This window comes from Oreochromis niloticus, linkage group LG22 (genome assembly GCF_001858045.2).
Source record: "Oreochromis niloticus isolate F11D_XX linkage group LG22, O_niloticus_UMD_NMBU, whole genome shotgun sequence".
Lineage (NCBI taxonomy): Eukaryota > Metazoa > Chordata > Actinopteri > Cichliformes > Cichlidae > Oreochromis > Oreochromis niloticus.
This window is the reverse complement of record NC_031985.2, coordinates 6,678,667-6,750,014: the sequence shown is the minus strand read 5'-3', so window position 1 is coordinate 6,750,014 and position 71,348 is coordinate 6,678,667. Positions and strand designations below refer to the sequence as shown.

The window sequence follows — 71,348 nt, the reverse complement described above, 5'->3', positions numbered from 1 at the left end:
TAGAACTGGATCAGCAGCTCCTGTGGAAGACTGTACTTCCCCAGTTGTCTCAGGAAGTACATCCTCTGCTGGGTCTTTTTGAGGATGGAGTTGATGTTGGTCTCCCACTTGAGGTCCTGGGAGATGGTGGTACCCAGGAACTTGAAGATCTTCACAGTCGACACAGGGCTGTCTGATATGATGAGGGGGGGCAGAGTTGAGGGATGTCTCCTGAAGTCCACTGTCATCTCTACAGTTTTAAGAGTGTTCAGCTCCAGATTGTGCTGACTGCACCAGAGTACCCGCCGCTCAGCTTCCTGCCGGTATGCAGACTCATCACCATCCTGAATAAGGACTCTTTCTTACTCTCATGTAGGTGGGGGTTAATTGTTTTCCTGCACTGCACCCCAGTTCCTTGTTCACATTCCAGGAATATTATCTATTCGTATGCTACATCCTGTAAACAACAGTATCGTAATATGACAACCGACAACAAACTATATCCTCTATAAGTTTACCGCATCTTGAGCAATCTATTATTTTCCACAACCTCTAAGAGCAATCAGAAACCCCGCAAACAGTTTGCTGGAGACAAGGAGACTAAGAACATGGAATACTGGAACTACATCACATCCTGTGGTCTGATGATACCAAAATAAACTTATTTGGTTCAGATGATGTCAGGCGTGTGTGGCAGCAACCAGGTGAGGAGTACAAAGACAGATGTGTCTTGCCTACCGTCAAGCACAGTGGTGGGAGTGTCATGGTTTTGGACTGCATGAGTGCTGCCAGCATGTGTGGAACTACAGTTAATTGAGGGAACTATGAATATCAACATGTACTGTGACATACTGAAGCAGAGCACGACCCCCAACTTTCAGACCACAGGGCAGTATTCCAACATGATAACGACCCCAAACACACCTCCAAGACAACCACTGCCTTGCTAAAGAAACTGTGGGTAAAGGTGCTGGACTGGCCAAACATGTCTCCAGACCAAGACCCTATTGAGCACCTACTGGGCATTCTAAAACGGAAGGTGGAGAACCGTAAGGTCTCTAGCATCCACCAGCTTTGTGATGAAGAGGATTCCCCTGGTAACCTGTAAAGCTCTAGAGAACTGCATGCTCAAGAGATTTAAGGCAGTGCTGGAAAATAATGGTGGCCCCACAAAATATTGACTTTTGTTACCATCAGTTTAGAGATTCATGGTTGCATGTTAAGTTATTTTAAGGGGAACACAAAATGTACGCCCCTATACAAGCTGTACACTAATTACTTTACATTCTATCAGAGTGTCATATCATTAGTGGTGCCCCTTGAAAAAATATAACAAAATATTTACAAAAATGTGAGGGGTGTTCTCACTTTTGTGAGATACTGTAGTTAGGTATGTATCAGGTGACCCTGAATCCTCCCTTAGTTATGCTGCAATAGGTTTAGGCTGCTGGGGGATTCCCATGATGCACGGAGTATTTCTTCTTCAGTCACCTTTCTCACTCACTATGTGTTAATAGACCTCTCTGCATTGAATCATACTTGTTATTAATCTCTGGCTCCCTTCCACAGCATGTCTGTTATCCTGTCTTCCAGCAGGTGGCTTCCCCTCCTTGAGCCTGGTTCTGCCGGAGGTTTCTTTCTTTTAAAAGGGAGCTTTTCCTTCCCACTGTTTTGACCTTGCAAGCCAGGGGTGTCAAACTTTTACGTCACGGGCCACACACAGCACTTTGACCTTAAGTGGGCTGGGCCAGGGAAACTCCTCTTTTTGTCAGTGTTACATTTTTACCTGTTTTTCTAGGTGATAAAGAAATAAATCTGTCATCATGACCTTTCTAAGAAATAAACATGTACAATTAAAGAAAAAAAAACTCTGGTACCTCATTGCTCAGACTGTCAAGATTTCTTTTTTTGATTTCTTTTTTTAAACATTAGTCTTAAAAAGACTCCTGAAATTTCTAAAGTAGAAACTTTGAGTGGTATTATTGACCAAAATTGAGGTTTTCATCTGTAGGAAAAGATGTAAAATGTATGAAAATACAGTTAAGTGTATACAGCGTTTTGAGTACTCTGGGAGAGTAGAAAAGTGCTACATAAGAATCAGTCCATTTACCAAGTGTCCCAAATTTATCCTTGACCATTAATGTCTGACAGTGGATTTCTTTAAATCACCCTGCCGTTCTTTCTTTAGCCAAGACTCCTGAGTTAGAAAACACAAACACTGCAGTTCTTTCGCTCGCGAGGGGCAGTCATGGAACACAAGACTTGCACCCCATGACTGTCTGCGACCTTTATTTATACAAGATTGTTCTGTGTGTGTGTGTGTGTGTGTGTGTGTGTGTGTGTGTGTGTGTGTGTGTGTGTTACAAAGATAACAACGTCACTCAGAGCGGCGGGTTTTTCCCTTTCTACATCTGTATGTTCTTTTAAAAGAGCTGAGGTTTCACTTCTCTACATCTAAATGTTCTTTAAAAACAGGAAGCGGTTAGTATCTGCATAAGTTCATCACACAAGTTGCTAGGTGAAAAGTCACATAGACATGTGCTTAATGATAAATGAAAAAGATACATTTCATGTAGCTGATCACATTATATACAATATTCTCTTGACAATGTCCAAGTTGTCATGACTGTTGACCAACAACCACTGATGGGCTTTGATCATGATCAAGAAAATGACCCCACAGCCCATTGTTCATTCAGTTGGCTTGTTCCAGTTATTGTGCAAATGTACGTTTCATGAGGTTTGGGGAAACCTGCAGTCAGCTGAGACTGAAGAAGTCACTTGGATGAGTGACGAAACATTTCTCCCACTGAAAACGCCACGTCCAGATGAACAGAATCAACCTTTTTGGATTTACTTACCTGGATGATTGAGCATGCATCAAGACATTAAAGAGAAGACTGAAACAGTTGTAAACCAGTTATCACCATCTTGTGGTGGATTATTGAATCAACACATGGGTAAAAGATGTGAAATTGATTATTCACAGTTTTTTTTTCAGCAAACTTTGTTGGAACAAAAATGGCTCACAAAGAAAAGAAAAAGTGATGGTTGTTACAGTATATAGTACAGACAGATGAAATTACAATGAACAGGCAAAAGAAAAAGGAAAAAAAAATAATATATAACATGTAAAATAAGATGTAATGGTTGAGGGTGAATTTTCTGGTGTCAATATGAAATCTTTCAGGAATTATAAACAAATAAACAACAAACAAATTATCACTGTTCTTAAGACTTGACTTTAAATATAGTGATGGTGAAACAGATTTAGCGGAAGGTAGTTCACACACCTGTTTAGCTAAATCTTTTAATTTGATCGATTATCATTACTCTAGTCTTCCCACCTTTTATGTTTCACTCTGAAATACTGGTTTTGATCATATAATGGAAGCAAAAAATTATTTCGGCATTTTAATATTATATTAATGGTTATGTATAAGGATATGTATCTTTCTGGGGAAAGGTAAAATTTATTTACATCCACTCCTTTTCGCCAACTCTCTGTTTTAACCCAGAGCTTTAATCCAAAGAGGGATCAGTTGGCTGAGCCATCTGGCCATCCATATCATCTCCCAGAGCCCTTTTATAAACTCGCATGAGTTTCTGTCTAAACCCCTCCTTGACTTTTAGCCCCATACAGAAATATAACAACAGGTTCACACAGCTGTTAAAGTAAGCAATGCTCTTTGTTATAGAGTACCACTTTTTCACCACTTTGTTTTCATTATACACAATGTCTACTAATAGAAGGCACTGATAAGGCGCCCAGCACAGGAAGAAGGCAATGACCAAACATACTAATATACGAAGGGGCCGAGATTTCCCTGACAGGCGAGTGCGTCGGAGGCCCAGGCCAACCAGGATGTAACAGATGAGAATGACCATAAAGGGAAATATGAAGCTGAATATGAATTGCGTGGAGTAGAGAGCAACTTTGGTGTTTTTGTTTTCCTTTGGCTTCTCCACCCACACCATTTTACACTTAGTTTGGTTGTTGTTGTCCATGTAGATTTTGCGGAAGGTGAAGTAGGGAATGCTGAAGAGGAGCGCTATAATCCAGACACAGACTGCCACCACCCTCGCTGCGAACAGGGTGCGTCGATGCTTCGTGAGGATGGGCTGACGGACGCAAAGCACTCGATCCAGACTGATCACAGCCAGCAGGAAGACAGAGCAGAACATGTTGGTGTGTTTGAAGAAACCATGAAACTGGCAGAGAAAGAGACCAAAAGGCCACCGTCCTAACTTCATCTGGATGATGGAGAAGATTCGTGTGAAACAGAAAATCAGATCTGCTATCGCCAGATTCACCAGCCACACATTGTTGACTGCTGGCTGAAGAGGAAGAAGAAACAAAGTGAAATAATATATTATTTACATGAAGCAAGTAACCAGACTTTGATATTATTATCCCCCCAAACAGTCATTATCAGTTTATAAGATAAGATAAGATAAGATAACCTTTATTAGTTCCACACATGGGAAATTTGTTTTGTCACAGCAGGAAGTGGACAGTGCAAAAGTTATGAATCAAAAATTAGAATAAAATAAAATAAGAATAAATACAGTACACAACTGTACAGAATAGAATAAAATAAAATACTATATACAGTAGAATAAAATAGAATAAAATATACAATAAGATAAAAATAGAATACAAATGCTAAATACAACTGAGTAAAAATACAACGATGCCAGAAAAGATTATTGCACATTAGTCTTATCAATGAACAGAGCAGCATGCATGATGCACACATCTAGTGATCATGTGAATAAGTGGATGTAAAATCTGGTGTCAACTAATATTCTTAATTAGCAATCATGTCACTTTGTGAAATGGTGTGTTTTAGCCCGAACCCAGTTCCCAGAGCACATAAACTTAGGTTGCTCTTGCTGATATTAAAGGAACTTCATAGCACAATAAAAACTTAGTCTAACTCATGTGTTAGTTTTAGACGTCCATGCAGGGTAATGACATGCAAAACATGCATAAAATCACTTAAATAGAACCTACCTGACAAAGTTAAGTAGCCTAAAAGATGTCAGATAGCGTCACATGCCATTATCAAAAGCAGGGGTGTCCAACTCCAGGCCTCAGGGGCAGGTGTGCAGCAGGTTTTAGATGTGTCCTTGATCCAACATAGGTGATTTAAATGGCTAAATGACCTCCTCAACATGTCTTGAAGTTCTCCAGAGGCCTGGTAAGGAACTAATCATTTGATTCATGTGTGTGGACCCAGGGTAATATCTAAAAGATGCAGGACACTGGCACTTGAGGCCGCTAGTTGGACACCCCTGATCTAAAGGAACTCAAGAACAGATGAGAAACAAAGTCACTGACATCTGTCAGCCTGGAATTTGCCTGCTAAACCAAATAAATGCTTGTGCCAAGATCCTGGCAATTTCAAGCACACGTTTTGTCATCATGGGGTTTTTTGTTTAGAATTTTGACATGAAAAATTACTTTAGTCTACTGTGTAATTAGGCTGAAACATGGGGAATTAGGGAACAAGTGAAAGGCTGTAAAAACTTACCAGATGTATTGTATACTGTACATAAAGAAATGAAGTTTGACTCAAGACTTTTGCACAATACTATTCATAAGTCTTAGTTACTAACAACCGCTTATGTTAATGATATTGTTTTTTCAAGAACATATAGCCTTATTCTGGGTTTTAACTAGGGGTGGGTTTTAATAATCGATTCATCAATTAAAACCGATTCTGGCTTGGATAACGTGATATCGATTCATTAAAATCCTGAATTGATTTTTTAATATAAGTGTATTTTGCCTGAAATTCCACAATCTCAGGTGAAACGTCACAAAATTTTGACAACCACCAAACAGCTATGGCAGTAAATGAGAGCAGGTACACGGAGTCTGCACAAGGACGTCAACACACAGCGCGACCCGCGGATCAGAATCAGTTAGATGTCGCCTTTCTCACGGTCGGGGCTGAAAGCCGACAGCTCGCTGATTCTGATGTGTCGGCGGGTCCGCGCTTTGTGTTCACGCCCTTTTTGCGCTGATTCTAACGCTGTTAGTTTGATCTCTCTCCAAACAATATTGACCGAACCAGCAGAAAAAGAATGTCCAAACTACGCTTCATATAAACATCGTTATGAATTCACTCTGACTTTTGCTGTTTTGCTTCCACCACGATAAAATCACACTTCATGCACAGCTCTCTCTCCCTCTCTCTCTGTGTACTTCAAGAACAGTTTCCCGTCTATCCCCGAAATCTGTTTTCTGCATTATTCACTTGCTTGTTACGCACAAGTCTACCGTTATTTAAAGCGCTGTGGCCGATGTTTTTTTTTTTCTTTTACATACTTCCGAAAAGAAAACCTAATTTCTGCCGTTCAATACTGAACAAATTTAAACTTTTTAAAATTATGCAAAATGCAAAACGCTTAGGCGTGTCTCTAATAAAACCGCTGTAACGTCAGAGGTAACGTTCATATGTTTATTAATGGTTTTCTTTCGTTTTTGATGTACTGCAGAATATTTTTATGAAATCCCAGACCAGGAAAACCACCTTCATGTTTTTCTGTGTTTTATCTTCAGCTACTTTGACACAAAGGCATCTGCTGTGACGCTCACACCTTTGATAAAGTCTCGAATGTGTCAGCTTCCTTTTTATAGATACAAAAATATGTAAATGTACTGATCTGAATTATAATATTTCTGACTGAGGCAAAATTTCCCTGATTCAAATCGAATCGAGTCGAATTGAATCAATCGTGGATCAAATCGATTCAGGACCTTGTGAAACGGAATCGAATCGATTCTAGAAATCAGTGAAGATACCCAGCCCTAGTTTTAACTTAGATGTAGTGTGCTGTACTTAGCCATGTTATTCACAGTGAAGACTTACAGGATTCTTATTACTTGCTTTTTTTTTAACAGAGTTTTAAAACTTTTTGTACAGCATTTTTTAAGAATAAAAATACAATGTTTTCAACTCTATTAAGTGTTTGATAAACTTGTCACTGAGTGTGTTTCCATGAGTATAATGTTTGACATATTCTTGTTTCTGCATTTACATATAAGTAGTGCTGTCAGCATTAATCTCATTAATACAACGTTAACATCATAACCGCTTTAACGCGGCAAATCCCTGTTAGCGAGTTAACGTGGATCGGCCCGTGCGAGGGCTGCATGGCGCCAACGCGTTAGTGCGGTTAGGTCGTTAATGCGTTAGCGCACGGGCCGATCCACGTTACCTCGCTAACAGGGATTTGCCGCGTTAAAGCGGTTGTGATGTTAACGTTGTAGTAAGGAGATTAACGCTCACAACACTACATATAACACAACATGAAATAAATCTTGTATCTGTATCCTGTTTATATCTTTCTGTATGCTACGTGTATAATTTCCTGCATTGATTATAAATGACAATAAAATTTAATAATTCATTTTATTTTGTTTTATTCATTAACTATTTCTGCCTTTCCTGTGTAATTAAGGAGTTAAAAGCTATGGTATGTAATAAATTATATTTTTCACTGAGACACAGAAGATATTACTGACAAACAAAATGAGATATTTAAAACACTCTAAATTCACCTCAAGTTTGATTCCAGCCATCCAGATCACCACAGCGTTTCCTGTGATGCCGAGCACAACGGTCACTGTGTAGAGGACAAACTTGGTAATGATGATGTCATCATTGTCCTCGTTGGTGGACAGAGATGCATTGGAAGACATCATGTTGCTGGAAAATAAGAACTGAAAAGAAAATTCAAAATATTTATAAACATGTAACTCCTGATCTGACACTGAGTACAAAATCATAGGATTTCCTCATATGTCATTCTATAGCACATGTGTCAAAGTCAGGGCCCGAATGAATTATTATTATTATTATGATATTTGATTAGTATTAGAATCGGCCCGCAGGTCACAGCCGCCTGCTGGGGTTTTGCACGCACCAATACTCCATTTCCGGGCCGGGCGATCATGGCTCAAGACTTGGGTGTTCGTGTTGTAATCGGAAGGTTGCCAGTTCGAGCCCCGGCTCGGACAGTCTCGGTCGTTGTGTCCTTGGGCAAGACACTTCACCCGTTGCCTACTGGTGTTGGCCAGAGAGGCTGATGGCGCGATATGGCAGCCTCGCCTCTGTCAGTGTGCCCCAGGGCAGCTGTGACTACAACTGTAGCTTGCCTTCACCGGTGTATGAATGTGAGAGTGAATGAATAGTGGTATTGTAAAGTGCTTTCAGGGGTCCCGAAAAGCGCTATATAAATGCAATCCATTATCATTATTATTATTATTTCCCACAATGCAACGGAAGCCCGCGAACTCACTGCAGCGCTGGAAGCGGGACTCGGCTTCATTATTAATCAGCATTCAGAGCAGATGTCAACTTTCAGCAACTCCCCTCCCCAATAATGGCTAAATGGAAGGTGTACGGTGAGCACAGGGAATTTCAAGCCAGGTGGGAGGCAGAGTACATGTTCACGGAGGTAAAAGGCAAACCTGTTTGTCTTCTGTGTGGAGAAAGTGTGGCTGTAATGAAAGAATATAATCTAAGAAGGCACTATGAAACAAAGGCTACAGAAGGTGGAAGAATTAAAACGAGGTCTTAAGTCCCGGCAGGCTCTGTTCACAAAAGCAAAATCACAAAGCAAGGCTGCTGTCAAGGCGAGTTTTCTTGTGGCAGAAGAAGTTGCAAAATCAGCCCGACCATTTAGAGTGGGAGAGTTTATCAAAAACTATATGCTTAAAGTTTGTGACGCAGTGTGCCCAGACAAAAGGAAGATATTTTCAAACGTGAGCCTGAGCAGAAACACCGTTGCTGAACGTGTAGACCAGCTGTCCACCAATCTAAAAGAACAGCTTGTGGAAAAGGGAAAAGATTTCATTGCATATTCCCTTGCTGTGGATGAGAGCACTGACACAACTGACATTGCCCAGTTGTCAATTTTCATTCGTGGAGTGGACTCCAGCCTGACCGTAACAGAAGAGTTTTTGGCGTTACGTCCGATGCATGGCACGACTACAGGACAAGATCTGTATGAAGAGGTATCCAGATGTGTAAATGAGATGGGACTGCCTTGGGAAAATCTCGTGGGATTGACAACAGACAGAGCACCCGCGATGTGGGGACACAGGAATGGATTGGTGGCAAGGACATGTGAGAGGATGCGGGACGAAAATGTCACAGAGAAGCTGACAGCTTATCACTGCATAATGCACTGCACTTGACTCAATACTGAGGATTTCCTCAGCTCAGAGCCTGACCCCGAACATTGATGAACTCATACAAAAGATGAGACACCACCAAGTATCAGGCTCAGGCTCAGACAAGTGAGCATCGCAGAACATTTACGTATTTTTAGTTTTTAATTCAGTTAAATTTTTTACATTTGTTTCTACAAGATGTGATTTTTCTTTGAAGGAAGTATTGTTTTGTCTGTGTGCCATAGATTTTTGTATTTTATCTTATTGTATTTTATTTATTTATATTTATTTTTCAGTTAATAGACTCAGGGAATATTGCAGATAAGAGCCATGAGAAAGAATACAACTGATTTGATTTTTTTTTTCAATTTTCTCTTTTTACTATTGGAAAGCAGTAATTGGTAGGATCATAGAGCAGCACAATATTGCACTTTCAGTTTATAATGCATGCAATTTCATTTATGCATTTATCTTGATATTAAGGAGCATATTTTGTTTATGAATGACATTTATTTTTTGCTGTTTGCCTGTTGAAAATGTTTTCTTTCGAAATAACTGAGAGCCATCAGAAAATATTGCTTTATTTATTTAATGTACAGAACATGTGATTTTTCTTTGAAGGAAGTTTGTTTTTGTCTGTGAGCCTGTTGAAAAATGTTTTCACTTGAAATTACTGACAGAGCCACAGAAAATATTGGATTATTCATTTAATCGTTAAATAATATACAGTACACTGTGTTAGGTCTTGGTTCAATAGGTTATGTGCAATCATTTTAATATGTTTTAATAAACATTGAATCAGTCCGGCCCTCAGCTTGTAGAAAATTTGTTTTTTTGGCCCTCTGATGTATTTGACTTTGACATCCCTGTTCTATAGTATCATACGTCCTGACTAACAAACAAACAAACAGATATTTTACTGAAGCCTAACAGAAGAGGTAAATCTGGGGGTGCAAGTCATCTTAATAGATTATTATCTTAGAAATAATTTCAGGCAAGGCCGAATCAGTTTATATAAGCAAAAGTTTTCATGAACTTATTTTGTCAAAATCTGTAAGCTAATGCTCCTAATCTCAAGGGATACATTAGCCTGGCGATACTGTTATAATAAGATACTTTTTATTCCTGAACTGTGCATGATAACGCAGACCTGTATCTACAGGTCTGAGCCGTGTGGGATACCAGAGCACAACACAAAAAAAAAAGAAAAAGAAAAAAAGGAAAGTGAAAATGCCCACACTCCCTGCTCCCAAAGGAAAAACAAACGCTGCCACAGGTTTACAGTTTACAACAACCAGGTTTTTATTAAACTCAAAAGGTAGCAAGCGTCAGGGTGGGCATAGCAAAAACAACAAACAAAACACTCTAGAAATGAAACAGAACTGCCTTACCTATAATGAGAATCCCCAAATGTACTAAAGGAAAACGACTTCCCACCCCTACAGCTACCAGATCAACAAAATAAAGGTCTATTTAAGCTATTTACAATATATACAACGCAGCCAAGCTCTTCTCAGCCTAGAAACACACCGGAAGGCCCAGGGCTAAATGCACAGCTCATTGGAAGCAGGAGCTAGGACAGGTCCCAATTCATGGCCAATCTCACTCTTCCACCAGCCTCCACCTGGAACTTACATGTCTATTTTTATTTTTACATTTAACTACTTTTGTGCATGGTTGATTTATATTTCAAGGCATCTGAGGAATAGTTAAGTTTAAACAGTGGCAAAGGTCAATGCAATATAACTATGCACCCCCCCCCCACACACACACACACACACACACACACACACTTCAGTGACATTAGGCAAATACCAAAGTCAAAAAATCCAGAAATGGTACCGGGTGGCATTTATGGTGAGATTTATTCCTCAGACCTAAACCTTTGAAGATATTTGACTTCTGCTTTGGCAACAACTTAAAAAGGGTTAACAACTTAATTCTGCACAAAGGAGGTTTCTTCAGTTTAGAGAAGGAAAGCTGTTGCAGTGAAAGGGGAAATAAACATGGCATGACAATGACCATAGAATGTTCTTCAACCACATATAGAAACAAAGGAAGAAAAAAAACAAAAACAAAACAACAAAAACAAAAACTAATGGATGTTTGTCTACCAACCAGTCAAATTAGAGTTTGCATCCATGTCTGTCCACAGACAAAAACAAGTATAATTTAAACTGAAGACTTGGAAGGAATTCAGTATCTGTGTCACAAAAGGTCACAAGTGCTCTTTCTGTTCTTAAGAAATTTGGGGTTTTTGCAGAACATTTTGACATCACAGTGAAGTTGACATCTGTCTTGAAGTTTATAAAATGCTACCATTCCAATTTCATAAATTGGCTGTGTGCAGGCGGTACACTGCATTTCGACCCAAAATGCAGCTATATTCGCTGAATGGGCAAAAAGACGGTACAAAACTAAACTGGAAAATTAATAGCTGATAATGCAGGAAACACAGCCAAGAGGGAGGACACGACACAGAACTGAGGGAGACCCAGACATAAATACACTCAAGGAAATGAGGGACGTGGGAGCACATGGGGAACCCAGCTGACACTGATAATGGTAACAAGACAGAGCAGGAGCAAACACAATAGCTGTGTCCCAATTCAGGGTATGCACGCTTGAAGTACGCATTTCAAGTGCGATTACGTCACCGCCACGCGACGACAGCTGTCCCAATTCAAATGCATACTCCAAATGCGCCCTCAATTTCTCAAAATATCAAGCGTGGTCCGGTGCACGCATCGTGGTGCCATATATCCCACAATCCATAGCGCGGCGGTGGGTGTGGATAATTTCGCCGCAAAATACGGCAGAAGGGAGCGGCCAAAGAGTGAACTGTCAAAAGTAAGTACTGAATATTATGTCACTTATTTATGTACGAATGTTCAAGAACTGTGAGCTGAAAAGCTACAGCCGGCTGTATGCGTGTTACGTCTAGGCATGCGAGTGAGGGGGCCAGTAACAAATGGGTCCAGAACAGAATGAAAGAAGAACAGACAGGTGTTCTTAGTAAATAAAAGTCTTTGTTATAGATAATCTTAAAATAAAGAACCGGCAACGCCGTTTTACCAATAACACTTAGAAAAAGGTTGCAACAACAAGGAACATAACAACCAAACAAAAACTCCACACCACGAGGAGGCACTTCCAGGGGCCCACAAGCTCACCCTGTCACTAGCAGCAGCTAGCTTTACTGCTGCCGAGGCCCACAAGCCCACACTACTCACGTAAAGCAGCTATACTGCTTCCACAACTCCACACTTCAGGCAGGATAACCACACACCAAGAACACAAAGCAGAGACACCAGAGAACACCCCACGTGGGAACACCAGAGAAAAACCACCCTGCTCACAGCTCATCCCCAGCTTAAATAGCCTCAGAGGTGATTGCTGACTGGATTCAGGTGGCCAACTAGGCTAATCAAGAGCAGCTGTGTCCTGGGGAGAGAGGAGAGTGAGAGAGAGAGAGGGGTGGAGCAAGAGAGGAAGAGGCGGAGAGAAAAACCACACCCACACAAGCGCAGTTTCAGGAGGCCGAGCTAGGGCCGTAACAATGCCTAAAGCAGCCGTGTGTGAAAAGCGATCACTAAAGAGATGCTGAAAAGCATGTTCATGGAAACATCGTCGGGTCTGCCGTGGTATGTTTACAATGAGACTTCTGCTCCTGAACCTCTAAACACAGCGTCTGCAAATCAGGGCTGTACCAAGTCACTTTCATCTTTACGCAGGACAGTAAGCTGTCATCTGTGAGGCGTGAGCGGGGTTTGTTTTTAACATAGTTCACGGTGGAGAACAGCTGCTGACATAATGTGGATCCAAAGATCCATCTGGGGTTGAGTCTTGCTAAATGCACGGCGTTTCTCAGGGTATATCGGCTTCCGTGAGTGTGACGCTAGGGGTGGGTTTTAATAATCGATTCATCGATTAAAATCGATTCTGGCTTGGATAACGTGAAATCGATTCATTAAAATCCTGAATCGATTTTTAATATAAATTTATTTTGCCCGAAACGCCAGAATCTCAGGTGAAACCTCACAAAATTTCAACAACCACCAAACAGCTAAGACAGTAAATGAGAGCAGGTACACGGATTCTGCACAAGGACGTAAACACACAGCGCGGACCCGCAGATCAGAATCAGTGAGATGTCGCCTTTCTCACCCGACGGGCGCTGCAGCTTTAAGCGGCTGCGCGCGCTCCCGCGGACGGCAATCACTTTCTGGCACAACAACTGCACGGACACAGTCGGGGCTGAAAGCCGACAGCTCCCTGATTCTGATATTTCGGCGGGTAGCACTTTGTGTTCAAGCCCTTTTTGCGCTGATTCTAAAGCTGTTAGTTTGATCTCTCTCCAAACAATATTGACTGAACCAGCAGCAAAAGAAGATCCAAACTATGCTTCATGTAAACATCGTCATGAATTCACTCTGACTTTTACTGTTTTGCTTCACCCACAATAAAATCACACTTCATGCACAGCTCTCTCTCTCTGTACTGTTTTCTGCATTATTCGCTTGCTTGTTGCGCACAACTCTACCGTTGTTTACAGCGCTGTCGGCCGCTGTTTTTTTTTTTTTTTTTCGTTTTACATACTTCCGAAAAGAAAACCTAATTTCTGCCGTTCAATACTGAACAAATTTAAACTTTTTAAAATTATGCAAAATGCAAAACGCTTAGCCGTGTCTCTAATAAAACCGCTGTAACGTCAGAGGTAACGTTCATATGTTTATTAATGGTTTTCTTTCGTTTTTGATGTACTGCAGAATATTTTTATAAAACCCCAGACCAGGAAAATCACCTTCATGTTTTTCTGTGTTTTATCTTCAGCTACTTTGACACAAAGGCATCTGCTGTGACGCTCACACCTTTGATAAAGTCTCGAATGTGTCAGCTTCCTTTTTATAGATACAAAAATATGTCAGTGTACTGATCTGAATTATAATATTTCTGACTGTCAAAATTTCCCAGATTCAAATCGAATTGAATCGAATCGAATCGAATTGAATCGAATCGTGGATCAAATCGATTCGGGACCTTGTGAATCGGAAATGAATCGATTCTAGAAATCAGTGACGATACCCAGCCCTATGTGATGCTTATTTTGAGCAATGAAAAAATAATAGAATGTAATTGTATTTTTATATTTCAATATCACAATAATCTTCCAATTTAGAACTACAAGTTAAAAAAGAACTAACATAAATAAAATACACTTCAGCTAAATACTTCTAATTTATTTTCCCAAACCACGCGGGGCCGCAGTATAAGGACTAAAGAGCCCCATGCGGCTCCGGAGCCGCAGGTTGCCAGCCGCTGGTTTAGGCAATATTTTATGATACTGTCAATTCTTCAAACTGCAAATATGTAATATATAAATATTTCATTTTAAGACTTAGGTATTCTGAAGGTGTATCTGTGTGCGACCATGTGGCACGAGACCTACGAGGAGATGATGAACATTATCATATCAATATTCAGGTGAGTCTCACTGATTCTGTCAAAAAAAAAAATCATCTTGCTATTCCTCTAACTTCAATCTATCATGAGTTACTACTATGTTCTGGACTTCCCCTCTTCACATGGAAACTTAAACATGAATTCTGTGATTCCTTAAAGCACTGCAAATAAAATGTGAAAAAACTAAAGGTTTATCATTAAGATGATATGAAATTTAATTAGGGTTTAATATAGTTAAAGAAAAACCAACAATAGTGAAAAGTACCAATGTTACACTCAAAAATAGTGTGATAAATATGTATCTTTGGCCCAGCCAGTTTACAGTATTAAAATCATAACATCTTCCAAATTGACTTTCTTGCTGTGGATTTCCCCACACTTCCTGTTCATGCTTTTCCTTACAGACTGGACGAGTACAGACCAAAAGAAGACCCAAAGAGCAATGATTTCACCTTTAAAGCTCATATCTACTTTGATGATGCATTTGAAGCTGTTGGGGGGAGTCGCCATCTGAATAAATATGCCAAGAACCTTGTAGAAGTTATTAAAGAGGTTTTTGGGTATGTTTACATACAGTCTTCTATTAATGCATTTAAGTCCAGGACTCATTTTACCATCCTGGACTTTTTATGAATTTAATAACAAAATGTTGTCTCACTGTCTGTCATCGGCACTGTTCTGCTTGTAATGAAACTGTGTGACGTGTTAAGTACCGAAATAACACATGCAGCTCCACATGTGTCTTATCTGGGGTTAATGCTAAAAGAGGAGAAACTTGTTGATATAATTCGTGCCATTAACAAAAGGGGGCCACTTACAAGTTTATAGAGCAGCAAAATGAAATAAAATGCTATACCAAGGACAGGTTATAATACAGGAAATGTGAGTTCTAAAATGAAGTTAGCGTTAACACACAGGAGTTGTTTCTAGGCAGCTTTTGGCTATGATAAAGTTTGTTCATGAGTAATTGTTTATATGCTTGAGCTCAATTGCTTAACGGTTTTCTCTTTGATTTTTTAGTAGAATAGCCCTGTTCTGAATAGTCTGACAGAAAAAAAGGAAGTAAGGGTGTATACAAGATGTTGATAATCAGGTAAGGGAGAAGAGAGCGAGCAAGAGGAAACTCGTGGAGAAGTGGACAGGAAATAATATGTTTTTGCAGAAGTGAGCCTTAGAAGGAGAAGTGAGAGGTGACATTAAGGGCATCTGAGGACACACACACATGTAGACACACACATACAGTAGATAGACTTATTTGTAGGTAAGAGTTCAGACATATTTTGCTGTTACTGTATTTTGGGCCTGCATACGTGAGGTACGCTGAGGTTCCAGGGGAGAAGTGAAAGTTAGAAGATGAACCGGGAGCATGGAGACAGGCGACAATGTTCTTTTGAATTGAGTCAAAAGTGGTAAACAGAACATTTTGTGATTTTGAAACTTCTCCATGTCTGGTATTTGTTTTGTTGTAGAGGGGGCGTCGGTAAACACCCTGATACTATAAAACGATTGTCTTGTGTATTATTGGGCGGAGATCTAAAGCTGTCGGCGTACAGCGTAACATCTCCCCACGCTGTGTGTGTTCATTAAAATCAATTGTTTGACCAAGCTCTTCTGGACCATGGTTGTTTTTACACGTCTCCTTAATTTTGAACCTTAACAGTTTACATACAGTCTTTTATTAATGCATTTAAGTCCAGGTCTCATTTTACCATCCTGGACTTTTTATGAATTTAATAACAAAATGTTGTCTCACTGTGTGTCATCAGCATCTTCAAGAACATTGATCACAAGTTCTTCAAAAAGCAGCAACAAGTCCCTGATCAGAAAATCATACAGACGCCATATGGGGGTCGTCTTATTGTCAACATGCCTCAAGGGAACAAAATTGTGGTTCACTTCAAGGATAAAGAACTTATCCGTCACAAAAAGAGATGGTCTCAGGTAGGAAAATAATTAACTCCTGCATGTAATGTAGATCATCTGAAGTCTAGAGTTGTAAAAAAGATACGATTTTTAATTGTTATTTGTGTTTTTTGTAGATCATGTATCTTTACTATCTCCTGGGCTGGAAACTCACGAGAAAATTTTACACTCGTTGGCAGAAGGGAGAGGATGAGCAGAAGCTAAAAGAACAAGCTCAGGTGAGATGGAAGAGAAAGTTTCTGATTTGCTCAAACATGCTTGCAAACAGCCCTCATGGTACATAAAAAACGTCCAAAGCTTAAGAGTACAACAAAGCAAATTGTATCTGTTTATCCAGAAAGAGAAGCACAACACCTACATCCTGGCTTTGGATGGGGACACTGACTTCCAGCCTGCTTCTGTGATGTTGCTCATCGACTGTCTGAGAATATACCCTCATGTTGGGGCAGCATGTGGCCGGATTCATCCCACTGGATCAGGTTTGCACATAGTAACAAAATAAAATAAAAAGCTATTAGTAAGATGTCATTGAGATTTTTTAAAGATTTGGATTGGAAGACATGCTAATAATTTCTGAATGGCTGCCATCATTCCAACAACTAATAATTATTGATATCATAAGTGACATGTTCATTGAGAAAATGAATGCAAAATCACCCATTTGGGTCAGCAGTTAGATGAGGTACATCTTGTTTTTATAAAAAAGCAAAAGGTGGAGAGAAAATGTAACTGTGCACAATATCATGCATACAAGTCGCTTCTGTCGTCTGGGCCCCAAGATAGTTTCTTAGCATAGAAAATTATTTGATGCAACTCCATCAATTTAATTTGTTGCATGCTTTCAACTCCACTTTACAGGTTACATATTTTCAGAGTTGGCTTTCTAGAGCCCAAAACAATGCGCTCAATCAAAAGGCACACAGAACTAGAAGAACAAAAATACCCAGCTTAAAGCAGTAGATGTTGTAGAGAGTTAAACGTAACTTTGTATTTCCTTTGCAGGTCCTGTTGTTTGGTTCCAGAAGTTTGAGTATGCTGTTAGTCACTGGCTGCAGAAGACAGCGGAGCACGTGATTGGCTGCGTGCTGTGCAGCCCCGGCTGCTTCAGTCTATTCAGAGCAGAGGCCCTAATGGATGACAATGTGATGAAGACATATTCTACCGAGTCCAAAGAGCCCAGTCACTACATCCAGTATGACCAAGGTAAAAAAATGTAAACAGTTTAAAGACCACTCAAATATTTTTGTATATACTTTTTATTCCCCTCTCGCCACTGCGGGCAGTCTGTCTTTCAAGCTTGGCACCTTGATGAGAAGTGGGCTATTAGAATAATACGGCATTGGTATGCAAGAGACGAAAACAGGGTGCTGTTGGAATGCCACTACGCAAGTAACCCAAGAGGAAAGGGTACATTAGAGAGATGAGAGACCTATGACTAAGCTAAGATCCTGTGGGACTTCCAGATACAGACCAAGCAGAAAAAGACACCTGTAGTGATAGACGTAGTGATATCGAATGTTGGCAACTGTCATGATCCTGGGTCATTTTGACCCAGCATTTTGTGTTTCCTTGGATTTCATTTTGTGTTTTGTGTTTATTCTGATTTTGTATTAGTTTAGGGTTGAACCTGGAGTTTAGTGTTTTATCAGCCCTACCTGTGTCTGTCCTCGGTGCTCTGTTCGTGTCCACGTGTTTGTGTTGTAAAACAGTCTGTGTGTTTCCTGTTTTACTTTGAAGGTTCGTATCTCGTCTGGTGAATTAGGTTCAGCTGTGCTTCCCTCCTGTGTGCCATTCCCTCATTACCTTCTGTGTATTTATAGGGTGTGTCTGCCTGTGTCCCTCATTGCATCGTCTGTGTTCATCCTCTGTGTTACCCTGTGTTTTTTGGTATCCTGTTCCTTAGTCTGCGTCTCTCTGCCCCCTCACTCCGTTTCGTGATGATTTCAGGTTTGCTTTTTAGTTTTTCCCAGTTTAGGTTTTCTTCAGTAACTGCTCATGCTTCATTGCCTGTTTTTGTCACTCTGCCACTCTGTAAATAAACTCTCACTCATATCATCAGTCGCTTGCCTGCATTTTGGGTCCTTTCCTCCAACACCACACGGCTCGCCACGGCAGCTGTGAGAGCAACATCAGGAAGAAGGAACACTTCTATCTGATTCTGTCTTTCAGATCAGTTCCTCAGATCTCGCAATCCTTCTTCTATCACACTTGGGTCTTGGTACCCATCTGGGGGTAATGATATCTCCCCCCTGACCTGTGTATAGGAATTTCTTTTATTTTTGTATTAATCACATTATTTTATTGTATAATGCCTTGGTGCCACTAGATTTAAGCATGTCTCACACTCATAGAGTAAGACAGATAGTGGGGGTCTGGTAAGGAAGTTGGGGGGGAAGCAGACAACTCCACAGGAAGAATCTTTAGTCTCTTTGAGGACCCTGGGAGGTAGCAAGGGAGTGTGAAACAGCTGTATACTGCCTTTTGTTCCTGAAGAAGGTTTTCAACTGAGAGCTGTGTTAGGCTCAGGGAGACTCTGCTGACCGTTTGCCCCGCGATCATGCAGGCTCCACCAAGCTTGATTTTTCCGTTCTTTGTGTTTTGATTAAAGATGTTAGCTAGCACTCACCGCTTGTCTGCAGGCTTTATTTAATGGAAAACTTCCACAACACCTGTCATCCTGGTTCCCCCTTGCCATAGCATGTGTGTTGTACCTTGTTAATCTCTAGCTGTGAGAGCAGTCCCTTCTTCAGAATGTTGGAACACTGATACCCAACATCCATATTGACGGCAAACAAACTAGTAGCTCAAAGATTCCATAGGTCCCTCATCCCATTCATGTAACCCCTTCAGCCGGGGTTACTTGCATAGTAGCATTTCAACACACACACACACACACACACACACACACACACACACATAAATATATATATATATATATATATATATAGTCGTTTGACTGTTCAGCACTTTAAAATATCTGCTGTGTGAGATTTTACCAAAAATGTCAGTACACTGTTCCAAAAAATAGTAATGTCAAAGTATCTTACTGTATATTTTACAGTTCTCACTGTAAATATAGTAAATCACAATTTACTTGTTTTTTAAATATATTTTTTTGTTCATATGCATATTTAGATTGTAAAACTACATTCAGAAATATTTGTATTTCACAAATATTTGTCTGTTATGTGAGAGAATGATCTGTGAAATTCAAATGTAATACTATGGAAAATATATAAAATGATCGAAAATTAATGAGAATAATCAATAATTAAAGGAGTATCTGAATTATAATTTTGCTGAAAATTTCATGTCATCTAGGTCTGATTCAATAATTCAGAGGTAACAAGTGAAAATATAATTAATAGGAATAAAAACTAAAAAAAAAAAACATATAAAACATTGCACGGCCACGCTGTGCTAATTATATATTTAAGAAAAATAAATGTAGGGGTAGGAATTGCAATTAATATAAATCTCAAAGTATTCACAACATTCCTGAACAGAAATAGGCCTCTGCACCTGGGGTGAGGGCGTGGCCATGAAAACAATGTGACATGCCATTGGATGTTGGGACACATAATAACATGACGCTAAGCATCGGCCAATGAATGTGAACTAACAACCACAAGGTCGCGGGTATGGCTGCACTGTAGGAAAATATCCTAATATGAAGGTATTTTACTGTGCATCTTACAGTTTTGTTCTGTTCTTCTAGAATATCATTAAAGTTACGTAAATAGACTGTGACTTCACATTTTGAATGTAAATTAACGTTAAATCACTGTAATGCAATAAAACATCATTTTCATGATTATCAAATGCATCTGTCTGTACATATGCATATTTAGATACATTCACAAATGTATCATAATTTCACAAATATCTGTCCATTATTTGAAAGTTTGAACTGTTGAATTCAAATGTAATGCTATGGATTTGATTTGATTTGATTTGATATACCTTTATCAGTCCCACAAGGGGAAATTTCATAAGGCTGCCGACCTATTGCACGCAATGGCGGCGCCATCTTACCCTCCGACCATACATACATTACACAAAACATCACATGGGGAAGACAGGTCAGAGAGGTGTAACAATGGAAAAAGCACCACATGAGGAAAGATAAGGAGAAAAAAATAACTCCCCCCAGACTGAGCTCCAACAGTTTGAGAACAGAAAAAAACACCTCTGCACATAGCACATGAAAAAACTCTTAATACACCAAAGAAACACATGACAAGCAACAGGGGTGGGTAAAGGGTGAGAGACAGCCAATGTAGACAGTGCATCCGGTCCTGCAGCCTGTGCGCTGGTCTCCTCGATCCACCCTCAGCATCGAAGGGAATAAGCGTCGAAGGCGTTTGGAAAGGGAGGGGGAATGAGTGTGTGGAAAAGTATATAACATGATTCCTATAAGCTTGTGTTACATCACATAAGTATTAATATCATTGCGATTTAGGGCGATCGTGGCTCAAGAGTTGGCAGTTTGGCTTGTGATCAGAAGGTTGCCGGTTCGAGCCCCGGCTCGCACACTCTCGGTATTGTGTCCGTGGTCAAGACTCTTTACCTACTGGTGATGGCCAGAGGGGCCGATTGTGCGATATGGCAGCCTCGCCTCTGTCAGTCTGTCTCAGGGCATGCAATCCATTATTATTTAAACCAAATGTTAACTGTATATTTCTGTACATTTACGTATTATGATTCATATTACCACATTCATTGACCTTGTTTATAGGTAATTTCATTGTTTGATCACGTTAAAATGATAAAAGCACTCGGAAAAGGCAGAATCCCACATGAAATTAGCGCAAAAAACTCTATTTTCATTACTGAAAATAACTGTATTTTCATGACAAAGTTATTTTCTGTTATTTTACGGTAGTATTTTGGCGCCCCAGCTGCCGAAATATTACTGGTTTTTTTAGGATTTGTTTTTTTCCCCCTATTTATAGATAATTTCATTGTTTAATCACATTAACATGTTCCTAATTTAATGTTTAAAATCACTTGAAAAGGCAAGATCCCATGTAAAATTAGCGCAACAAACTGTATTGTCATTACTGGAAATAACTGTATTTTTATGAGAAAGTTATTTTCTGTTATTTAACGGTAGTATTTTGGCGCCCCAGCTGCCAGAATATTACCTTTTTTAAGATGTTTTTTTTAACAGTGTACATGTACTACTTATTTTTTTGCTTACATTGATTCAAGCGCAATTTATTGCAGTCTGAAGACATCAAAATAAGCAATATAAGGCTATAAAATAGAAAAAAGAGAAAGTGTACGTCAGTGTAAATGTTCCAGGATTTGATCTCCTCTTTCCCCTCACCCCCCAGCTGATCATAAGGTGTCGGTTTATTGTTAGGGTTTTTACCTTATAATATAAAGCGCCTTGAGGTTGTTTTAAATTGGCGCTATAGAAATGAATTTGATTTGAATCGAATCAGATCAGTCATTCATCATTTTGTTTGAAGAATCTAAAGTCTTGGTGAGAGTGAGTTTGCTGCTTTTACTTTAATATCAAATTAAATGAATGAGTGTGGTAATAGTACAGTTGTCTACAGAATAATGAGACAGTATCTTCTATAATTTTATAAAAACATCAAGAAACTAGTGGGACATTGGGCAATCGCTACATCTATAAGGAAAATTATAAAAATGTAATCTAGCCTTCCATTATAGAGCATTTACATACACTCTGCTTGTTTACACTTTGCTTTAAATAAATCTTGGAAATATTTTCAGATTCAATTCTTCAAAATATGAATTTAATCTAAAATAATTTTCCCTTCATATAGGGTTCCATACAAAAAATTTATTATTTATTTGTGTCAAATTATTATTATTTTTTTAGCAGTTTTTGTACTGACTTTTTGTACTGACTTTGTACACTTCTTTCTGTACCACTTTCTTCTTCTTCTTCTTTCTCTTGTGTTAATGCAAATTGAATATTACCAGAACTGAGCTTTGATTTATGTTCTTTTTTCCCCTGTTGCAATAATGTCAAATATATGTTGATTTGTGTAACTAAATTATTAAATATTTTATATAACTTCTCTTTAGGTTGTGTACAAAATGTCTTTGTGTTGGGAAATGTACAGTTGATGTAAAACTTAATATTTGTCGTAGCACATACAGAGAAAAAGTTAATCTTATGTGTTGTGGATCAGTGGTTTTCAAACTTTTCAAAATAAGTACCACCTCATAAAGTAGAAGTAAAGTACAGTAGCATAGGCCTATTTAACACCATGTACAGTTTACAAAAGACATTTTTATTTCTTATATGAATGTTTATTTTAACTGTCATAAACATTATGTGACATAATGATAATAATATCACCTGTACTGCATTAAAACATTCACAGTAGATGGGATATCCAATGATGACCCGATGAAGCCTGCTCCCAGGTCCAAAGTAGTCTGCATTTGTTAAGGCTGTTGTGTTTTTAACATGTTCAGATTAAACAGAACAAGATACAAAGCATTAAAACATGCCCCTACAGTCACTCAGTGATCACTGTTGGCTTCTCTCGGTTTTTATCACCACTATTAATTTTAAAGCTCCGTTTTTAAAACCTTACGATGTAACTACAGCCCAGCCCATGCAGCAGTGTATTAATGACTAACCTTATATTGCAGTTGTTCTTGTCACGGTTCTGGGTCAATTTTGACCCAGTACTTTGAGTTTCTCGTGTCTTGGTTTAATTTTGTATTTTGTATTGTATTTTGATTCTTTTACATTGTTGACCATTATGAGAATTATAGGTTTCTGTTTATTCATGTTTTAGGATTTGCTCCTTGGTTGTGTTCTCATGTTTATTGCAGGTTTAGTTCAGTGTCTAGTCTGTCTCTCAGTGTCGTGTCTGCATCTTTGTTTAGTGATTCATGTTTTCTGTTTTATTGTGAAAGTCTATGTCTCATGTTAGTGTGTGCAGCTTTGCTTCCCCTTTCTCATTAGTCCAATCCCTCCCAGCTGTGTCTCCCTCCTGTTGCCCATTCCCTGATTACCACCCTGTGTATATTAGCCCTGTGTTTTCCTGTGCTTAGTGTCGCGTCGTACCATCAGATTATGCCTGTGTGTTTCTGTTCTCAGTGTTCATTAGGGGTGTGTATTGGCAAGAATCTGGGGATACAATATGTATCATAATACAGGGTAGACGATACGATACATTGCGATACTAAAAGCCAGATGATATTTGTGTTTAGTAGGACTGAATTTAATTATGAAAACTCATAGTAAACAGTCCAAACTGTTAAATGCTTGACATGAAACATCTGAAACAAAAACACTCTAAGTTCAAAATGAATGGAGAAATTAACATCTGCCTTATTAGAAGTCATGTCAAATAAACAAACAAAAACTACTTTACTGAAATATCAAGTATTTTTTTTAACATGAAAAAAGTAAACATGTAACACTGAGGTCTTTCTAAGTACTATGATTGTAAAATACTTATCCAAAAACTGCTCTATGGAGCATCAAAACAAAGCACTTTTTATGTGACCTTAACATAAACAAATATAGATCAAAAATGAAATTGCTTGAAGAATCCATCCAAGTAAACATTAACAAACAATGTAAAGTGCTATTAAAATAAAGTACAGCTCTGCAGTGTCCATCAATGGAACACTTTTAGTACAACCTGAAAAAAGGAATTTACTCATCTAAATAAAAGTGCTTATGAGACTCAACCAAAATGTCAAACATTCTCATATCAGAGATTTTACATGTTTAGTGTTTTCTCAGTGGTTATTGTTCAATTTCCAGATTTTTGTGCAGGAATACAAGCTGATTGACATGGTCAGCTCTCAGGACACTTCTCTGTGCATTTACTATGTCTCCTGCAGAGGAGAAAACTCTCTGCAGAGACACTTGTTCCAGGAATGCATAGGAAACTCCTTGCTACTTTGGATAGGTGAGGGTATTCCTGTTCATGGTCCTTCCACCAACTGAGAGGATTTCCTGTGAGAGGCAAAGGGGTCTCATCTCTATACCTCTTGATCTCAGCTGCAGCAACATCATGTTCTGATTTTGGTGCAGTATTGTCACTAGTAGAGGCAAACGTAGCTCCAAGCAAGTCCACCAATGCACATGAGGTCCTCTGTCTCTTTAGGGGTGGCCGGGGGATGGAGTCAAAGCTGTCTTTGATATGTGGGTGATGAGCCTCCTCTGTGGCATTCTCTTCCTCCACCTGTTTGTCAGTCTCCTTATTCTCTTGCTGCTGAAAAATGTCGGAAAGTCAAAATTCAAATCCAAGATTCACCCTGTTTTTCACTAATATTTAATGACAGATGTCATCAATATTGTTCCGTTTGTAAATCAGGTAGCGGAGGCGACGACTGGGTTCAACACTTTATTTTAAGCTTTACAGCGGCACTCCATCTTTGTTAACTCTCTCTCTCTCTCTACTTTCTCTTCTTCTCTCCTCTCTCTTACTCAGCCTCATTAGCGGCACCCCTGGTCTGACAGGGTAACAGCATGTACTAATTTGCCTCCTTTATTATAGAACTTCGTAAACACAACATCTCCCCCTTTACTCAAATAATATTCACTCCTTTGCAGCACAACATGAACCATTCAACAGCATTTTAAATCTGAGGCAATTAGTAACTTCAGAACAGTTTTATATATCCTCATAAAAGAACTGTAATGGCAAGCAAACCGTACCCCGGATCAACCCTGAATCAAAGGAACAAAACATCTGCATTCTTCTCAGCTTATCAAAAGTCACAGCTGGAATTAAAGATAGGTAATTAAACTCAAATGCACTTTCCCTTCACAGTCATTTCTCACATCTGCATATTTCTCCTTTGTTGTTACCTCTGAACTACTTCATAACAAAGTCTTTAGTCCATCTGGGTGGTTGTCTGTCCCTCTGCAGGGTGGGACGTGTAGCTGTCTGTGCTGAGCTGATGTTTTCCACCTCTGTATCAGCTCTTTGTGTGTGTTTTGAGTTCTCTGGGACGAGTGAGAGACGCGCTGCATTCCATCTTCTCCCATCGCTGAGGATGAAAGAACTCTCACCTGTTTGCTAATGTACCTCCAGCGGCTTGGTGTATTGTGGCTCTCCTTTCCCCACATGGAATGGTTTCCGTACTCTCACTGAAGCACCCACAGTCACTTTAGTAGGTTTAGCACCTCTCTTCCTGTCTGTATAAAGTGCACTTCTTTTCTGTGTCAATGTCACTTTGGATCTGATGTGGTCATATTGTCCAGCATCCTTCGGTGGTGGCAGGATGTTGAGTTTAGTCCGCATGGCTCTTCCTCTGAGGAGCTGGAAAGGGGACTCACCGGTTGTAGCATGGGGAGTCGCTCGATAATTTTGAAGCAGTTCTGTAACCACAGTTTTCCATGGTCGGTGAGTAGCTTGTGCAGTCTGTATGGAGTCCTTCAGTACTCTATTAAAGCGCTCCACACATCCATTTGCTTGAGGATGATAGACGCTTGTCCTGATGTGTGTTATGCCCCTTTCAGCGAGAAACTCAGCAAAGGCAGCTGAGGTGAACTGCGGACCATTATCAGTCGTAATTTCATAAGGGTTCCCTTCACGGGCGAAAATAGAAGTCAGGAATGCAATCACTGTCGCAGCCGAGGCATTTGGTGTGAATGCGACTTCAGGCCACTTACTGAAATAGTCAACTAGTGTGATGGCAAACCTGCAGTCATAGGTTCCTTGTTCAAACGGACCAACAATGTCGACAGCAACATGTTGAAACGGACCCTCTGGGAATTTGATGGGTTGTAACGGTGCAGGTGAAACAACTGCTGTCTTGTCACATGATTGGCAGGTTGTCTGGCTGACCAACGTGCTATCCTCATGCCAGCTCTGTTCATCCCCTTAGTACTTAACAGGGTGGTGAGGGCCTGGTGATCAGTTCTCAGAGTAAATCTGCGTCCCCATATGTACGTCCTCTATCTTTCGACGGCCCATACGCAGGCGAGAGCTTCTTTTTCAATTGTTGAATATTTCCTCTCGGCTGGGGACAGGGTGCGGGAACCAAAAGCAACAACCTGTTCCTCATTGTTTGAGTTCAACTGGGTCAGGACAGCTCCAAGACCATAATCTGAGGCATCCGTGGTGATGAATGTTGGCAGATTTGGGTTGAAGATTGCCAGTGCTGGACTTTTTAGTAGCATTTCCTTCAGTTTGTTGAAGCTTTCATTTGCTGTATCAGTCCATTGAAGTTCAGCCGTCTGACTTGTCCGAACTAGGTCACGGAGTGGTTCAACCACAGTTGCATAGTTTGGTAGGAATTTGCTGAACCACGACGTCAAGCCTAAGAAGGAACGAAGAGCAGCCATGTCCTTTGGTGCAGGAGCTTTGGCGATGGCAGTCAGGTGGTCTGGGCTGGGGCTCAGGCCATCCTTAGAAATGACGTGTCCCAAGAACGGAATAGATGTCTGTCCAAATGAACTTTTGTTGAAGTTGATCTGCAGACCGGCATCCTTCAGGCGCTGGAGGACAGCCTGTAACCGTTCATCATGCTCTTCTCTGGAATGTCCATACACTATTATGTCATCCAAGTAGTTCTGTACTCCTGTCTGGTCTCTTAGGACTGTTTGCATCATCTTTTGGAAGGCAGAAGGGGCTGAAGCAAGTCCAAATGGAACTCGGGTAAACTGGAAGAGTCCTTCATGGGTTATGAATGCTGTGAGGCTTCGGCTATCAGGGTGAAGAGGCAGTTGGTGATAAGCTGAAGTCAAATCAATCTGGCTAAAATGTGTAGCCCCAGCCAGCTGTGAGAACACATCCTCCATGTGAGGAAGAGGGTAACAGTCCATGATCACACTCTTGTTAGGTTCACGCAGATCCACACAAAGTCTTAAGTCTCCCTTACTCTTTCTTCCAACCACTAGAGGACTCACCCATTCAGCTGCATCCACTGGTTCGATGATGCCTGCTTGGAGTAGACGTTTCAATTCAGCTGACACCTCCTCACGTATGCTGAGTGGTAGACGCCGCAGTTTTTGACGAACCGGCTGTACTGTCTTGTTCACTTGAACTTTGTGGACGAACCCTTTAACAGCTCCGAGATGATGAGAAGAAGAAGAATCAATGTTATTCACCATGCATGTTTGTTTACTGGCTGGTGATCCCCTTGCCAAATCCTCTCCTTTGTTGATGACTTTCCCAGCAATGATATCAATGTTCAGTGCTTTAATTAAGTCCAAGCCCAGCAAAGGTGATCCATCTTTAACTATGAAGAATGATCCTGGCACTTTTCTGTCATTGTTTGCAACCCTCACTGAAGCCTGTAGGCAGCCAATGACAGGCAAGTCACCTTTTGCATAAGTGACAAGCTTAACTTTCAGTTCAGTCAAAGCACAGGGTGCAAAATGTTCTTTGTAGATGGCTTCTGGAAGGATAGATACTGAAGCTCCTGTATCCACAATTAACTCCAGAACCTGAGAGTGTCCCTGTGGTGTTTCAATGTTCATTTTGCATGTAATCTTATCACATGCTGCAGTCATAAGTTTGTGATCATCCACACATAAAACTGTAAACTCAGGAATGACTACTTCCCTGACCACTGCTACAGCTGATTTACAAACTCTGGCGAAGTGCCCTTTTTTGTTGCATTTATCACATTTCACTTTTACTGCTGGACAATTTTTATCATTAGCCAGGTGTTTCTCAGATCCACATCTGAAGCAATGGCGCTGTTGCTCTTTATCACTTGCCTTTTTGTGCCATTCTTTAGATGTAGATCCCCGAGCTTGACCTGGTCGTGCTCCTCTTTTTCCCCGAAGACGTGCGTCCTTCACCTCCACAGCTTGTACTGCAGCAGTCTGGGCCGTGGGCGCAGCAGAGAGGAGTGTAGCATTCTTGACCGCAGCCTCCACCTGACACGCAATAGTAACTGCCTTGTCCAATGTAAGGTCCTCCTCCAGCAGCAATTTATCTCTAACAACAGTGAGATTAGCATTAGCAACAAGTTGATCCCGAATCATCTCACCTTCCATTATTCCAAAACCACATGGCACAGCTAACGCTCTGAGGGCGGCAACATACTGGGTCACAGTTTGATCAGCCCACTGAACTCGCTGTCTGAATGTGTGCCTGCATGCCACTACATTCACTTTAGGGATAAAGTGGTTTTCAAGCGCCGTCATGGCGTCTTCAAACGTGGTACCTTGATTCGGCAGTGTGTAGAACAGTCGTTGTCCCTCTGGTCCCAAGCAATGTAATAAGACGGCTCGTCGTCTCGCCTCCGGCCACGCATCTCCCGTAGCATTTATCACTAGCATGTAGTTCTCAAAGAATTTGCGCCACGTCATAAACGGTATCGGCGGCTCACCCGCATGTTGCAAAAAGGGCGGTGGGCTCGGTACTGAAGCGCTCATCTTCGTCGCCAATTTGTTCCGTTTGTAAATCAGGTAGCGGAGGCGACGACTGGGTTCAACACTTTATTTTAAGCTTTACAGCGGCACTCCATCTTTGTTAACTCTCTCTCTCTCTCTACTTTCTCTTCTTCTCTCCTCTCTCTTACTCAGCCTCATTAGCGGCACCCCTGGTCTGACAGGGTAACAGCATGTACTAATTTGCCTCCTTTATTATAGAACTTCGTAAACACAACAAATATGCGTTTTGGTTTTTTTTTTAACTTTATTCACTTGCTTATAACTTCAGTTGAATTTTTCCAAATAAATTCATTTATTTACTTACATTTTTTTCCTTCTTTATCACAGTCACCACAGTGTCCAACAGTCTGGAATAGGTCTCACTGGTCTCTGCTTCAGACAGGAAGGGCAGGTCCTTAAACTGAGGATCAACTGTTGATGCCATCCATAGTGTCTCCCTCTCATTTACATATCTCTTTCCCAGATCTTCTGCTATGGCAGTCTTAATGTCCCTTACTGTCGGTGTATCATCAACACTTTCTTGTGCACCCATCACAAGCTTGGCATGAAGAGGAGCAATGATGGACAGGGTTGGCATGCTCTCCTCTGACATCACCAGGGTGGGGTCCTTCATAGGCTTGAGTGCCCTGACAACTTCTTCTGCACATGTGATGTCAGACTCACTTAATGTGAAAATTTCTTTTTCACTCTTCCTAACTTCTGCAGAAAGCAGAGCTGCACAGATGGCTGGTTGCTGTTCTAAAAATCGTTCTATCATGTCATAGGAGCTGTTCCATCTTGTAATTATGTCCGTGATCAATCTGTGAGCTGGTAGCTGAAGGAGGCACTGTTTCTGCTTCAACTGATTGCTGGCTGTGGTGCTGCGCCTGAAAAAGGCTGTTACACGTCGGATCCTCCCGAGAAGTCGCACCACGGATTGTATTTTCAGTGCTTTCTGTGAGGCGAGATTCAGACTGTGTGCAAAACATTGTATGTGCGTCATGCCTGCAAGTCTAGCTGCGAGAGCCATGTTTGGTGCATTATCGGTAACAACAACAAGGTCCTTTGTGTTCAATCCCCATTCAGCCACAGCATCAGTTAGTAACGCTGCAATGTGCTCACCTGTGTGACTGTCATGCATGGCTCGGGTTTGTAGTACATGAGACTGAAGGTTCCACTGGTCCGTTATGTGATGTGCTGTAACAGTTACGTACGATTCAGTGGCTCTCGAAGTCCAAGCGTCGCATGTCAAAGCAACTGTCTCTGCCGAGCTGAGGGAGTCCAGCACTGTCGCTTTGACTTCTTGGTACAACTTTGGCAGAGCGATGTCCGTGATGTGTTGTCGGGAAGGAACGGTGTAACGGGGCTCCAGCGTTTTAATCATATTACGAAATCCTTTATTCTCCACAACACTCAGAGGGCGCATGTCTTTGCAAATAAAAACAAGTACTGACTGCGTTATTTTTGTTGCACGAGTTGAAGTTGCTGGTAGTTTCGAAAAGTTAACTTCTTCAATTGTCCGTTGAGCGGGGTCACCTCATTTCGTTTTAAAATTAGCATTTGATGCTACGTCGCTATGGTGTCTAGACACGTGTGTTCGTAAATTTGTTGTGTTACCGGAATATTTGACTCTGGCGGTGCAGATTTTACAGACTGCATAGCTCTTGTCATAGTCTTTACCACCTTCTTTTGTCCTAAATCCAAAATAAGTCCACACATCAGCTTTGAAAGCTGTGGGGGGCGGCTGTATCCTCTCCTCTTCAGTCATCAGTTAGCTAGCACAATTGGCTACACATCCACTGTTCTACTTCGTTGATTTTGGCAAACTAGACGCTTCTACAGTTATCGCGAGACCTTGTTTTTACGTCAAAGTAAAGGCGGTAACAACTGCAAACCAGTGGCCAGAGTTTGAATTGCAACATACAAAAGTAAAAACAGTAAGTGCATGTAATTTTTCATTAAAAAAAAAATCGATAACACTGATTTTGAATATCGATTCAGTATCAGTATCGCGATATTTCGTTGTATCGATATTTTCTTACATCCCTAGTGTTCATTTCATGTTTTGTTTTTGTGCCAGCAATGAAACTGAGGTTTTGAGTTGTATTCAGTGTTCGAGTCTCGCATTTGGATCCTCCTCTCCATCCGCCTGCACACAGAGCCCCGACAGTTCTCCTCACTGAAGTTTGGTCCATTTACAGCATCCTGCCATGCGATTGCATTTGTCCCTAACCATGTTAACTTTTATCTAGTGGAAAAAAGTTAGCATTAATCCTCCAGCTTCACTGTGTTTATGTTATGCTAAGATAGCTGTGTCGCTAGCGATCACGTGAGCACATCATTATATGCTAGCTAACCCAACTTCAGTAATGCTACAATTGCCACTGCTGTTTAGTTTTCTGTCTTTATGTTGGAAGTGATAGCAGATTTGTAGGTTTGTAAGCTGCCAGATTTTTAGCTTTAAGGTTCATGCACGTCAAAGCTCAGTTTGCTCTTCGTGGCGTTTCAGCCGATGACACGAAATACTAGAGCAGGGCGATAAGACCAAAAATATTCATCACGATATACATTTGAAAATTTGCGATAACGATATAACTGACGACATACTTGACACTAGACAAAATACTTTACAACTCCACAACTTTATTCGTGCAAAAAAAAAAAAATCAAAGTATTTTCACTTAAACAAGCAGCTGTTGTTTAATGTGCATTAAAGTTATATAAAAATTTAATAGTGCAAATGCAAATTCCTTGCTGACAGTTTAACCAAAAGGCATCTCCAGTGGAAATCCTCAGCATAACTGTGTTGTCTTCGTAGCACTTGTTAAAAATAACACAGCATCCACTTATGCCTTGCGAGCTACTGCTCCGAACATTTTATTGACACCATTCATTCCGTCACACCACAGACCAGTCTTCTTTTATGTGCTCCCCTGGAGGCATTCATGAGCTTTCTTAAATACAGCGCCCCCTGCTGGTAAACCTTATCATTACATGAACAACTACATATCAACACATCCCCTTTCCTCTGAATTATATACAACATAGGTCTTATAAACTAACATATACACATAATTGTTTTACATTAATATTTTTTCAATTGTTTTTTTTTTTTCCAACACCATCAGAATATAAGATAAAAAAACAAATCCAGTTTTAGCTTTACAGATTAAGCCTAACTGGTCTTTTGACCTTACGGTCTGACCTCCTCAACACAGGTTCTGAAACCACTTCACTTTTCTCCACATACTCATGTCCATCCAGTGGTTTCAAATCAGACACTGTCTCTGCATGTGACACATCAACATTTTCATCTTCCTCACCACATTGTTCCTCCTGAAATGTCTCTTTAGTCTTCAGTAAGTTGCGACGGTTCCTTCTGAACACATGACCTTCTTCAGTTCTTACGTCATATGATCTCGGACCTGCTTCCTGAAGAACAATGGCTTTCCTGCTCCATGCATTCTGATCTTGGATTCTCACTACATCGTCCTTTGCAAGCAATCCAAGTGCTCTTGTTCCCTTGTCGTATTGCTGTTTTTGTTTCCATTTCAGATGCTCTTGCTTTTTTATAATTTCTTCACTCTGCTTGCTTTCTGCATAGCAGGGCAAAGTTGTGTGTAGCTTACGATTCATCAGCAATTCTGCAGGGGATAAACCACGGTCAAGAGGAGCAGTACTGTAGCTCAGCAGAGCTAAATAAGGATCTGATTGACTGTCTGTAGCCTTCTTCAGAAGCTGCTTGATGATATGCACTCCTTTTTCAGCCTTGCCATTTGCCTGTGGATGTTGAGGACTTGATGTGACATGTTTAAAGCCATATTCTCTTGCAAAATTCTGCCATTCTTTGCAATTATAGCAAGGACCATTGTCACTAATGACAGTTTCTGGTATTCCATGCCTGGAAAAGATAGACTTCACATGTGTGATCACATTATTAGCAGTTGTACTTGTAAGCAGAGCAATCTCAGGAAAGTTAGAGTAATAATCTATCACCAACAGATAGTCTTTCCCATTAAAATGAAATAAATCTGTTCCTCCTTTCCTCCAAGGTGCTGTAGGAAGTTCAGGAATCATCATGGGTTCTCTTGCCTGTCTGCTCTGAAACTTGTTACATGTTTCACACTTTCCAATCATGGTCTCAATGTCTTTATTAATACCAGGCCAGTACACAGTGTCTCTAGCCCTCCTTTTACACTTTTCTATTCCCAGGTGTCCCTCATGTATTCTATGAAGTATCAGCTGTCTCAGACTATGTGGTATCACAATCCTACTGCCTCTCAACAGCAGTCCATTTACCACATTGAGCTCTGATCTAACATGATAATACTTTGAACAAAACCCTCTGGGCCAGTCTCCTTGGATATTTTCCATCACCATTTGCAGCTCCCTGTCTGCAGCTGTCTCTTCACATATTTGTTTTATCTTTGCATCAGACACTGGCAGAAACTCCACAATCATATTAACATGATCATCTACTTCTTTCTCAGTGGAGCTTGCGTGACACACCTGTGATGCTCGCGACAGTGCATCTGCTAAAGCTAAATGCTTGCCTGGTGTGTATATTGTTAAGGTTCAAAAATGTTGAGGAGGAATTCAAAAATAACCACTGATCCGGGCGTGTGCAATTAGACGGCATTTTAATGAATACACATGTGTGAGTTCAACAACCCAATCAGTATTGAACTGCTTTACCATATTCAGACAACGGTTTTATAGGGTTAAGATAGTACAGCCCCCTTTTCTGTTGCTAGGCAGATTTAAACAAAGCATACGTCACTCCAAAACCACAATGACTCTTAACCTAGTCTAAAACAAACATCTTCTTCGGGTCGACGCCAGGTGCTTCCCCTCAGCTCGTCTTCGCTGTCGCTTCTCTCTGGGACATCTGGTGCACTTCCTGGAACAGACTAACACGTACGCCTCGACTTTGCAGCCATAGCAAAACGTATTTCCACTCTTGCCTACTAAATGAGTCTATCTAATTTGTGTGTGCGTGCACGTGCGGGGGCGCGTGCATGCTGTGTACTGCGTACGTGTCGTGACCTCTCTAACTATATGTGTCTGTATGTGTGTGTATGTGTATATGTCTGTCTGTGCGTGCACAGATGCTCTCTGCACCTTAGTTGACCTCAACTCAAGCAACCCGGCTAAGGCCATCCTGTGTGTAATGATCTTAACTTCTATGTAAAATGTATAAAACAAATGTTTCAATCTAACACAACTACTTAAGGCTTAAATCAAAGATAAATGCATAATAAAACACCCTACTCTTTGGCTTGCACTCACTCTGCTTTCGGTTTCACTTCTGCAAAAGCATGCCTTGCAGACGTGTTTCCTGTCCCTGCTCTTTGAGTGCTTCACCCACTGAAGACTATGTGTAAGAATATAAAAACATTCAAAACCTTTAAATTATAGATTCAACTCCACAATTTAAAGTGGTTCTTCTGGACTCGTAATAAAGACTTATATAATACCAATATATTTGAACATCTGAATGCATCTGAATGCAACATCACTCTCAATCATGAAATGGTAATGATGATTATACTAATAGCAGCAAATAATAGCAGGAAAATATTCCTACTCCTCTCAATATCAAGTCAAAGCTGTACCTCTGCAGTTTCATCATGAGACGTTGAATCCTTGGCGACATCTCATTCAGACTTTTCTTAATGATTGACACAAGAGGACGATGATCTGTCTCAACTGTAAACGTAGGAAGACCATAAACATAACAGTGAAAAATATCCAGTCCATATGCCAGTCCAAGACATTCTTTCTCAATCTGAGCATATCTGGTTTCAGACTTAGTCATGGATCTAGAAGCATAAGCAACTGGTTTCCAGCTCCCCTCTTCAGCTTGAAGTAAAACAGCTCCAAGCCCATCCTTTGAGGCATCTGTTGAGATTTTCAGACTCTTAGTTGGATCGTAATATGCAAGCACTGGGCGCGTTGTCAGTGTGGTTTTTAAATCATTCCATTCTTGTTCATGCCTCACTGACCATTTAAATTCTATGGAATCACAAAGTAACTCCCTTAGCGCTGATGTTCTCACTGACAAGTTAGGTATGAATTTTCCAACAAAGTTTATCATTCCCATCACTCTGAGCACACCTCTCTTATCTGTCGGGCGTGGCATTGTTGCAATGGCTTTTATTTTTCTTTCATCTGGCTCAATACCTCCAGCAGAGAATTTGTCTCCCAAAAATGTTATTTCCTTTACACCAAAATGACACTTGTCACGATTTAGCTTTAATCCATTTTCCCTCACCCGTTGCAGCACCTTCACCAGTCTTTCATTATGTTCTTGTAGGGTGGAGCCCCAAATAACCACATCATCAACATAACAGCAAACACCTTGTAATCCCTCTAACATGTTGTCCATGGCACGATGAAAAATCTCAGATGCTGAAATTATGCCAAATGGCATTCTGAGGAATCTGTACCTGCCAAAAAGTGTATTGAAAGTACAGTATTTTGAACTTTTCTCATCTAGCTTTATTTGCCAAAAACCCTGTGCTGCATCTAGCTTTGAGAAGTATTTGGCGCCTGCCATTTCACTTGCAATCTCTTCACGCTTTGGTATCTGGTAGTGCTCACGTTTTATGGCTTGATTTAAATCGCCAGGATCCATGCAGATTCTTAAATCATTGTTTTTATTCCTTTTATCCACACACACCATTGAGTTTACCCACTCAGTTGGTTCTTCCACCTTTGTAATGACCTGCAACTGTGACATCCTGTCCAGTTCTTTCTTTAAACGGTCCTTCAGTGGAGCTGGGACTCTACGTGGTGAATGGATCACTGGCTTTGCATCCTCTTTCAGCTGGATACTGTAAGTGCATGGTAGACATCCCAAACCTTTAAAGACATCCTCATAATGCTGTACAATGGAGTCAACTGCTCCTCGCTGTGAACTTGCTGCTTCTGCACAGCTGATGTGGTAGACTCTTTCTACTAGGTTTAATCTTTTGGATGTCACGCCACCCAGCAGTGATTCACGACCTTCTGGAACAACATTAAACAATACATCATAATCTCTATGTTTTATTGTCACTTTAAGTCTGCATTGACCACTGCTCTCAATATTCTTCCCATTGTAGTCTTTTAGAGGTACTCTTGTCTTTATTATTCTGGGCTTTGGTTTCATAGCATTGATCTGTGTCATGCTGATTAGGTTTGCCTGTGCACCTGTATCAATCCTTAGTGCCACCAAAGTTCCTTGTATTGGGAGTGAAACAATCCACGTGTCTTCATAATCTGAGCGTTGCTCACTGTCTTCTGCTACGTTATGCTCACTTATTACATCCTCAAGTGACACCATGCCCACAAAGAAAGTCTCGCTTAAGTCAGTCTCTTCAACTACATGCACTGATTTGGGTTTGGCTTTAGACAGACATTGTTTGGCAAAATGATTTTTTCCATTGCATTTCAAACATCTTTTGCCATAAGCTGCACACTGTCTAGGTTCATGTCTGCTACCACATCGCTTACAGGAGTACACTGTATCCTCTTTGCTGGACTTTTGTGGCATATTCTTCCTCATTTTCTTTTTAACCACAGCTATTTTTGCACTATCATGTACTGCAGTGACGCTTGTCTCATTAAATGTCTTTGCATGCTGCAGGGCTAACTCACTTGCATGACACAGTCTTTCTGCTTCATCCAGAGTTAGCTTGGAATCTCTGAGCAGCCGTTCTCTAGTCCGTTTATCATGGATCCCATGGATCCCATACACAATCAAAAGTTTCAGCTCTCCAAAATCACATGACTGTGCCTTTAGCTTCAAATCAGTCACAAAGCAATCAAAAGTCTCTACTGGTTGCTGCATCAGAGATCGGAAAACATACCTTTCATATACTGTGTTCTTCTGTGGTGAACAGTGTACATCAAACTTTTCAACCACTTTGTCATACTTATTCCTGTCAGCAACTTCCTCAAACTCAAATGTGTTTGAGGACCAGCTACCGTGAGCAGCAATGCAATTTTCCTGGCATCGGGTTTAGAGTCCAGTCCCATGGCAGCCATATACAGCTCAAACTGCTGCTTAAAACACCGCCAGTTGCTGTCCACATTCCCCACCAGTTTCAGTCCTTCCGGTGGCTTCAAACTTTCCATCTCAAACAGAACTTTGAACTGCTATCGCTTCCACTCTTCCACTTTTACTCCTGGTACCATGTGTTGTCTGCGTAGCACTTGTTAAAAATAACACAGCATCCACTTATGCCTTTCGAGCTACTGCTCCGAACATTTTATTGACACCATTCATTCTGTCACACCACAGACCAGTCTTCTTTTATGTGCTCCCCCGGAGGCATTCATGAGCTTTCTTAAATACAGCGCCCCCTGCTGGTAAACCTTATCATTACATGAACAACTACATATCAACACAATAACCATGTATAATATCCACAAAACTTAAAAAGGTTATACACACGCAATACAGTAATATTATGTTGAAGCACCGTACTTATCACTCCGCGAGGCTCCTGCCTACGATAGCCGTACCGTAATGCTGCGACAATCCATCAAGCAGTGCAGGTTCGTAGCTTAGCAAAGTCGTACTAAAACATTTGACAGATTTTCGTGTACCACATAAAATCGTTTCGATGTCAGTAAAAACAACCAGAATTCATACATAAGGCACACGGGATTATAAGGGGCACTGTGGATTTTCAGAAAAATCAAAGGATTGATTTTAAGTGTGCCGTATTTTCCAAAAAACACAGTACACTAGCATGCACTACCAAAAATAGTGCTTTGTTGTGTATCTGACGGACGAAAGCTAAATCAGTTCCACACCACTGAAGTTGCAGCATTTTTACAAACCAATTCTGGCTCCGTTTCGTTCAACTATCCGCTTTCGCCCGTCTCATTCTCTGTTGCCTGCACGCTTTTTCCCCCATTTGCGTATGAAAACAAAGGCACTGCGCATGCCCGTTTTACCCATATTCTAACGCGATATTTCATTTTTTTATTGTTGCCCGACATTATACCGGCATTACCGTGAATGGTATGATATGGCCCAGCTCTACGAAATACCATGATGTGGTGGCCTCACTGGATGCGCTGTTAACCCGCCTTGTGATGACCCTCCTCCGGGATCCCAGGGGTAATACATCGCTCTCAAGGCACTGCTGCTGCAGCACTACTACGTCTCTGACGCAGAGCGGGCTGAGAGACTCCTCAGCCCACTTCAGGCCTGGTTGATGGTACCACTCCTGAGCTCATGGAGAGCATGCTGTCCTTGCTAGGAATGGATGACGACGAATCATTCTTCACTCATCTCTTCCACAAATAGTTGCCGGCTCCAGTGCGAGCTGGCCTTGTCAACTCCTCGCTGATGGTTGCGAAGGATTACCGCTCATTCACAGAAGAAGCGGATCGCCTGGCTACTAGGAGCTTCGGCTTCCAGCTGATATGTCCGACAGCATCTCCCGCGCCTCCACTGATTCTCCCGGTGGCTAGTGATGTGCGGATCGATCCTGAAATATCGATTCCTCCGATACCAATCATTTATGTTCTAGAATCGATTCTCACATTAAAATATCGATATTTTAGTAATTTAGGGTAAATATGTAGTTTATCATTAACAGGAACACAGTGGAAAGAAACTATAACATTCAGATTGTCTACATTTGAAGGAACTACTTCCTCTTCCGCCTTTCATAGTCATGTGCGAAATACGGCTGTATAAATGTCTTGCAGCCCCTTGGCGTGCGCACTCAAAAAAATGGCCGAACGCAAGTCACGTGTGGACATATTTTACCTTCACAAACAGCCAAGACGCGGTTTGTGATGTATGTGGCAAGACAGTGAGGTGTTGTGGCAACACCACTAACCTGGTAAAACATCTCAGAATTAATCTAACACAGAATATGATGAGCTCATGTCGAGGCGAACCGAAGAGGAGGAGAGGAGAGGGACAGGTGCTGCTAGGGCGAGACAGACGTCTCTCGCGGAGTCATTTAGTGCTGCAGGCAGGCACTATCCAGGTACAGAGGAGGAAAATGCTGGGTACATAGGCTAGGTCGCATTAAAATATACAGAGTACTTGCAGTAAAACAGGCATCTTTAAAACATAAAAATTCAGTTGAAGATTATTTCATACATAAGAGAAACATTTTAGAGATACTATTATTATCTATTAGCTTTATTATTATTTTCACTCAGTTTAATTTTTATGACTGATAGTTATTTGAATATTTTAAAATGCAAGTATTAACAAACTTATTTTATTCCTTTAATTGTGTGTTATACTGAGAATTTAATTAACACAGAATTCTATGTAAAACAGCAAGTAAATGTAAACTATCAATTCCTTTCCCCTTAGGCTATTTTAACAGACTGCATACATGTCTCTAAAAAGATTAAACATTCAGTGCAGTATACCCCATCTTTTGTTTTGCCCTTTGTATTTTATTTTCTTTGTAGATGATTCCCCAAGAGCAGCGACACTCACAAGATGCCTTGTAGAGATGATTGGGAAGGACCTCCAGCCTCTGTCCATAGTTGAGGACCAGGGTTTCCAGGGATTTGTGAGAGCTCTTGACTCAAAATATAAACTCAGAAAAACACTGACTGAGACTCATCTTGTAAATTTGTTTGATGAATGTAAAGGCAAAGTAAGGGCATCTTTGCAAAATGCTTCCAGTGTTGTTCTCACCACTGATATACTTAAGCAAATCACAGAAGAATGGGGCATAACTGAGAAGGTGGTTGCAGTTGTCACAGACAACGGTGCAAATATGGTGCAGTGCACAAAGCTGGATGGAGGCATTTTCCATGTTTTGCACACACACTGAATTTAGTTGTGAAGGACAGTGTAAAAGCTGTCCCAGAAGTGGTGCAGGTGCTGGAAAAATGCCGTGTGATCGTGTCCTTTTTTCACCACAGCACAAAGGCTACAGAGAAGCTCAAGGATATTCTGCAACAGTTGAAAGTGGCAGAGCACAAGCTAAGTCAGTGAGTAGATACCCGCTGGAACTCTGTCTTTTACATGTTGGAGCGGCTCTGTGAGCAAAATGAAGCCGTGACCACAGCCCTTTGCCTTTTAGGGAAGCATGAATGGTGCCTAAATGCGGGAAAATTATCCCTGATCAAGGAAACAGTTGTTGCACTATGGCTGTTTGAAGAAGTAACACAGGAAGTTTCATCTGAAAAACATGTTTCAGTCTCCAAAGTTATTCCCCTTGTGTCACTCATTCACAGGGCTGTAGCAGCCTGTGAACATCAGGGCAGCTCCCTTGCAAGCCAACATCACCGGTCAGCTTCCAGTGATGTACTCATTGAAATACGCCGGTACTCAGAGGAAAAACTGATTCCCCGAGATAAGGATCCATTGGTTTGGTGGCAAGAGCATGAACTAACCTTCCCATCCCTAAGCAGACTTGCAGTGAGATACCTAGGAATTGTTGCTTCTTCTGTACCTGCAGAGAGAATCTTTTCAAAAGCAGGAGAGGTTGTGAGCAAAAAACGGAGCAGACTTAAAGGGAAAACTGTAAATATGCTGTTGTTCCTAAACAAAAACCTGTGAATAAGGGAGTGTTACTGTAGTAGTCTGATGTTCTGTAATCAATTTGAAGCTAAAATTTGAAATACAATGTACAAAAACTTAATGTTAAAAAGTATTGGTATCGGATCGGTATCGCCGATATCACCCTGAATTTTACTTGGAATCGGATCGGAAAGGAAATCACTGGTATCGCACATCACTACCGGTGGCCTCTGACTCATCGATGGTGGCTGGGATCACGGCACGGCGGCACCACAGAAAAGGCCTGTGTTTTTACCATCAGCATGATAGCGCCGTGCCGCTCTGTAGCGGCTGCGACCACTGGTGATAAGGAAAGGCCGCTCTTCATAGAGGACTCACTCTGAGAAAGATTTTTCTGGTCATTGTCTTTGATAGCTATATCCCTCTGAACCGACTAACTGATACCCTTGGTCACCTTGCTAGCAACCTCTCCCAGACTGTAAGAGACCTAGGGGTATTCTTGGAAAGCTCCTTTGCATTAGAGAACCAAATATCTACAGTGGTTAAATCAAGTTTCTATCAGTTACATCAAATATCTAAAGCCAAGACTTTTCTTCCCCCAAGGACCTTGAGAAGCTTATTCATGCATTCATTACTTCGAGACTGGACTACTGTAACTACCTTTATTTTGGCCTCCCACACGCTCCTTTTAACCATTTGCAGTTAGTTCAGAACGCTGCTGCACGCCTTTTATCAGGTGCCAGAATGCATGATCATATTACTCCGGTTTTAACTAACTTACCCTGGCTTCCTGTAAATTTCCTTTATTTTAAAATTCTACTCACTTATAAAATTTTAAACAATATGGCGCCTAGCTCATTCATTCCCACCTGACTGACATGTCTAGGAATTATGAGTGATTGACACACTGTAGTGGTAAAGGTTGCTACCAATCAAACTATGATATGTTAAAGTTAAAACAAAACACAACTGACTGTTTTATATTATATCTAATATATATTATGTAATTATCCTTATAATTACAAAATGTTTTATGTAAGATTTGTTTTGTAATTTAAATCTGACATCACAAAAGTATTTTGGAATTTGAATAATGTATTTTGTAACTGCAGTACACATAATACTAATTTTGAACAATTCTGTCCAGGTTCTTTGCCACCGGTGACTCCTTCAAGACCATTGCGTTCAGTTTCAGAGTCGATGTGTCCACGGTGTGCCAGATCACTCCCCAGGTAGCAACGGCCATCTGGGACTGTCTAGTGGACAACTTCATGGCTGTGCCTTCAACTGCAGACTGGCGGTCCATCACAGAGAGATTCCAGGAGCGCTGGAACTTCCCTCTCTGCTGTGGAGCTCTGGATGGGAAGCACGTCCAGACAAAGGCCCCCCATATATCATATATTTCATTTCTTTTTTTGTGGTGCCCAAATTTATGCACCTGCTTGATTTTGTTTAAAAAATTATTGCACACTTTTTGTAAATCCAGTAAACTTCTTTTCACTTCTCAAATATCACTGTGTGTGAGGAGGAAGCATAGTCCTAAAAGAAGCCCCAGGTACACCACCAACCTGTTCATGTGTCTAACCGTTTTTCCCCACTCGGCGACACACCCGCCGGGGGTCAAACTCTGGTAATTGGTGATTCTGTTCTCAGACATGTGAAGCTAGAGACACCGGCAACCATAGTCAATTGTCTTCCAGGGGCCAGAGCAGGCGACATTGAAGGAAATTTAAAACTGCTGGCTAAGGGTAAACGTAAATACAGTAAGATCATAATTCACGTCGGCAGTAATGACACCCGGTTACGCCAATCGGAGGTCACTAAAATCAATATTGAATCGGTGTGTAACTTTGCCAAAACAATGTCGGACTCTGTAGTTTTCTCTGGTCCCCTCCCCAATCAGACCAGGAGTGACATGTTTAGCCGCATGTTCTCCTTAAATTGCTGGCTGTCTGAGTGGTGTCCCAGAAACGATGTGGGCTTCATAGATAATTGGCAAACCTTCTGGAGAAAACCTGGTCTTGTTAGGAGAGACGGCATCCATCCCACTTTGGATGGAGCAGCTCTCATTTCTAGAAATATGGACCAATTTATTAAACCCCCCAAAATATGACTATCCAGAGTTGGGACCAGGAAGCAGAGTTGCAGTCTTACACGCCTCTCTGCAGCTTCTCTCCTCCTACTACCCCCCAAAAACCCATCTCCATAGAGACTGTGTCAGCTCCCAAAAAGACAAAAAACAAACCAAAAACCAGCAATAAACAACTTAAACATAAAAAATCAAAAAGAAAGAACAATACAGTATCCACATCTGAACCAAAGAGTAAAACAGTGAAATGTGGATTATTAAACATTAGGTCTCTCTCCTCCAAGTCTCTGTTAGTACATGACTTAATAATTGATCAACAAATCGATTTACTCTGCCTTACAGAAACCTGGTTGCAGCAGGATGAGTATGTTAGTTTAAATGAATCAACACCCCCGAGTCATTCTAACTACCAGAAACCTCGAAGCACAGGCCGAGGGGCGGTGTGGCAGCAATTTTTCACACCTGCCTATTAATTAACGAAAGACCAAGACAGACTTTTAATTCATTTAAAAGCCTGATGCTTAGCCTCGTCCACCCCAGCTGTAAAACTCAGAAACCAGTCTTACTTGTTATCATCTATCGTCCACCTGGGCCTTACACAGAGTTTCTCTCTGATTTCTCAGACTTTTTATCTGATTTAGTGCTCAGCTCAGATAAAATAATTATTGTGGGTGATTTTAACATCCATGTAGATGCTAAAAATGACAGCCTCAACATCGCATTTAATCTGTTATTAGACTCAATTGGCTTCTCTCAAAATGTAAAAGAACCCACCCACCACTTTAATCACACTCTAGATCTTGTTTTAACATATGGCATAGAAACTGAACATTTAACAGTGTTTCCTGAAAACCCTCTGCTGTCTGACCATTTCCTGATAACATTTACATTTACAATAATTGATTACACAGCAGTGGAGAGTAGACTTTATCAAAGTAGATGTCTTTCTGAAAGTGCTGTAACTAAGTTTAAGAATATAATCCACCCACTGTTATCATCTTCAATGCCCTGTACCAACATAGAGCAGAGCAGCTATCTGAACGCTACTCCAACAGAGGTCGATTATCTTGTTAATAATTTTGCCTCCTCACTACGTACGACTCTGGATACTGTAGCTCCTGTGAAAACTAAGGCCTCAAATCAGAAGTACCTGACTCCGTGGTATAATTCTCAAACACGTAGCCTAAAGCAGATAACCCGTAAGCTGGAGAGGAAATGGCGTGTCACAAATTTAGAGGATCATCATTTAGCCTGGAGAAATAGTTTGCTGCTTTATAAGAAAGCCCTCCGCAAAGCCAGAACATCTTACTATTCGTCACTGATTGAAGAAAATAAGAACAACCCCAGGTTTCTCTTCAGCACTGTAGCCAGGCTGACAAAAAGTCAGAGCTCTACTGAGCCAACAATCCCTTTAACGTTAACTAGTAATGACTTCATGAACTTCTTCACAAATAAAATTTTTATCATTAGAGAAAAAATTACCAATAATCATCCCACAGATGTAATATTATCTACAGCTACTTTTAGTACCATTGATGTTAAGTTAGACTCTTTTTCTCCAATTGATCTTTCTGAGTTAACTTCAATAATTACTTCCTCCAAACCATCAACGTGTCTTTTAGACCCCATTCCTACAAAACTGCTCAAAGAAGTCCTGCCATTAATTAATTCTTCAATCTTAAATGTGATCAACCTGTCTCTAATAATCGGCTATGTACCACAGGCCTTCAAGCTGGCTGTAGTTAAACCTTTACTTAAAAAGCATCTCTAGACCCAGCTGTCTTAGCTAATTATAGGCCAATCTCCAACCTTCCTTTCATATCAAAAATCCTTGAAAGAGTAGTTGTCAAACAGCTAACAGATCATCTGCAGAGGAATGGCTTATTTGAAGAGTTTCAGTCAGGTTTCAGAGCTCATCACAGCACAGAAACAGCTTCAGTGAAGGTTACAGATGATCTTCTTATGGCCTCTGACAGTGGACTCATCTCTGTGCTTGTCCTGCTAGACTTTTAGTACAGGATTAGATACTGTTGACCAAAATATCCTATTAGAGCGATTAGAACATGCTGTAGGTATTACAGATACTGTGCTGCAGTGGTTTCTGTCATATCTATCTAATAGACTCCAATTTGTACATGTAAATGGAGAGTCCTCTTCAGACACTAAGGTCAATTATGGTGTTCCACAGGGTTCAGTGCTAGGACCAATTCTATTTACATTATACATGCTTCCCCTAGGCAGCATCATTAGAAGACATAGCATAAATTTTCACTGCTATGCAGACGACACGCAGCTCTATCTATCCATGAAGCCAGGTAACACACACCAATTAGTTAAACTGCAGGAATGTCTTAAAGACTTAAAGACCTGGATGGCCGCTAACTTTCTGCTTCTTAATTCAGATAAAACTGAGGTTATTGTACTTACAAATATGTAAGACTGCTTTCTTCCATTTGCGCAACATCTCTGAAATTAGAAATATCCTGTCTCAGAGTGATGCTGAAAAACTAGTTCATGCATTTATTACTTCCAGGCTGGACTACTGTAATTCTTTATTATCAGGATGTCCTAAAAACTCGCTGAAAAGTCTTCAGCTAATCCAAAATGCTGCAGCAAGAGTCCTGACAGGGACTATGAAGAGAGAGCATATTTCTCCTGTTTTGGCTTCCCTTCATTGGCTTCCTGTTAAATCCATAATTGAATTCAAAATCCTGCTCCTCACATACAAGGTCTTAAATAATCAGGCCCCATCTTATCTTAATGACCTTGTAGTACCATATCACCCTATTAGAGCACTTCGCTCTCGCTCTGCAGGCTTACTTGTTGTTCCTAGAGTATTTAAAAGTAGAATGGGAGGCAGAGCCTTCAGTTTTCAGGCCCCTCTTCTGTGGAACCAGCTTCCAGTTTGGATTCGGGAGACAGACACTATCTCTACTTTCAAGATTAGGCTTCAAACTTTCCTTTTTGCTAAAGCATATAGTTAGGGCTGGACCAGGTGACCCTGAATCCTCCCTTAGTTATGCTGCAATAGATGTAGGCTGCCGGGGATTCCCATGATGCATTGAGTTTTTCCCTTCCAGTCACCTTTCTCACTCACTATGTGTTAATAGACCTCTCTGCATCGAATCATATCTGTTATTAATCTCTGTCTCTCTTCCACAGCATGTCTTTCATCCTGTTTCCCTTCTTTCACCCCAACCGGTCGCAGCAGATGGCCCCGCCCCTCCCTGAGCCTGGTTCTGCCGGAGGTTCCTTCCTGTTAAAAGGGAGTTTTTCCTTCCCACTGTCCCCAAAGTGCTTGCTCATAGGGGGTCATATGATATGATTGTTGGGTTTTTCTCTGTATTTATTATTGTGCGATCTACTGTACAATATAAAGCACCTTCAGGCGACTTTTGTTGTGATTTGGCGCTATATTAATAAAATTGAATTGAATTGAATCCTGTATGATATATTTAACTGACATTTTTTATTGTAACAACCATCAATTTATACAGGAAAATAATGGCTATTAACCCAAATGTTTGCATCCCACTGTATTAGTATATTTTGTCATTAATATAAAATGAAATAAATTCTACAATGTGTCAAGTCGTGTGCCAACATTTGCTGTGTAGTAGAACTGAGACATTAGTCATTATAAAAATTTATTTGAATTAATATTAAATTTCTCAAACAGAAAAACATTAAACATGAACATATAAAATATAAGTATTTACAGAGAGACAGGAATAAAAAGGACCCAGCTGCTCTCCAGAGCAGGAACAAGGCTGAGGAGGAAATGCTCCATTGGAGACTGGTGTTGCGTCTTTAGGGACGCCACAGGTAAACCCTTTTTTCTTTATTGTAACTGCAGAGCTTTTACCTCTATAGTATTTTTTTTACCACTATAAAATTTTATGAGTTTTATGAAGTTGGGGAAACCTGCTGTCAGCTGAGACTGAGGAAGTTGATGTTGGTAATGATGATGTCATCATTATTCTCGTTGGTGGACAGAGATGCATTGGAAGACATTTTGTGGCTGGGGAAAAAGAGAACTGAAAAGAAAAATCAGAAGCATTTGGCCTGCTGATCTAAGCGCTCTCCCAGTGGTATAAAAGCTAAGGAGATCAGTAAGATAGCTGGGTGGTGTGGTATTATTTATACAGTATAAACTCAGGCCGGCATAAACATATGTAAATAAATGTGCTCTATATTTTTCAAAGCTTCCTGTAATGGTCTGAAAAGTCCATCTGGTATTTTGGTTGAAAAGTTGATTACATAATATGCCATTTTTAATTGAGTGTAATATGGGGTTCTAAAATAAAAAAGGCATTTAAGCCACAATACAATGTATTGTATTATATTTAACCTCACAGGACTTTTAAACAAAGATCTCAACTACCATTCTCTTACAAAAGGGAGTCTATGTATTAGTGGTGCAACGGATCAAAAATCTCACGGTTCGGATCGGATCACGGTTTTAAAGTCACGCCTAGGATCAATTTTCGGATCAGCAAAAATAGAAAAAAAAGACAAAAATTCTACTCGCCGTTTACTTATTTAAGTATTGTTTGTCTATTAAAGAAACAATCAACTGAAGACTCATTTCACGCACTTATATAAAAACAAATTAAGGTGCATATGGACATTATGGGCCATGCTGGGCATCCTCTGCACACGGCCATAAACAACCAGAGGAGTCTGTTCAGTGACAGGTTGCTTCTCCCAAAGTCAAGGACCAGCAGACTTAAAAAGTCCTTTGTCCCACACACCATCAAACTGTTTAACTCCTCGCTGGAGGGGAAACGGGGACAGAGGAGAGGGGAACAAGTAAGCTGTAGTGCCTTTTCACTGTGCAATAGTTTTTGTTAATATCCAACGGTGTAATAGACTCACAATACTTGAAATGTGCCGTTCCCTTGTATTCTTATTCCTATTTATTCTATTTATCCCTTTTGTATACTCTGTATTTATATATGTGTATATATGGTATATTTCTGCTCACATTCTGCAACTTCTGTCGGTGCTGTGCTACTGGAAACTGAATTTCCCGGAGGAACCCACCCGAGGGATAAATAAATTTTCATCTGTAATCTATAGGGCAGTGCAGGGCTTTGTATCTACCACTCCGCTGTGCTATAACGAGCGGTCACGGTCACGTGGCTTTCCGTTGACCTGGAGGTCCACCCATTTGTAGTTTGAGCAACAGAAGATGCCTGGGACAGCTCAGCCATAACTTTAAACTTCTCCTGCTCATACATGCTTGGAACGATCTTGTCACACTGAAGTGGTCGCGCAACGAGATATCATAGCGTGGCTCAAGCACGTTCATCATCGTTTGAACTCCTTGTTTTGCACAACAGACGACGGCCTCCCGTCTGCAGCTAAACACCCCATTAGCTTTTGTAATACCTTTAGCCCGGTCGGACTGGGCAGCAAAGGGCTGCTTAAATGCCGCAAACTCCTCTGCTCCGCTACTTGGACCGCTAGCGCTGACCATACCGCTTGACAGACTGACCACGCGCACCATACGCATACTTTTTTTTTTCTTCTTCGAATCTTCGGATCACGTGCGTACTGAACCGTGGAGTGGGATCGGTTCGGATTTCGGATCAACTGTGATCCGTTGCACTACTACTATGTATACATCTGACAAGATGATACTGCTAATTTTCCTGCAGAGATTTATCTCCAGTGGAGGACAAATAAGGAGGTACATCCCTTATGATCTCTGTCCAGGTGTTCCACAGGTATCACAAAACCTTTGTCGAGTAAGGTCAAAGTAAAGTTTTATAACATGTTAACATTTAACATGATGTATCTTTTTTTCATCAACTGTTGTATAATTCCCAATACATACATTTTTTATGCACACAAAATAAAGACAATTTACAAATTTCTAGATATTTAAATATTTTGTTAAACATTGATCAACACTGCAACATATATTTGCCATTATAGTAAAAAGGAAATTCCTTTCTAAATGTAATAATCTGTTCTCATTGTAATAATCCATTGTGATTCTAATAACTTGGAAAAACCCTGGAAACTGTGGCGAACGGAGCTCAGTCGATCCAAGTTGGAAGAGCAGGATGTTACTCTGTTGGCATATTTTCAGGGGGACGCTGTTAATAAAGTTACACAATTACACAGTTAATTTCCATTTATTAATACAATTTCTAAACATCACAGTGTTTGCCTTGGTCATATCATTTTATTTTGTTGTATTTTTCCGCGACACCTTTAAGGCCGCTCCATGTCGGACGTAACCGGCCTGTGGCGCAAAAAAGGTTGGGGACTGCTGCTGTACAGCATTCTTATTTTCTTCAATCAGTGACGAATAGTAAGATGTTCTGGCTTTGCAGAGGGCTTTCTTATAAAGCAGCAAACTATTTCTCCAGGCTAAATGATGATCCTCTAAATTTGTGACACGCCATTTCCTCTCCAGCTTACAAGTTATCTGCTTTAGGCTACGTGTTAGAGAATTATACCACGGAGTCAGGTACTTTGGATTTGAGGCCTTAGTTTTCACAGGAGCTACAGTATCCAGAGTCGTACGTAGTGAGGAGGTAAAATTTTTAACAAGATAATCGACCTCTGTTGGAGTAGCGTTCAGATAGCTGCTCTGCTCTATGTTGGTACAGGGCATTGAAGATGATAACAGTGGGTGGATTATATTCTTAAACTTAGTTACAGCACTTTCAGAAAGACATCTACTTTGATAAAGTCTACTCTCCACTGCTGTGTAATCAATTATTGTAAATGTAAATGTTATCAGGAAATGATCAGACAGCAGAGGGTTTTCAGGAAACACTGTTAAATGTTCAGTTTCTATGCCATATGTTAAAACAAGATCTAGAGTGTGATTAAAGTGGTGGGTGGGTTCTTTTACATTTTGAGAGAAGCCAATTGAGTCTAATAACAGATTAAATGCGATGTTGAGGCTGTCATTTTTAGCATCTACATGGATGTTAAAATCACCCACAATAATTATTTTATCTGAGCTGAGCACTAAATCAGATAAAAAGTCAGAGAAATCAGAGAGAAACTCTGTGTAAGGCCCAGGTGGACGATAGATGATAACAAGTAAGACTGGTTTCTGAGTTTTACAGCTGGGGTGGACGAGGCTAAGCATCAGGCTTTCAAATGAATTAAAAGTCTGTCTTGGTCTTTCGTTAATTAATAGGCTGGTGTGAAAAATTGCTGCCACACCGCCCCCTCGGCCTGTGCTTCGAGGTTTCTGGTAGTTAGAATGACTCGGGGGTGTTGATTCATTTAAACTAACATAATCATCCGGCTGCAACCAGGTTTCTGTAAGGCAGAGTAAATCAATTTGTTGATCAATTATTAAGTCATGTACTAACAAAGACTTGGAGGAGAGAGATCTAATATTTAATAATCCACATTTCATTGTTTTACTCTTTGGTTCAGATGTGGATACTGTATTGTTCTTTCTTTGTGATTTTTTATGTTTAAATTGTTTATACTGAAGATGACAGTGGTTTTTCTATGGCCGCTGCTTCAAAGACTGTTTCTCCTGATCCCACGCTCTGTGTTAATGACTGTTTCCATTCTGTTTCCAAGCCTGGTATTATGAATTTAGAGAATGGAAATGTTTGGGACCCTTTTTCACCTGCACTGATTCATTCAGGGGAAGCTGTAAACCTCACCGAAACAGTTTTTCCTGATCAGGTTCTCCCATCCACACTTTCACCACAGTTTAACGTTGGGTCTGCAATTCAGTTAGCGGTTCAGTCAGCAGCCACACTGCCCTCAGTTCAGTCAGCAGCCACGCTGCCCTCAGTTCAGTCAGCAGCCACGCTGCTCCCTTTTCTAATTCCTGTTCTTCTTTAAACACAATGAATCACCACCAGGTCATAACCTTTGGACTTATAACTCTGATATAAGTCCACACAGCGCACCAAGCACCGAGAGAATTCTCCTCAAAATTCAGAAACTGTTTCTGTCATTTATCTGCCCAAGAACTTTATCAAATGGACCTCGCTGGGTCCAGTAATCTTCCGCACATGTACATCACTGCAGCCAGTGAAGATTTAAAACCAGTTTCTTGTCTCAGTGCACCCAGTATTAACTTATCAGGTCGACCGCAGCCGATCCATCAATCTCAACACCATTATGTGTCCACATGTATCACAGCACATCTAGTAATATCATCAGAATTACTTCAACATGGTAAACATTGATTTTCCTTTAAAATCAATTTACCATTAGAACTCAAGATCACAGCTGACTTGATTCTCTGAAATCCTGAGTCAGTTAAACACCTTGCTCAACTCAAGGTGTCCTTTTCTCGGACTCCCTCGTCCGAGCTCACTCTTTTTACCCCGGCCTCTCCACCGGAATGTTACGGGATCTTCCACTCTTACATTCAGGAGATCCCCTTCCCACTGTAGTTCAATTTTCATAGACCAAAAAGTAAGCATATTATTTCCCTAGTCAAAAGTGAAACCGTTCCTCACACAGTAATTCATAATCCAACCTTAAAGTGAAACAAACACCCTTCGTTTTTTGAAACTAAAAAGAGGAAGGAGCAGCGCCCAGTTTTTAACTACGTATGTTGTTACTGAACAACACACAGACACAGACCCAGGGCAATTCTTCCTGGATCATTTATCAACATCCAAACCAACACAGTCCGCACTTAATAACTTTAGCTAAAGTGAATAGTTAGTCTAATTCATTAGTGCAGCATTACTGGATCACCTCTGTTTGAAGTGATATAATATGATATACAACTATCACTGTGTTTAACTACCATAATAATTCTTAGGGTACTGAGTGCATGCTTAATTAGATTTTTTTTTAACATACTGCTCCATTGCTATGTTTGACAGGCTGAAGTTGTCATGTCACCTCCTAAATCGACCATCTTTTACAGGTGTTTTGTGCCAGAAATGGAGTGTCCACTGAAGACTGAAGATACTGAATCTCTACGCCGTGCTATTGATCCCTCCTGTGCCTTCATCTAGACAAGAGACATTAACTTAACCACTCTCACATGCTCTGTACCTACATCACCTTCCCTGACAGTCATAGCTTGGCTCATCTGAGGGTGAAATTATAAGAATGTGTTATTTTGCAAAGTGCTCTCAGACATGCTGTAACTGTGGGGTAGAAAACTGCATGAACACCATACGGCAGGGGTCTCAAACGCCAGTCCTCGAGGGCATGGAAAAGATGCATGACACCGGCCCTCGAGGACTGGCGTTTGAGACCCCTGTCATATGGAATATGACAGGTGTGGTTGAACTTCATGAAGACTCTGAAGTTTCTCTTCTCTTCTGGCAGGACAGGAATGTGGCCTTGTCCCGTGAGCCACCGTAAGGATGTAATTAGAGTAGACCTGGACTGTCACCGGCCTCAGGCTCTTCACCTTTTCAAAGACATAGCAGTCATGCAGTTACAGCTGGTCTGACTGCCTGTTCAGCATATGCAAAAATATATGATGAGTTTAAGCATGTGATGACAAAGGCCTTCCATTATGGTGTTTGTCATCACATGTCACAGACATCTGGATGATCCTTTGGAATAAACAAAAAACTAAAAACTTGTTACTTCATCTTTTATCTTTATTATTATTATTGTTCTTATTTTACATTTTTCATTGTTAGGCATTGGGTTTATTTGTAGTAGTCCATTCCAACTTCTTTCCCTCTTCCATGTATAGTTTAGTTTGTCTTCGTTTGCCATTTTCCCTTTGCCGTTTATTCAATAAACCACCTTCACGACTGCCTGCGTTTGGATCCTCCTCCATTTCTTCCACACGGCTCTTCTCACTCGCCGTGACAGTACGGACCAGCCCGATATGGATCCATCGGCAGTCACCCCACCCACGGAGCTTCGGAATTTCATAACGGACTCAGCTTCAAAATGAATCAACCTGTGGTTAGAGCATGAGGGAGAAACGTTTCTCTGCATTCTGGAAGCCAGGCTACAACAGCTTATTTCCGATTATCCCTGGCTATTGGACTCACTGCACCCGCTGGTACAAAACTTCATCCTCCACGAACTCCACCTTCACCCCCCGCCACTACCGCTCGCCCGCTCGCTTCCACGGAGGACGTGCCATCCGAACCGCCGTCCGAGGGATTACCCGGCCCGTCGGAGCCGTCTCCGAAAAGAAAGCGACGTTCGCGCCGTCGGCCTAGCACCCCACAGCCGGATGTCGGGACATCTAAGCCACCGGCAGTGGTGAGTGAGAGGGACACTGTTTCTGCGTTGCCAGAAACAAGGACGATTTATTCTGGGGCCATTTTCTGTGTTTCCACTGAAGATGATAGTGGTTTTTCTATGGCCGCTGCTTCAAAGACTGTTTCTCCTGATCCCACGCTCTGTGTTAATGACTGTTTCCATTCTGTTTCCAAGCCTGGTATTATGAATTTAGAGAATGGAAATGTTTGGGACCCTTTTTCACCTGCACTGATTCATTCAGGGGAAACTGTAAACCTCACCGAAACAGTTTTTCCTGATCATGTTCTCCCATCCACACTTTCACCACAGTTTAACGTTGGGTCTGCAATTCAGTTAGCGGTTCAGTCAGCAGCCACACTGCCCTCAGTTCAGTCAGCAGCCACACTGCCCTCAGTTCAGTCAGCAGCCACACTGCCCTCAGTTCAGTCAGCAGCCACGCTGCTCCCTTTTCTAATTCCTGTTCTTCTTTAAACACAATGAATCACCACCAGGTCATAACCTTTGGACTTATCACTCTGATATAAGTCCACACAGCGCACCAAGCTCAGTACTGTCTTTTTCTCAAAGTTTCATTATCCTTACTTCAAAGCTTCTCATTACTTCAAAGTTTCTCATTACTTCAAAGCTTCTTTATTCTCAAGAATTTAGTTTTACCACTACTGAGCCAATTTGATAGTTAAGATCTATGGGCAGAAATCTGTGCCATCAGAAACTGAATTTAATTAAGTTAAATCTGAATTTGAATTGCTCGGATTGAATCTGAATTGTAACTTGAATAAAAGCTTTTGAAAACTGAATTTGAATTAGTCTAATTTGAAATTGAATTTATGGTTTGAAAATGATCATCACTAACTTGAAATTGAATTTTATATTTTGAAAATGAATTGATTTGCTTTGAAACTGCATTTTATCCTTTAAAAATTCAGCTCTCGAATAATTTCAGTTTCACTTCTCACCATTCAGTTTCAGTTCTACAATTCAATTTCAGTTCCAAAATTCCGGTTTTTGGGACTTACATCCGGTTCCAGTTCAAACGCAGATTAATAGAACTACGTTTTACTCCCGTACATGTGGGAGTGGCTACATGACGACTCATACCTAAACAGCTATATAGTGCTTCCAAACAAAGACATTCATTTGCTGTATTCACCATGGAGGAACAAAGAGATCTACCAAAGTAAGTACGATCTGTAAAGAAATGTAATTTTTATATTTTAATTTAAATGTTTTACCAAAAAACTAGTAAAACCTATTAGCCATAACACAGAAATAGTAAGAAATATCTGTACCATTTATGAAATGTTAATTTTATCATTTGACATTATTCAGCACATTTAACAAGTTTAATACATTTTATCAGGCACAATAATTTGCACTTAACTACGATCTTTACATGTCTTTCTACGTCAGACTTTGACTTTCTGTCTCTTCATACAGGAGGCCGTGGGACATCTGTCAAGAGGTCCCAATCATTGAAGATGAACAGACACCATGGAAAATGATCAAACTGCTGAAGATCATCTCTTTGTTTGCTGTAGCTGTTATTGTGTTTGGATCAGCATTATGTAGCAAGGTTTGTTGTTTTTTGGAAATTTGTTAACATATGTGATATTTATTATGTACATAATACTGCAGCTACAAAGATAGATATTAATATTTATACTTATTCTAAGGAATCAATCACACAGAGCAGTTGTTGATTTTACCTTGCCAAATCACTGCACTCATAACTGACATATTCAGAGATTTCTTTTCCTCTCTTACAGACGTCTTTTCTCCTCCTAATCACGTTGTCCAATGAAGGCACAAAGACTCTCCCTCCTGAACAGAAACCTGTTGCACTGCTGTGTATCGGCTGCTCTCTCATCGCCTCCAGTGTATTTCTATTCCTCAAAAGCATCTGGAAATATGATGAAACATCTAAACTGCCCAGAAAAACAACTTCAGCCCTAGTAAGAAAACTTTGACTGATGCTAAAAACAGAAAGTTTGTAGATTTGTAGAACTTTTTTTTCTCATCATGCTTTGAAATGTAATCATCTTCTGCTTCTTCTTTAGGTTCTGTTTTTTGAGTTTCTGGTTTCTGCAGGTGCATCAATTCTCACCATCGTGGCGATGCCACACTTGGACATTGTGACCAATGTGACAATATTCAACGGAGTAGCTGTCATCTCTGCAATCCTACAACTGGTCGCTCAGTGTTCTGCCAAACAAAGGAACCGCTTCCTGATGCCTTGCATCTTTGGTTTCATCTTTATTTTGATTGGTTATGTCCTGTTTCTTCTGTTATATATTACAAAGAATCCTTCTGATATCAAGATGGCCATCTGGGTGGGGCTAGCTGTTGGAGGGTCCATTTTGGTGTCTTTCAACTCGTGGGAAAGCTACTTGAAAAAAACAATTTCAGACAACAGCAGCTTCACCTTCCTCAAGAACCTTTGCAGTGACATAGAAGAGTGCCAGAACATACTGTACATTCTCTCCAGCCTCATCAGGATCGTTGTGACTGCCTGTGTAATTGGGGCCTACGTCCCACTAGCTAAAATGGACTGGAGCATTCTGACCTCCATCCCAAGCCGTGAGACAAAGATTATAGCCATCATCATTGGGGTCCAGCTGTTCTCCTCAACACTCTGCCACTGGTTTGCCTTGGCAGCCTGCAAGATGCATGCTTTGCGGCGATGCTTCATCCTTCCTCTATACCTGGCCTCTCTGGCTGTTATGGCTCTGCTGGTCATTCCAGTTACTGTTTACTATCAGGACTACAGAACAAGCCTGAATGGAACAGCAAACATCAACTTCACAGACTACTGTAAGGTGGCTGTTGATGGAAGGAATCAAAGCCTGAATGACACTGTGTTTCAACATCTGGTGCTGGATGTTACACACACTCTGTGCTTCCTTGACATGTCCAAAATAGCTGACATTTGCATACTCACAGGTAATAAAATAGAGCTGTTATAAATTATTAGCATATTTATTGATCTAAAAAAAAAGTGTTCAATGAATAATATTTTCCTTATCTTCCTTCAGGTTCAGCAGTGTTCTGGTGGATTGGCTTTGTGTTGGTAACCCTGTATCTCTGGAAGCTCAATGTGCACCGCATAGAGAGGACTCAAGACCTGCTCATCAGGAGGTTGTATGAGGGAGCCTTTATCGAGCAGTCCCTTCTCCTCAACACACGATTTGACATCCAGACCAAAGAAAGGATACAAAAGTAAGTGTGTGTACCACTGTTCTACCATTGTGCTTCTGTGGTTCATTTATGTCTGTTTGGACATGGGCTTTGTATAAGTTGTGACTAGGTTTAGGCAAGGGGTCAGCAACCTTTCACACCCAAAGAGCCACTTGGACCTGGTTTCCACTCAAACGGAAACACTGGGAGCCGCAAATAATTTTCGACATCTAAAATGAAGATAACACTGTATATATGGTTTTAACCTTCATGCTTTGCGTGAACAACTAAGGTGTGTGCTACAGAGAAAATTACATTTCATTTATGTAATTAACACATTTTGAACTTTTAAAGAAATATAACAAAAGGAAAGACATCCAGCTGAACTAAAATGATCCATGTAGCAAACAAAAACTGTTGTGAGCTGCCATCCTTATATCGCCTTTGGGCTTTTGGAGCCTTGACCTGACTTTTAAAAAATAATTGAAAAAAACAAACAAAAACAAAACACTATGCTGCTAAAAAATTTAAAAATACATATTTGCACAATTCTGCCTAAATATGTATTTTACCTGGTTAATGTGTGTGGTGGGGCGTGGTCTGCAGTGCCGCTGTAGGGGAGTCGGACGCACCTGAGCGGCACCGCAATCACGCCTCGCCACCTTAACGTCTGTGCCACCTATGTAGTTGTGTTGTCGGGCTGTGAGCTGAAAAGCTACAGCCGGCTGTATGCGTGTTACGTCTAGGCATGCGAGTGAGGGGGCCAGTAACAAATGGGTCCAGAACAGGATGAAAGGAGAACAGACAGTCGTTTTTAGTAAATAAAAGTCTTTATCATAGATAATCTTAACATAAAGAGCCGGCAACGCCGTTTTAACAACAACACTTAGAAAAAGGAAAAAAGATTGGAACAACAAGGAACACAACAACCAAACAAAAACTCCACACCACGAGGAGGCACTTCCAGGGGCCCACAAGCTCACCCTGTCACTAGCAGCAGCTAGCTTTACTGCTGCCGAGGCCCACAAGCCCACACTACTCACGTAAAGCAGCTATACTGCTTCCACAACTCCACACTTCAGGCAGGATAACCACACACCAAGAACACAAAGCAGTAGTGATGGCCTGCTTGAAGCTGACACTCCGGAGCGTGTGTCGAAAAAAAACAACACACTGGTTCAGAAGCACTGTGTCGAGGCTTGCTTCGTTTGGCAAAAGTCACGTGACCAGTGACGTCCGAAGCTTCATTACGCACGTAACTGCTTCGGTACCTGATTCAAATGGAAGGAAGTGAATCATTCGCGGGATTTGTGGAGTGTTTTGATGGTGACAGATAGCGAACCACTGATCATTCTACTGAGAGATTTGGTTCTGTTGTGTGGGAGTATTTTGAGTTGATTTTGGTCGGTGGGTTTTCCAGCTTTGTGTTCTGGCTATTTGCTTTTGTTTTGCGCGTGTTTATTTTATATGAAAACGGGAAAAACTTAAAATGTCAAAAATCTGCTTTTCATAATATAAATATCATTAAATAACTTTAGAAAAACTTCCATTTGACTCGTAACATTTAATGTTATAAAAAGATATATTTTATTTTAAAAAATAATCTTAAAACGTTAGTCTACAAAATGTGCCGCAATTTAATTTATTTAATCCCTTCAGCTGATAGTTTGTGGGGCCCAGGTAGACTGCATAACTGCATCTCTACCGGTTTTTCTGCACTCCAGCCTCTTCAGTGCCATGTGAAGGGATTTTCCTTAAAGCAGGAGAAATTATCTCCACGAAAAGGAAGAGGTTCGGCCATCGCACAGTGGAACAAATTCTCTTCTTAAATAAAAATGAAAAAGGGTTACCTTAAATGCATCATGGTTTTAATTTGCAAGTTCATAAGCATTTTCCCTTTCCATTTCACAATCATTTCTACCCCCTGGTCAAAATTATGTAAAGGAAAATTTCCCTAATATAATATTATTTATAAATATACCCGTCTAGCGATTAATTGCATAAGTACATGGAGGCAGGACCTCACAGCAGAAGCATACTGCATAATGTGCATTATTATATGTATGTTATATGTAACATGGTATTTTTCAATTATTGTATTTACCAACATCAAGAAGTCACAAGCAAATAAAGACCAAACCATGGTACATGTTCACACAAGGAAAGTTTACTGGGCAAAACTATTTATTAAACAAATAAACTACATTTTTTAAACACCAAAAAATACGCGTTCAAAGCAACACAACAGCAGCCCAATATGAGACAGAGTTCCACTCTGTAGAGTGGACTATCATTATGAAGCAGTTGGTTTTATTTTGTGGATTCAAGCTGCTCTTCATATTTTTGGACACAAGATGTCACCGGAGAGGACTGTGTTGAAAAGCTTCGAGTAATGAACCGTTTTTCAATACAAGCTTCAATGCTTCAGGAAAGCTTCATTTGGCCATCACTACAAAGCAGAGACACCAGAGAACACCCCATGTGGAGACACCAGAGAAAAACCACCCTGCTCACAGCTCATCCCCAGCTTAAATAGCCTCAGAGGTGATTACTGACTGGATTCAGGTGGCCAACTAGGCTAATCAAGAGCAGCTGTGTCCTGGGGAGAGAGGAGAGTGAGAGAGAGACAGAGGGGTGGAGCAAGAGAGGAAGAGGCGGAGAGAAAAAATAGAGACTATTAAAAATACTTTATAACACTTATTTTATATCGAAAGACTCGCTGTGTAGCTTGTTAATTGCTCTGGGGTGTCTTGCTCCGTTTTGCCTAGCTTAATGCAGCAGCTGCTTTTGTTGCATTCAATGAACTACGGAAAATCAAAGTGTGTTCAAGGAGTGTCGGAAATAATAATACAAGGTAAAAACAAAAAATACTAGTAACCATGTCTATAGGGGTTACATTTATTGTCCCAAACCACGCGGGGCCGCAGTATAAGGACTAAAGAGCCCCATGCGGCTCAGGTTGCCGACCGCTGGTTTAGGCAATATTTTATGATACTGTCAATTCTTCAAACTGCAAATATGTAATATATAAATATTTTATTTGAAGGGATGTTGAACAAGTGAAGGTGTATCTGTGTGCGACCATGTGGCACGAGACCTACGAGGAGATGATGAGCATTATCATATCAATATTCAGGTGAGTCTCACTGATTCTGTCAAAAAAAAAAAATCATCTTGCTATTCCTCTAACTTCAATCTCTCATGAGTTACTACTATGTTCTGGACTTCCCCTCTTCACATGGAAACTTAAACATGAATTCTATGATTCCTTAAAGCACTGCAAATAAAATGTGAAAAAACTAAAGGTTTATCATTAAGATGATATGAAATTTAATTAGGGTTTAATATAGTTAAAGAAAAACCAACAATAGTGAAAAGTACCAATGTTACACTCAAAAATAGTGGGATAAATATGTATCTTTGGCCCAGCCAGTTTACAGTATTAAAATCATAACATCTTCCAAATTGACTTTCTTGCTGTGGATTTCCCCACACTTCCTGTTCATGCTTTTCCTTACAGACTGGACGAGTACAGACCAAAAGAAGACCCAAAGAGCAATGATTTCACCTTTAAAGCTCATATCTACTTTGATGATGCATTTGAAGCTGTTGGGGGGAGTCGCCATCTGAATAAATATGCCAAGGACCTTGTAAAAGTTATTAAAGAGGTTTTTGGGTATGTTTACATACAGTCTTCTATTAATGCATTTAAGTCCAGGACTCATTTTACCATCCTGGACTTTTTATGAATTTAATAACAAAATGTTGTCTCACTGTGTGTCATCAGCATCTTCAAGAACATTGATCAAAAGCTCTTCAAAAAGCAGCAACAAGTCCCTGATCAGAAAATCATACAGACGCCATATGGGGGTCGTCTTATTGTCAACATGCCTCAAGGGAACAAAATTGTGGTTCACTTCAAGGATAAAGAACTTATCCGTCACAAAAAGAGATGGTCTCAGGTAGGGAAATAATTAACTCCTGCATGTAATGTAGATCATCTGATGTCTAGAGTTGTAAAAAAGATAGGATTTTTAATTGTTATTTGTGTTTTTTGTAGATCATGTATCTTTACTATCTCCTGGGCTGGAAACTCACGAGAAAATTTTACACTCGTTGGCAGAAGGGAGAGGATGAGCAGAAGCTAAAAGAACAAGCTCAGGTGAGATGGAAGAGAAAGTTTCTGATTTGCTCAAACATGCTTGCAAACAGCCCTCATGGTACATAAAAAACGTCCAAAGCTTAAGGGTACAACAAAGCAAATTGTCTCTGTTTCTCCAGAAAAAGAAGCACAACACCTACATCCTGGCTTTGGATGGGGACACTGACTTCCAGCCTGCTTCTGTGATGTTGCTCATCGACCGTCTGAGAATATACCCTCATGTTGGGGCAGCATGTGGCCGGATTCATCCCACTGGATCAGGTTTGCACATAGTAACAAAATAAAATAAAAAAAACCTATGAGTAAGATGTCATTGAGATTTTTTAAAGATTTGGATTGGAAGACATGCTAATAATTTCTGAATGGCTGCCATCATTCCAACAACTAATAATTATTGATATCATAAGTGACATGTTCATTGAGAAAATGAATGCAAAATCACCCATTTGGGTCAGCAGTTAGATGAGGTACATCTTGTTTTTATAAAAAAGCAAAAGGTGGAGAGAAAATGTAACTGTGCACAATATCATGCATACAAGTCGCTTCTGTCGTCTGGGCCCCAAGATAGTTTCTTAGCATAGAAAATTATTTGATGCAACTCCATCAATTTAATTTGTTGCATGCTTTCAACTCCACTTTACAGGTTACATATTTTCAGAGTTGGCTTTCTAGAGCCCAAAACAATGCGCTCAATCAAAAGGCACACAGAACTAGAAGAACAAAAATACCCAGCTTAAAGCAGTAGATATTGTAGAGAGTTAAACGTAACTTTGTATTTCCTTTGCAGGTCCTGTTGTTTGGTTCCAGAAGTTTGAGTATGCTGTTAGTCACTGGCTGCAGAAGACAGCGGAGCACGTGATTGGCTGCGTGCTGTGCAGCCCCGGCTGCTTCAGTCTATTCAGAGCAGAGGCCCTAATGGATGACAATGTGATGAAGACATATTCTACCGAGTCCAAAGAGCCCAGTCACTACATCCAGTATGACCAAGGTAAAAAAATGTAAACAGTTTAAAGACCACTCAAATATTTTTGTATATACTTTTTATTCCCCTCTCGCCACTGCGGGCAGTCTGTCTTTCAAGCTTGGCACCTTGATGAGAAGTGGGCTATTAGAATAATACAGCATTGGTATGCAAGAGACGAAAACAGGGTGCTGTTGGAATGCCACTACGCAAGTAACCAAAGAGGAAAGGGTACATTAGAGAGATGAGAGACCTATGACTAAGCTAAGATCCTGTGGGACTTCCAGATACAGACCAAGCAGAAAAAGACACCTGTAGTGATAGACGTAGTGATATCGAATGTTGGCAACTGTCATGATCCTGGGTCATTTTGACCCAGCATTTTGTGTTTCCTTGGATTTCATTTTGTGTTTTGTGTTTATTCTGATTTTGTATTAGTTTAGGGTTGAACCTGGAGTTTAGTGTTTTATCAGCCCTACCTGTGTCTGTCCTCGGTGCTCTGTTCGTGTCCACGTGTTTGTGTTGTAAAACAGTCTGTGTGTTTCCTGTTTTACTTTGAAGGTTCGTATCTCGTCTGGTGAATTAGGTTCAGCTGTGCTTCCCTCCTGTGTGCCATTCCCTCATTACCTTCTGTGTATTTATAGGGTGTGTCTGCCTGTGTCCCTCATTGCGTCGTCTGTGTTCATCCTCTGTGTTACCCTGTGTTTCTTGGTATCCTGTTCCTTAGTCTGCGTCTCTCTGCCCCTCACTCTGTTTCGTGATGATTTCAGGTTTGCTCTTTAGTTTTTCCCAGTTTAGGTTTTCTTCAGTAACTGCTCATGCTTCATTGCCTGTTTTTGTCACTCTGCCACTCTGTAAATAAACTCTCACTCATATCATCAGTCGCTTGCCTGCATTTTGGGTCCTTTCCTCCAACACCACACGGCTCGCCACGGCAGCTGTGACAGCAACATCAGGAAGAAGGAACACTTCTATCTGATTCTGTCCTTCAGATCAGTTCCTCAGATCTCGCAATCCTTCTTCTATCACACTTGGGTCTTGGTACCCATCTGGGGGTAATGATATCTCCCCCCTGACCTGTGTATAGGAATTTCTTTTATTTTTGTGTTAATCACATTATTTTATTGTATAATGCCTTGGTGCCACTAGATTTTAGCATGTCTCACACTCATAGAGTAAGACAGATAGTGGGGGTCTGGTAAGGAAGTTGGGGGGAAGCAGACAACTCCACAGGAAGAATCTTTAGCCTCTTTGAGGACCCTGGGAGGTAGCAAGGGAGTGTGAAACAGCTGTACTGCCTTTTGTTCCTGAAGAAGGTTTTCAACTGAGAGCCGTGTTAGGCTCAGGGAGACTCTGCTGACCGTTTGCACCGTGATCATGCAGGCTCCACCAAGCTTGATTTTTCCGTTCTTTGTGTTTTGATTAAAGATGTTAGCTAGCACTCACCGCTTGTCTGCAGGCTTTATTTAATGGAAAACTTCCACAACACCTGTCATCCTGGCTCCCCCTTGCCATAGCATGTGTGTTGTACCTTGTTAATCTCTAGCTGTGAGAGCAGTCCCTTCTTCAGAATGTTGGAACACTGATACCCAACATCCATACTGACGGCAAACAAACTAGTAGCTCAAAGATTCCATAGGTCCCTCATCCCATTCATGTAACCCCTTCCGCCGGGGTTACTTGCATAGTAGCATTTCAACACACACACACACACACACACACACACACACACACACACACACACACACACACACACTTATATATATTTTGTAACCACAGGTGAAGACCGGTGGTTATGTACTCTGCTACTAAAGCAGGGATGGAGAGTGGAGTACAATGCAGCATCTGATGCCTACACCAATGCACCGATGGACTTCAAGGAACTCTACAACCAGGTGAAAACCTTTCTAATGATACTGCATTTGGTGTTGTGTTGTTATAAAAAAATTTTAACGCATCAGTCTCCTTTTTTACTCCAAGTTTAATAGGAATTATTCACCTATCCATACATTGCTTGTGCTATTAGCAAATAAGCCCTAACATAACTATCTTCAGCGCCGGCGATGGGGGCCTTCAACAATGGCCAATGTGGTGGACCTGCTGGGTTCCACCAAAATTATTACCAAGAGGAATCAATCCATTTCCAAAGCATTCATGTTTTACCAGCTGTTTGGTATGATTTCATCCATCATGGGACCTTCCACCATCTGTCTTTTGGTTTCAGGTAAGTATCACCTTTTTGTTTTACAAAATCACCTGTGCACATGTGAATGTGTGTCCACTGAAATGTCATTTGAGGTAAAAATGGATACAACTTTAAAACATGACAAATATCTTTCAGGTAGTTTAACCTTCGTTTTGAACATCAATTCTGCTGCTGCTCTGGTCATATCTGTGATACCTCCAGCCATCTACCTGGGTCTTTGTTTCAGGCTCAAGTCAGACACTCAAATTATCATTGCAGCAATCTTGAGTGTCTGTTATGCATTCCTTATGTTGACAGTGGCAATATCTATTATTGGTATGCTATGTTTAAACAGATTTAACTTTAAATTTTGCATTATGTTATTCAGACTTTGTTTAATGTTTTGACAAAAAAATCTTAAACCTGCTTCAACAACTGTCTTGTTTATTCAGGATCAATGTTGAAAGAGAAAACCATCCTGACACCCAGCAGCATTTTCATCATCTTCATGGCCATCATTTACCTAATCACTGCAGCAATGCATCCTCAGGAATTTAATCTGGTGTTCTATGGCTTTCTCTACATCATCTGCGTCCCCAGCGCCTACCTTCTGCTCACCATCTACTCCATGGTTAACATGAACGATGTGTCTTGGGGCACCAGGGAGACAAAACCTGCTGCTGGTGCAGCCCCACCTCCAGCTCTCACGCCACAAACGAGAGCACAGAAAGGTAAGAGATATTAGCCTTTTTTCTATGACACTCACAGATGTTATTGTTTTTCTGTTTTATGGAATGTGTATGATTTTGTTTGCAGCCAAAAGTATCTGCCAATGGTTCATCTCATGGGTCAAATGCTGCAAAAAATCCAGCCAGAGATTTCAAGGTGAACAGCTCAGTAGGAGTCAGGACAACACAGCCCAAGAACCCGAGCAGCTTGAACCTGAAGCCCAAAACACTATTGTGGAGGATATAACCATTACAGAAGAAGAGCAGGGGTATGTTCTGAAGCTGGACAACAACATTCAAAGTAAGTCCATGAAATTCATTCTGGGGGTTTTTTTTGTTTATTTTTGAATTCAGATAAACATACAGCTGTGATTTAATAATTTTTGCCATCCTTTTATTAGCAGGCTGGATTGAGATGCTACAGAGTTTGTACAGTGACATGAAATTGCAAGAGGGCTCACTCGACCAGGTGTGTACGTGTTGTCAATTATCTCATTTGCCTTGTTTACATGATCTCTGTCCAGAATTTATCTTTACTCCCATCTATAAAACGGACGATGAGCAGTATGTACAAATACTAAATACTGTTAAAAAATACTCCAGTAAAAGTTGAAGTATGGATTCAGCTTTTATACTGAAGTTACAGTAAAACAAAGTTCCAGGTCTGAAATGTACTCAAAGTAAGAAAGAAAAAAGTGGCTCTTTAGAGGACATTTCTATTTTTGAGCAAGGCTAACTGGTCCTTGTGTTACATCAACATAATGATAAAATAATATCAATAGGTAGGAATACAGACTTTAATCTGACTTTTTCATTCTAATTATACTCAGCTTGAATCTGAAGAAAAATACAAATACAATAATAAATACAGATACAAATGATCTAACCCAACTGTGACCATGAAACCACGGCCACTGTTCTTTACTTTAAATCCAAACTTACCTGTTTATCCTGCACTAACCTGTAGAAGATTTTCATCCAGTCTTTAAATGAAAGTTAGTCTTCCTCAGTTTGTTGTTTCATATTTCGCAATACAAAAAACATGTACACACCCAATATCTAACTTAAAAACATGAGGTCTTATATATAAGCTTTGAACTTCTATTTGATCAAATGCCACTGACCTTACCTTTAAATCTAACCTCTCTTCTTCCTCTCCTGTCCTGTCTTTCTTATCTTTCTCCATCTCCGAGTGAAGTTAGCGCTCTTTCGTTACAGCAGTTGGACCTTGTACATAGTATTTGTTACTTCTCACATCTGATGATGAACTTACTGTAATTACTGTGCTTTAACAAGCACAAATGCTTACCTTGCCAATTATATTTCACATGCAATAGAAATGTTTGTGGGTTATTTTCCTTTAAAGCTATTTTTGCCATTTCTTTAGTTTCAAATGGCTTTAACTATTGAAAATGTTTCTGTCTTTTCCAGGAGGAAAAGGAATTCTGGGAAGAGCTTCAAAAGGAGTATCTTGAACCTCTACCTGATGACAAAGAAAAACAGAAAAAGATGGACAATGAGCTCCGAGAGCTGAGAAATAAAGTAAGTGTGGGAGGATGTGTTATCAAGAAGGGGCATACTGTACATCTTTAGGATTCCAGGGTGAAAGCACTGTTACTTTGTATCATTATTATCAACATGAACTTTGGTACTTCTCCTACAGGAAAACACGTGTAGTTAATCTTAAATTACTCTTTCTTTTTCTTATTACACACAGATAAACTTTTCCTTCTTCATCTTGAATGCATTCTGGCTGGTGGCAACCTTCATCTTCCAGATCTTCAATAGCACCTTTGCCATCTGCATCCCAAAGTTAAACCTTCAGTTACAGGAAACAGGAGATATTATCCAAATTGAACCAATTGCCTTTATGTTCATTTTGGGATTTGCTGTTACGGTTGTTATCCAGTTCCTTGCAATGCTATACCACAGGTGACCTCTTAGATCAAATCCCAGTCGTTTGGTAGTCAATGAGACAGTCTAACATTCTTATTTTGCATTCATCCAGAATCCAAACCCTCATCGATTATGTAGCTTTTGTGGACACGGAACCCAAAGAGAGGAAGAAAACTGGAAGCCAGAAGTCATACCTGCCAGGCAAAAGGGTATTTGCAATTATACTGATAGATAGATAGATTACTTGTATTCTTTAAACAGTATGGAAATCCATTTTTGTACTAATGTTTGTTCAATTGCCTTTAAGGATGAGTTCAGTTCTAATGCAGACTCAAGCTATCGCTCCATGGAGGACCTTGAGACCAACGACAGAGATATTGAGTCACAAGAGGACCTCATGAACCGGCGTGACTGTTCAGCACTTTAAAATATCTGCTGTGTGAGATTTTACCAAAAATGTCAGTACACTGTTCCAAAAAATAGTAATGTCAAAGTATCTTACTGTATATTTTACAGTTTTGTCACTGTAAATATAGTAAATCACAATTTACTTGTTTTTTAAATATATTTTTTTGTACATATGCATATTTAGATTGTAAAACTGCATTCAGAAATGTATCATAATTTTTGTTATGTGAGAGAATGATCTGTGAAATTCAAATGTAATACTATGAAAAATATATAAAATGATCGAAAATTAATGAAAATTAAAAATAAAACTAAACAAAGAAAGGAGTATCTGAATTATAATTTTGCTGAAAATTTCATGTCATCTAGGTCTGATTCAATAATTCAGAGGTAACAAGTGAAAATATAATTAATAGGAATAAAAACTAAAAAAAAACAAACATATAAAACATTGCACGGCCACGCTGTGCTAATTATATATTTAAGAAAAATAAATGTAGGGGTAGGAATTGCAATTAATATAAATCTCAAAGTATTCACAACATTCCTGAACAGAAATAGGCCTCTGCACCTGGGGTGAGGGCGTGGCCATGAAAACAATGTGACATGCCATTGGATGTTGGGACACAAAATAACATGACGCTAAGCATCGGCCAATGAATGTGAACTAACAACCACAAGGTCGCGGGTATGGCTGCACTGTAGGAAAAAATCCTAATATAAAAGTATTTTACTGTGCATCTTACAGTTTTGTTCTGTTCTTCTAGAATATCATTAAAGTTACGTAAATAGACTGTGACTTCACATTTCAAATTAAATTGACGTTAAATCACTGTAATGCAATAAAACATCATTTTCATGATTATCAAATGCATCTGTCTGTACATATGCATATTTAGATACATTCACAAATGTATCATGATTTCACAAATATCTGTCCATTATTTGAAAGATTGAACTGTTGAATTCAAATGTAATGCTATGGATTTGATTTGATTTGATTTGATATACCTTTATCAGTCCCACAAGGGGAAATTTCATAAGGCTGCCGACCTATTGCACGCAATGGCGGCGCCATCTTACCCTCCGACCATACATACATTACACAAAACATCACATGGGGAAGACAGGTCAGAGAGGTGTAACAATGGAAAAAGCACCAAATGAGGAAAGATGAGGAGAAAAAAATAACTCCCCCCAGACTGAGCTCCAACAGTTCGAGAACAGAAAAAAACACCTCTGCACATAGCACATGAAAAAACTCTTAATACACCAAAGAAACACATGACAAGCAACAGGGATGGGTAAAGGGTGAGAGACAGCCAATGTAGACAGTACATCCAGTCCTGCAGCCTGTGCGCTGGTCTCCTCGATCCACCCTCAGCATCGAAGGGAATAAGCGTCGAAGGCGTTTGGAAAGGGAGGGGGAATGAGTGTGTGGAAAAGTATTCCTATAAGCTTGTGTTACATCACATAAGCATTATTATCATTTAGTGATGGGATTTCCAGCTCTTTGTTGCTTTAATTAATTTATTATTACAATAATATAAAATTATGCACAAAAGGAATTACTAATGTAAAAAAAGTGGTTTTATTTATATATGTTTATATATAAATATATACAGTGGCCCCTAGAGACACGTACAAACTCCAAAAAGCACGTACAAACTCTAAAACACATTTCTAGCGTTAACTGAACTTCCAAAACAGAGCTACCTATAGATCACTTAAATTACACAGTTGAAAGCATGTGTATATTGTTTGTGTATTTATACACAAGCACTCATATATATTCAAATAATTAAAAAAAAAAAGTTCATTTACCTCTTACTACCACACACCGGTTGTTGGTACTTGCTGGCTTGTGTAGCCACTAGGTAACAAAAGCTCAACACTGCGCCTAGCATTCTGGAGCACTTCTGTTGTCTTTTGTACATGTTTTGGAGTTTTTAGGTGCTTCTGGGGCTACGTCCACACGTACACGGGTATTTTTGAAAACAGAGATTTTCCGTTTTCGTTTTAAAAAATAATCCCGTCCACATGTAAATGCAGAAGTGAAGGAAAACGCTGCTAGGAGCATGCCAAAGCAACAGGTGAAGTTTGTACGTGCTGCTTTGTCTCTAGGGGCCACCGTAAATATACTTTTATTTAGTCACGCCACATAAAATGTAATAAATAAATCATATAATACAAAAACCAACTAGTCACTGTTCAACTTTTAACTATTTAAATTTTCAGCTTTTCCTTTTAAACAAGTTTAAAGTGAAACAACACAAAACACTGCAAACCACAGCACAATTAAATATAAATTAAGATATGAAAAAGAAGATGCATATTCTCTGTCATATGGGCCTGCATGAATAAACTTTCTGAATCCTTTATCATCTGCAACTGAAACTAGTTGTGGATGATTACTATTCATTTCATTCATTTCATTTATTTGTTCATTTCAGGCACAACAAAATACATATATTGAACATAAAGTGCACAAAACAAAAAACAAACAAACAAAAATTACCTGAAAAGGAGTGGGACGAAGAAAACTTATTAAATCCTACCCCTATACCTTTCTAATGTGACGTTGTTGTCCCTGGCTCTCTTTCTCTGTCTCTCCCTCCCACTCTGTTCCTCTGCTACTGCGACTGTAACTCCCGCCTCTGCTCAGCGCAAAGCACAAGGCTCGCGTGCGGAGTGAAGCGGAAAAAACAGTGCGAGAGAGAGGGTGAGAGAAAGAAAAGGAAAAAAACCCACGGCTCGCGATAAGGAGCCGGCTCGAAGAGCCATTTCGTTCGCGAACGACCCTTCACTATTATCATTGTGATTTAGGGCGATCGTGGCTCAAGAGTTGGCAGTTTGCCTTGTGATCAGAAGGTTGCCGGTTCGAGCCCCGGCTCGGACACTCTCGGTGTTGTGTCCGTGGTCAAGACTCCTTACCTACTGGTGATGGCCAGAGGGGCCAATGGTGCGATATGGCAGCCTCGCCTCTGTCAATCTGTCCCAGGGCATGCAATCCATTATTATTTAAACCAACTGTATATTTCTGTACATTTACGTATTATGATTCATGTTACCACATTCATTGACCTTGTTTATAGGTAATTTCATTGTTTGATCACGTTAAAATGATAAAAGCACTTGGAAAAGGCAGAATCCCACATGAAATTAGCGCAACAAACTCTGTTTTCATTACTGAAAATAACTGTATTTTCATGACAAAGTTATTTTCTGTTATTTAACGGTAGTATTTTGGCGCCCCAGCTGCCGAAATATTACTGGTTTTTTTAGGATTTGGGTTGTTTTTTTTCCTATTTATAGATAATTTCATTCTTTAATCACATTAACATGTTCCTAATTTAATGTTTAAAATCACTTGAAAAGGCAAGATCCCATGTAAAATTAGCGCAACAAACTGTATTGTCATTACTGGAAATAACCGTATTTTTATGAGAAAGTTATTTTCTGTTATTTAACGGTAGTATTTTGGCGCCCCAGCTGCCAGAATATTACCTTTTTTAAGATGTTTTTTTTAACAGTGTACATGTACTACTTATTTTTTTGCTTACATTGATTCAAGCGCAATTTATTGCAGTCTGAAGACATCAAAATAAGCAATATAAGGCTATAAAATAGAAAAAGAAAGTGTACGTCAGTGTAAATGTTCCAAGATTTGATCTCCTCTTTCCCCTCACCCCCCAGCTGATCATAAGGTGTCGGTTTATTGTTAGGGTTTTTACCTTATAATATAAAGCGCCTTGAGGTTGTTTTAAATTGGCGCTATAGAAATGAATTTGATTTGAATCGAATCAGATCAGTCATTCATCATTTTGTTTGAAGAATCTAAAGTCTTGGTGAGAGTGAGTTTGCTGCTTTTACTTTAATATCAAATTAAATGAATGAGTGGTAATAGTACAGTTGTCTACAGTATCTTCTATCGTAGAATTTTATAAAAACATCAAGAAACTAGTGGGACATTGGGCAATCGCTACATCTATAAGGAAAATTATAAAAATGTAATCTAGCCTTCCATTATAGAGCATTTACATACACTCTGCTTGTTTACACTTTGCTTTAAAGAAATCTTGGAAATATTTTCAGATTCAATTCTTCAAAATATGAATTTAATCTAAAATAATTTTCCCTTCATATAGGGTTCCATACAAAAAATGTATTATTTATTTGTGTCAAATTATTATTATTTTTTTTTAGCAGTTTTTGTACTGACTTTGTACACTTTTTTTCTTCTGTGCTTTTTCTTCTTCTTCTCCTTCTTCTTCTTCTTTCTCTTGTGTTAATGCAAATTGAATATTACCAGAACTGAGCTTTGATTTATGTTCTTTTTTCCCCTGTTGCAATAATGTCAAATATATGTTGATTTGTGTAACTAAATTATTAAATATTTTTATATAACTTCTCTTTAGGTTGTGTACAAAATGTCTTTGTGTTGGGAAATGTACAGTTGATGTAAAACTTAATATTTGTCGTAGCACATACAGAGAAAAAGTTAATCTTATGTGTTGTAGATCAGTGGTTTTCAAACTTTTCAAAATAAGTACCACCTCATAAAGTAGAAGTAAAGTACAGGTAGCATAGGCCTATTTAACACCATGTACAGTTTACAAAAGACAATTTTATTTCTTATATGAATGTTTATTTTAACTGTCATAAACATTATGTGACATGATGATAATAATATCACCTGTACTGCATTAAAACATTCACAGTAGGTGGGATATCCAATCTTTCAATGATGACCCGATGAAGCCTGCTTCCAGGTCCAAAGTAAGATAAGATAAGATAAGATAAGATAAGATAAGATAAGATAACCTTTATTAGTCCCACACGTGGGAAATTTGTTTTGTCACAGCAGGAAGTGGACAGTGCAAAAGTTATGAAGCAAAAATTAGAATAAAATAAAATAAGAATAAATACAGTACACAACTGTACAGAATAGAATAAAATAAAATACTATATACAGTAGAATAAAATAGAATAAAATATACAATAAGATAAAAATAGAATACAAATGCTATATACAACTATACTATACAACTACAATATACAGTAGTCTGCATTTGTTATGGCTGTTGTGTTTTTAACATGTTCAGATTAAACAGAACAAGATACAAAGCATTAAAACATGCCCCTACAGA

General features: G+C 40.1%; 4 protein-coding genes and 1 long non-coding RNA gene across 9 annotated transcripts; 2 read left to right on the top strand and 3 right to left on the bottom strand.

The window, feature by feature from the left end:
• Positions 1-2,878: 2,878 nt before the first annotated feature.
• Positions 2,879-7,699, bottom strand: LOC109196643 (formyl peptide receptor 2-like). Of its 2 annotated transcripts, none has more exons than XM_019350962.2 (2): positions 7,553-7,699; positions 2,879-4,317 (listed from the first exon to the last, which is right to left on the bottom strand). In XM_019350962.2, the coding sequence occupies exons 1-2, from the start codon at positions 7,694-7,696 to the stop codon at positions 3,502-3,504; spliced, it is 960 nt and encodes a 319-aa protein (XP_019206507.1). In that variant the 5' UTR covers positions 7,697-7,699; the 3' UTR covers positions 2,879-3,501. The 2 variants fall into 2 exon arrangements, 1 of the variants encoding a protein (XP_019206507.1); XR_002058053.2 differs by lacking the exon at positions 7,553-7,699 and adding an exon at positions 4,997-5,322 and having other exon boundaries at positions 4,210-4,317.
• A 4,275-nt stretch (positions 7,700-11,974) lies between these two features.
• On the top strand, positions 11,975-41,762 carry LOC109196644 (chitin synthase chs-1). 3 transcript variants are annotated; one of them, XM_019350963.2, is made up of 8 exons: positions 11,975-12,019; positions 14,566-14,653; positions 15,037-15,192; positions 16,399-16,573; positions 16,672-16,773; positions 16,893-17,034; positions 17,558-17,758; positions 41,549-41,762. In XM_019350963.2, exons 2-8 carry the CDS (start codon positions 14,601-14,603, stop codon positions 41,635-41,637), a joined length of 918 nt encoding a protein of 305 aa, XP_019206508.1. In that variant the 5' UTR covers positions 11,975-12,019; positions 14,566-14,600; the 3' UTR covers positions 41,638-41,762. The 3 variants fall into 3 exon arrangements, with proteins under 3 accessions (XP_019206508.1, XP_025758074.1, XP_025758075.1); XM_025902289.1 differs by lacking the exon at positions 41,549-41,762 and adding an exon at positions 18,615-18,694; XM_025902290.1 differs by lacking the exon at positions 15,037-15,192 and having other exon boundaries at positions 11,998-12,019.
• LOC109196642 (zinc finger BED domain-containing protein 1) lies at positions 23,078-31,032 on the bottom strand. Of its 2 annotated transcripts, none has more exons than XM_019350960.2 (2): positions 29,227-31,032; positions 23,078-24,780 (listed from the first exon to the last, which is right to left on the bottom strand). In XM_019350960.2, the coding sequence occupies exons 1-2, from the start codon at positions 30,325-30,327 to the stop codon at positions 24,361-24,363; spliced, it is 1,521 nt and encodes a 506-aa protein (XP_019206505.1). In that variant the 5' UTR covers positions 30,328-31,032; the 3' UTR covers positions 23,078-24,360. The 2 variants fall into 2 exon arrangements, with proteins under 2 accessions (XP_019206505.1, XP_019206506.1); XM_019350961.2 differs by having other exon boundaries at positions 23,078-24,777.
• Positions 41,763-53,737: 11,975 nt separating the features above from the next.
• LOC102076559 (chitin synthase chs-2) lies at positions 53,738-66,366 on the top strand. Its single transcript, XM_019350959.2, has 21 exons — positions 53,738-53,861; positions 54,122-54,257; positions 54,451-54,636; positions 54,742-55,624; positions 55,717-55,900; positions 58,905-58,994; positions 59,379-59,534; positions 59,646-59,820; positions 59,919-60,020; positions 60,140-60,281; positions 60,808-61,008; positions 62,761-62,876; positions 63,037-63,205; positions 63,323-63,502; positions 63,619-63,897; positions 63,983-64,195; positions 64,296-64,363; positions 65,326-65,436; positions 65,612-65,826; positions 65,903-65,999; positions 66,098-66,366. The coding sequence occupies exons 1-21, from the start codon at positions 53,836-53,838 to the stop codon at positions 66,215-66,217; spliced, it is 3,849 nt and encodes a 1,282-aa protein (XP_019206504.1). The 5' UTR covers positions 53,738-53,835; the 3' UTR covers positions 66,218-66,366.
• LOC112843507 (uncharacterized) lies at positions 60,183-62,722 on the bottom strand. The gene is made up of 3 exons (XR_003215888.1): positions 61,059-62,722; positions 60,790-60,932; positions 60,183-60,272 (listed from the first exon to the last, which is right to left on the bottom strand). It is a non-coding gene; the product is annotated as an uncharacterized LOC112843507 (long non-coding RNA).
• Positions 66,367-71,348: the final 4,982 nt, after the last annotated feature.

Coding starts and splice junctions, on each gene's coding strand:
- LOC109196642 (XM_019350960.2), bottom strand. CDS start 30,327: ATGCGCCCTCTGAGTGTTGTGGAGAATAAAGGATTTCGTAATATGATT. Junction 24,781..29,226: donor TGATAAAGAAGGAAAAAAAT/GTAAGTAAATAA, acceptor GACATTTTTCAG/CAGCAAGAGAATAAGGAGAC.
- LOC109196643 (XM_019350962.2), bottom strand. CDS start 7,696: ATGATGTCTTCCAATGCATCTCTGTCCACCAACGAGGACAATGATGAC. Junction 4,318..7,552: donor TGGCTGGAATCAAACTTGAG/GTGAATTTAGAG, acceptor CTTCCTCTTCAG/CCAGCAGTCAACAATGTGTG.
- LOC109196644 (XM_019350963.2), top strand. CDS start 14,601: ATGTGGCACGAGACCTACGAGGAGATGATGAACATTATCATATCAATA. Junction 14,654..15,036: donor ATTATCATATCAATATTCAG/GTGAGTCTCACT, acceptor TTTTCCTTACAG/ACTGGACGAGTACAGACCAA. Junction 16,774..16,892: donor AGCTAAAAGAACAAGCTCAG/GTGAGATGGAAG, acceptor CTGTTTATCCAG/AAAGAGAAGCACAACACCTA.
- LOC102076559 (XM_019350959.2), top strand. CDS start 53,836: ATGGAGGAACAAAGAGATCTACCAAA. Junction 59,535..59,645: donor GTTATTAAAGAGGTTTTTGG/GTATGTTTACAT, acceptor GTGTGTCATCAG/CATCTTCAAGAACATTGATC. Junction 66,000..66,097: donor CATACCTGCCAGGCAAAAGG/GTATTTGCAATT, acceptor ATTGCCTTTAAG/GATGAGTTCAGTTCTAATGC.